General features: G+C 33.7%; 1 protein-coding gene across 1 annotated transcript; it reads right to left on the bottom strand.

Annotated features, from left to right (window-relative positions):
• Nucleotides 1–37,559: 37,559 nt before the first annotated feature.
• Nucleotides 37,560–62,431, bottom strand: LOC118201162 (uncharacterized). Its single transcript, XM_035373193.2, has 2 exons — nt 61,561–62,431; nt 37,560–37,985 (listed from the first exon to the last, which is right to left on the bottom strand). The coding sequence occupies exons 1-2, from the start codon at nt 62,268–62,270 to the stop codon at nt 37,727–37,729; spliced, it is 969 nt and encodes a 322-aa protein (XP_035229084.1). The 5' UTR covers nt 62,271–62,431; the 3' UTR covers nt 37,560–37,726.
• Between the last annotated feature and the right edge of the window lie 9,658 nt (nt 62,432–72,089).

The raw sequence follows: 72,089 nt of genomic DNA, 5'->3' as shown, positions 1-72,089 counted from the left end.
AAGGAAATAGATGGAGACTTCTGGAAAGTAAAGTAAAAGATCTTACTTCTGGAACCCCGAATGTAACTTTAATTGATCCATCCCTTGTTCAGAATAAAATGTTACATTATCCGAAGATTAAATTGCCTATGTTTGACGGCAACGAGAAGAAATGGCTAGGATTTTGGGGGCAATTCCAAAAGATTGATAAAGATCCTACATTAGATAATAATGATAAATTTGCTTATTTGGCACAGGCTGTGGAGAAGAATTCTCCCGCAGATGAAATAGTTTAAAGCTTTCCGCCAACTGGCGATAGTTACAAGAGCGCAATCGAAGCATTGCAGACGCGTTTTGGTAACAAAGAATTACTAACGGAGATTTATATTCGTGATTTGTTAACCCTTGTTATTCAAAAACAAGGTACACACTCTTTGCGGAAACTATACGATGAACTCGAATCTAATCTAAGAGCCTTGGAGATATTGGGAATAAATAGAGGCAAATATTGCGCGATATTATATCCATTGGTAGAATCAGCATTGCCGAATGAAGTCTTAGAAACCTGGGAGAGACTTAGGTTTTCGCGTAAAGGATCAGAAAGTTTAACCGGTGAAAACGCCGAGTTAAGAGAAAGGGAATCTGACCTTGAGCGCCTTTTATGCTTCTTGCGCGGTGAAGTTGAAAGTGAGGAAAGAATTTCTTTAGCAGCTAAATCTTTCAATGTTTTCGATCGATTGGCTCACGGTAATAAGAAAGGGAATTCGGGTTTAAAGATAAGAGAACCTCACTTAAAACCTACGGCAGCTGAACTGTTTACTTCTTCTAATGAAGCTAGAAAAGGCTGCATATTTTGTTCCAGTATAAATCATGGTTCTGCGGAATGTTTTCAGGCGCGTAACTTATCGTTGTCAGAAAGAGAAGTTTTGGTCCAAAGGACACGCTCTTGTTATCTGTGTCTGAAATCTGGACATTCTGTCAAGAGGTGTAGATTAAAAACAGTTTGTTTTACATGCGGCAAAAGGCATCATATTTTTCTATGTAAGGGCCATTCACAAATGAGTGAGACAAGGGCAACGGAACAGCCTCCAAATCAGGCTGAAGCACTCGCCAACATTTCTTCAAGGTCTCCTAAAGTTTTGCTGCAAACAATAAGAGTAATAATTAAAGGAGATAAAAAATCTCGTTCGGCTCGAGCTATAATTGATACTGGTTCTCAAAGGTCATATATTCTGCAAAGCGCAGCTCAAGATATGGGTTACAGGTATACGGTAAAGGAATACCTTAGCCACGCATTATTTGGCGGTACAACGACCAGTTTGTGTGAACATAAAGTTTACAAAATTCATTTATCTAATATGTCTGGCTCTTACAGTTGTAATTTTGATGCGTTAAGTCAGCCTGTTATTTGTAATAGTACACCTTCTATTGGACAAGGAATATGGCTTAAAGAGCTTTCTGACTGTGGAATAAGTTTAACAGATCGTTTAGAAGGACCTATAGAAATTTTAATAGGAGCCGATGTTGCAGGACGATTATTAACGGGGAATCGTAAACAAATTTCAAACGGTCTTGTAGCTATTGAAACAAAGTTAGGATGGACGGTTATGGGAAAAACCGGGGAGTTGAATAGTGAAGGTTCAACATTCTTAGTCACATCAATGTTGAATAAAGAAGCTTGTATTTCTGATTTATGGGCCCTCGACTCGCTTGGTATTACGGACCCATCCGAACAAAAGAGTAAATTGGAATTGTATGAGGCTACCAGGCAACATTTTCTTGATACTGTAAAAATAGAAGATGACCGCTTTGTAGTGTCTTTGCCTTGGTTGGAAGGGCACCCTCCCCTGTCGGATAATTTTGAGTTATCGCTTAAAAGGTTGCACGGTACGATTAGGCAACTTGAAATAAATAATCTTCGCCAAGAGTATGAAAATATATTCCAAGAATGGCTCAAAGAGGGCATAATAGAGGGAGTACCCGTAAATGAACTAGATTTACCCCATCATTATTTGCCACATAGACACGTTGTTAAGGAACATAGTACTACGAAGTTACGGCCAGTATTTGAAGCTTCGTCTAAAGCAAAGGGTTCTCCGAGTCTCAACGATTGTCTTGAAAAGGGATTAAACCTTATTTCATTTATTCCTACAATCTTAAATAGATTTCGCCAGAAAAAAATAGGGGTGATTTCTGATATTCGTAAGGCCTTTCTACAAATTGGCCTGAATTTTAGTGACAGAAACTTCCTCCGATTTCTTTGGATAAAGGGTGAAGATGGCTTGAAGCATTTTCGTCATTGTCGAGTCGTATTTGGTGTAACTAGTAGTCCATTTTTACTTGGAGCTGTTATTCAATATCACTTAAATTCAATTTTGGAGAAAAATGATGCAGATGTAAAATATCCTTCCAACATTATTGTTAAATTAATGAATAGTTTCTATGTTGATAACTGTGTAACAAGTGTCGGAAGTGAAGATGAATTACAGCGCTTCATGAAAGTATCTTCAGATGTTATGGCAGAACGAAAATTTGAATTACGGGGTTGGGAATATACCGACTGTAGTTTAGAAACAGAAACTATTGCGAACGTATTAGGTTTGTTATGGGAAAGACAAGGCGATACTCTTCAAATAAATGTTGCTAATTTACAAAATCTTTGTTTCGAGAAAGTTACGAAAAGAAGTATTTTGGCAATAGCCCATAAAGTATTTGATCCCATCGGTATAACATGTCCAGTCCTTATATTACGCTGTAATAACATCTTAGGTAATATAGTCTTATATTACCTAAGATGTTATTACAGCGTACATGGGAAACAAAAGTAAAATGCGACGAAGAAGTTAACACCGAAATTAAAAGTAAATTTTTGAAATGGGTAAAGGACATTTTTCTTTTGAAAAACATTAAAATTCCAAGGTGGATACGATATCAGCCAAAACAGCGTTCAATCCATGTTTTTTGTGACGCCAATCAAGCAGCGTATGCGGCAGTAGTTTTTATTCGTGTAGAAGAACCTGAATCAGTTAAAGTCCAGTTGCTTCAGGCTAGGTCTAGAGTTTCCCCTTGTGGTAAAAAGGAAACTACTATTGTAAGATTAGAATTGTTAGCAGCAACTATTGCATTTCGTCTTGCTGCAGACGTTCTAAAAGACTTTGAGGCCAGAAGTATATTTTCCTGGACAGATTCAACTACTGTCCTTGCATGGATAAAAAGGGAAGAACAATGGGGGACATTTGTAGAAAATAGAGTACAGGAAATAAGGCTTTTGACACGTGTGGAGGATTGGAGGCATATACCTGGTCACCTTAACCCTCAAATCTTCCAAGTAGAGGGTGTTCAGTTCGCCAACTCTCCCGGTCAAAATGGTGGGAGGGTCCGAGCTGGCTTTTAAAATCCCAAGAAAATTGGCCGAGTGCCGAATTTATAACTGATGAAGCGGAAATAGCCAGCGAAAAAAAAAAGGCAGTGGTTTCATCTCTAGTGTCTACTGAAAGGTTTAGTTTGAGTGAGCGATTTTCTAGCTATCGAAAAACAGTTAGAGTTGTTTGTTAGATTCAACGATTTTTCTTTAATTGCAGAAATAAGAAAAAAAGGAAAGGTGAACTCACTGTTGATGAAATTGATTTTGAAGAAAAGGTTGTTATTCGCTTGATTCAATCGGAATCGTTTCAGGATATAGAAGACGCACGCTTACAAACTCTTAGTCCATTTTATGATGCGGGAATTGTAAGAATTAAAACTGGTGCGTTTCGAAGAGATGACACGTTAGAGTTTAGAACACCTATAATATTACCAGGAGAACATCCATTAGTTAGGAATTTAATTATGGAAGAACATAAAAAGAAAGGACATGCAGGTGTACAATATATACTGAATACCTTAAGGGAAAGGTTTTGGTTGTTATCTGGCAGAAGAACGGTGCGTTCTGTTTTGAGTAAATGCATTACTTGCAAGAGATATTCTGCTGCACCTGTTGACCACATATCAGCCCCACCTCCAATAGAGCGAGTAAATGATTCAGCAGTATTTCAAGTAACGGGTATAGACCTTTGTGGTCCTTTATTGTTGAGAAACAAAGAAAAGGCATGGATTTGCGTTTTTACATGCGCCATTTATAGAGCGGTCCATTTGGAGTTGCTGACTTCTCTATCTACAGAAGGGTTTCTTCAGGCTTTTCATCGGTTCGTGTCGCAAAATGATGTACCCGTGAAGCTGCAGAATGAAAAACAAGATTCGTTGTCTGAACTTAAACTCAACATAGATGATAAATCTGTCAGGCCTGTAACACGATCTGGTAGAACTGTAACTCCGCCGGACAGACTGGTATATTAAGGCTCTTTGGCATTGTTTTACTTTGATGTGAAAGTTCACTTTTTTTTCTTTTTTTTTTTCCTTAGGTGGAAGGATGTTAAATATTTGCATAGTCGCCTGTAGTAACGGCAACCGCCGGCAATAAAAGGAGGTGCTTTCCTTAGTGGCACCGCAGTTCCTTTTAGTTCGAGTCAGAATAGACCTGCCCGGTGAGAAGCCAGGGGATGAGAGATTCCGGTTCCCGCCCTGTTCCGGTTCCCGTCTTGTTGCGCATCCAGACCTGTTCCGGTTCTCGTCTTGTTCTGGTCTTGTTCCGGTCCTGATCCAGTCCTATTCCAGTTCCAGCCTGGCCGTTTAAGTCCAAAACACGTAGGAGCGGATGTCTGAATTCAGCGAATGGAGATATACGCCGAAAGGGCTATATGGATTCTGTCTTTTAAAGGAAAGTGTTCTTCACCGTGCCGGCATAGCTGTTACTTTAAAGCACTTTGAAGTTTTTCCGCCCAAGATGTTAAGTTTTCGTTTATGATGTTAAGTTTTCATCAGTGTTGAAGTTCCAGTTAAATAAACCTTTAAGTTTTAGACAAGGTTTTTGTGTTCTTCAGAAAATTTTAGATTCGAAGTCAGATATAGCACATAGGATTATTATCGGAAAAATCAACATTTGGCGTCCGCGACAGGATATTGTCTGCAAAGTAAGCGACTTTTTTATTTTTGAATCATGGAAGCTTTAAAGTTAGCACGAACTCAATATAGAAGACTATTCAGTAAAGCTTGTAATGAATTTAACAATGAAGAAACTAAATTTAATCAGGAAGAAAAATTAATTAAAATAAAAGTTATTGCCGAGAAAGCTAAAGTTTTGTTTGATACTGAAATGAAAATACGAGAATTAATGTTTAAAGAAATTACAGATGAGACTTTACTTATTAAGGAAATAGATGGAGACTTCTGGAAAGTAAAGTAAAAGATCTTACTTCTGGAACCCCGAATGTAACTTTAATTGATCCATCCCTTGTTCAGAATAAAATGTTACATTATCCGAAGATTAAATTGCCTATGTTTGACGGCAACGAGAAGAAATGGCTAGGATTTTGGGGGCAATTCCAAAAGATTGATAAAGATCCTACATTAGATAATAATGATAAATTTTCTTATTTGGCACAGGCTATGGAGAAGAATTCTCCCGCAGATGAAATAGTTTAAAGCTTTCCGCCAACTGGCGATAGTTACAAGAGCGCAATCGAAGCATTGCAGACGCGTTTTGGTAACAAAGAATTACTAACGGAGATTTATATTCGTGATTTGTTAACCCTTGTTATTCAAAAACAAGGTACACACTCTTTGCGGAAACTATACGATGAACTCGAATCTAATCTAAGAGCCTTGGAGATATTGGGAATAAATAGAGGCAAATATTGCGCGATATTATATCCATTGGTAGAATCAGCATTGCCGAATGAAGTCTTAAAAACCTGGGAGAGACTTAGGTTTTCGCGTAAAGGATCAGAAAGTTTAACCGGTGAAAACGCCGAGTTAAGAGAAAGGGAATCTGACCTTGAGTGCCTTTTATGCTTCTTGCGCGGTGAAGTTGAAAGTGAGGAAAGAATTTCTTTAGCAGCTAAATCTTTCAATGTTTTCGATCGATTGGCTCACGGTAATAAGAAAGGGAATTCGGGTTTAAAGATAAGAGAACCTCACTTAAAACCTACGGCAGCTGAACTGTTTACTTCTTCTAATGAAGCTAGAAAAGGCTGCATATTTTGTTCCAGTATAAATCATGGTTCTGCGGAATGTTTTCAGGCGCGTAACTTATCGTTGTCAGAAAGAGAAGTTTTGGTCCAAAGGACACGCTCTTGTTATCTGTGTCTGAAATCTGGACATTCTGTCAAGAGGTGTAGATTAAAAACAGTTTGTTTTACATGCGGCAAAAGGCATCATATTTTTCTATGTAAGGGCCATTCACAAATGAGTGAGACAAGGGCAACGGAACAGCCTCCAAATCAGGCTGAAGCACTCGCAAACATTTCTTCAAGGTCTCCTAAAGTTTTGCTGCAAACAATAAGAGTAATAATTAAAGGAGATAAAAAATCTCGTTCGGCTCGAGCTATAATTGATACTGGTTCTCAAAGGTCATATATTCTGCAAAGCGCAGCTCAAGATATGGGTTACAGGTATACGGTAAAGGAATACCTTAGCCACGCATTATTTGGCGGTACAACGACCAGTTTGTGTGAACATAAAGTTTACAAAATTCATTTATCTAATATGTCTGGCTCTTACAGTTGTAATTTTGATGCGTTAAGTCAGCCTGTTATTTGTAATAGTACACCTTCTATTGGACAAGGAATATGGCTTAAAGAGCTTGCTGACTGTGGAATAAGTTTAACAGATCGTTTAGAAGGACCTATAGAAATTTTAATAGGAGCCGATGTTGCAGGACGATTATTAACGGGGAATCGTAAACAAATTTCAAACGGTCTTGTAGCTATTGAAACAAAGTTAGGATGGACGGTTATGGGAAAAACCGGGGAGTTGAATAGTGAAGGTTCAACATTCTTAGTCACATCAATGTTGAATAAAGAAGCTTGTATTTCTGATTTATGGGCCCTCGACTCGCTTGGTATTACGGACTCATCCGAACAAAAGAGTAAATTGGAATTGTATGAGGCTACCAGGCAACATTTTCTTGATACTGTAAAAATAGAAGATGACCGCTTTGTAGTGTCTTTGCCTTGGTTGGAAGGGCACCCTCCCCTGTCGGATAATTTTGAGTTATCGCTTAAAAGGTTGCACGGTACGATTAGGCAACTTGAAATAAATAATCTTCGCCAAGAGTATGAAAATATATTCCAAGAATGGCTCAAAGAGGGCATAATAGAGGGAGTACCCGTAAATGAACTAGATTTACCCCATCATTATTTGCCACATAGACACGTTGTTAAGGAACATAGTACTACGAAGTTACGGCCAGTATTTGAAGCTTCGTCTAAAGCAAAGGGTTCTCCGAGTCTCAACGATTGTCTTGAAAAGGGATTAAACCTTATTTCATTTATTCCTACAATCTTAAATAGATTTCGCCAGAAAAAAATAGGGGTGATTTCTGATATTCGTAAGGCCTTTCTACAAATTGGCCTGAATTTTAGTGACAGAAACTTCCTCCGATTTCTTTGGATAAAGGGTGAAGATGGCTTGAAGCATTTTCGTCATTGTCGAGTCGTATTTGGTGTAACTAGTAGTCCATTTTTACTTGGAGCTGTTATTCAATATCACTTAAATTCAATTTTGGAGAAAAATGATGCAGATGTAAAATATCCTTCCAACATTATTGTTAAATTAATGAATAGTTTCTATGTTGATAACTGTGTAACAAGTGTCGGAAGTGAAGATGAATTACAGCGCTTCATGAAAGTATCTTCAGATGTTATGGCAGAACGAAAATTTGAATTACGGGGTTGGGAATATACCGACTGTAGTTTAGAAACAGAAACTATTGCGAATGTATTAGGTTTGTTATGGGAAAGACAAGGCGATACTCTTCAAATAAATGTTGCTAATTTACAAAATCTTTGTTTCGAGAATGTTACGAAAAGAAGTATTTTGGCAATAGCCCATAAAGTATTTGATCCCATCGGTATAACATGTCCAGTCCTTATATTACGCTGTAATAACATCTTAGGTAATATAGTCTTATATTACCTAAGATGTTATTACAGCGTACATGGGAAACAAAAGTAAAATGCGACGAAGAAGTTAACACCGAAATTAAAAGTAAATTTTTGAAATGGGTAAAGGACATTTTTCTTTTGAAAAACATTAAAATTCCAAGGTGGATACGATATCAGCCAAAACAGCGTTCAATCCATGTTTTTTGTGACGCTAATCAAGCAGCGTATGCGGCAGTAGTTTTTATTCGTGTAGAAGAACCTGAATCAGTTAATGTCCAGTTGCTTCAGGCTAGGTCTAGAGTTTCCCCTTGTGGTAAAAAGGAAACTACTATTGTAAGATTAGAATTGTTAGCAGCAACTATTGCATTTCGTCTTGCTGCAGACGTTCTAAAAGACTTTGAGGCCAGAAGTATATTTTTCTGGACAGATTCAACTACTGTCCTTGCATGGATAAAAAGGGAAGAACAATGGGGGACATTTGTAGAAAATAGAGTACAGGAAATAAGGCTTTTGACACGTGTGGAGGATTGGAGGCATATACCTGGTCACCTTAACCCTCAAATCTTCCAAGTAGAGGGTGTTCAGTTCGCCAACTCTCCCGGTCAAAATGGTGGGAGGGTCCGAGCTGGCTTTTAAAATCCCAAGAAAATTGGCCGAGTGCCGAATTTATAACTGATGAAGCGGAAATAGCCAGCGAAAAAAAAAAGGCAGTGGTTTCATCTCTAGTGTCTACTGAAAGGTTTAGTTTGAGTGAGCGATTTTCTAGCTATCGAAAAACAGTTAGAGTTGTTTGTTAGATTCAACGATTTTTCTTTAATTGCAGAAATAAGAAAAAAAGGAAAGGTGAACTCACTGTTGATGAAATTGATTTTGAAGAAAAGGTTGTTATTCGCTTGATTCAATCGGAATCGTTTCAGGATATAGAAGACGCACGCTTACAAACTCTTAGTCCATTTTATGATGCGGGAATTGTAAGAATTAAAACTGGTGCGTTTCGAAGAGATGACACGTTAGAGTTTAGAACACCTATAATATTACCAGGAGAACATCCATTAGTTAGGAATTTAATTATGGAAGAACATAAAAAGAAAGGACATGCAGGTGTACAATATATACTGAATACCTTAAGGGAAAGGTTTTGGTTGTTATCTGGCAGAAGAACGGTGCGTTCTGTTTTGAGTAAATGCATTACTTGCAAGAGATATTCTGCTGCACCTGTTGACCACATATCAGCCCCACCTCCAATAATGCAAGTAAATGATTCAGCAGTATTTCAAGTAACGGGTATAGACCTTTGTGGTCCTTTATTGTTGAGAAACAAAGAAAAGGCATGGATTTGCGTTTTTACATGCGCCATTTATAGAGCGGTCCATTTGGAGTTGCTGACTTCTCTATCTACAGAAGGGTTTCTTCAGGCTTTTCATCGGTTCGTGTCGCAAAATGATGTACCCGTGAAGCTGCAGAATGAAAAACAAGATTCGTTGTCTGAACTTAAACTCAACATAGATGATAAATCTGTCAGGCCTGTAACACGATCTGGTAGAACTGTAACTCCGCCGGACAGACTGGTATATTAAGGCTCTTTGGCATTGTTTTACTTTGATGTGAAAGTTCACTTTTTTTTCTTTTTTTCTTTCCTTAGGTGGAAGGATGTTAAATATTTGCATAGTCGCCTGTAGTAACGGCAACCGCCGGCAATAAAAGGAGGTGCTTTCCTTAGTGGCACCGCAGTTCCTTTTAGTTCGAGTCAGAATAGACCTGCCCGGTGAGAAGCCAGGGGATGAGAGATTCCGGTTCCCGCCCTGTTCCGGTTCCCGTCTTGTTGCGGATCCAGACCTGTTCCGGTTCTCGTCTTGTTCTGGTCTTGTTCCGGTCCTGATCCAGTCCTATTCCAGTTCCAGCCTGGCCGTTTAAGTCCAAAACACGTAGGAGCGGATGTCTGAATTCAGCGAATGGAGATATACGCCGAAAGGGCTAGATGGATTCTGTCTTTTAAAGGAAAGTGTTCTTCACCGTGCCGGCATAGCTGTTACTTTAAAGCACTTTGAAGTTTTTCCGCCCAAGATGTTAAGTTTTCGTTTATGATGTTAAGTTTTCATCAGTGTTGAAGTTCCAGTTAAATAAACCTTTAAGTTTTAGACAAGGTTTTTGTGTTCTTCAGAAAATTTTAGATTCGAAGTCAGATATAGCACATAGGATTATTATCGGAAAAATCAACAAACAGTATGACACAAGATCGGTTGTCAAACCTTTCACTATTGAGCTTTCAAGCTGAGATAGCTGAGAAAATGGACGTCCAAGTATTGATAAATAATTTTGCGGAAATGAAGGTTAGGAGAAACAAATTTTAAAAGAAGGATTTTTTTCTTTATGATGAATTTTGGCCACCAATGTTATCATTACACTTATTGAGGAAGGAAGAATTTAGAGAAGAAGAGTAGTACGGACTGAGGAAAATGAAAAGGAAGCAGTAAAAAACTTTAGCATTCATATTTTTTATAAAATCATATATTCAAGTAGTTTAGGTTTTTTAAAAAGACAGAAAAAAACTTTACCATACATTTTTCTACAAAAATTGTATGTTCAAATAATTTTCTTTGTGAAGTTTATGATAAATATGTGTTATATTTAACAAACGTATCAATTACATTATAAAAGTTCTTATTTATTACTTGTATATTATTGCATAAATCATGTTCATAAGCTGAGTAAATCATAGAGTACTATACATTAATGTAATAGCTGTTTTGCACGTTTATCAATTATCTTGTCTGTCAGTATATAATATAACTAATTATTTATAAGTTTGCTAACTTAAGCGAAAAAACTTAGATAGGCGCAGATTTTATATAAAAATTTAAAACATTAGTATGTAAAACTTCTTGGATTTTAAATAAAAATCTCCGCAAATCTAGGCTTTCTTCCTTTTCTTAATGCTATTCGTCGACATGTTCCTTTTTTTTTATATAGACTTAATAATTTATTATCAATATACATCTCAGTGAAAGGAGAGAAAAATCTGTCTCTCGCACTCACACAAAAAGTCTTAAGTAACATCATCTGACGTCATTAATGATGATTAAAATCATCTGACGTCAATTAGCCAGACTAAAACAAATTTTCATTTCACCAGTTGGTCAAGGGGAATTATTTTCCTTTTTATTCTTTCCTCATATTACTTACATACCTTTCAAATGGTTCCCTAAGAACGTGCTTTTATTTTTTAACAATTAATCCAGATGTGATAAAAACCCTCATGAAAACACTGGCTTCTGGAATCCCCCCCTTTTTTTTTTTGAAGCGCATTAAATTTATTGGGAAAGGGGCCCACGAAAAGTTTTTGCATAGGGGCCCAAGAGTTCTAGTTACGCCACTGTAGAATGGGTTTCCCGAAAGAAATACAAACTGATCAAGGCACCTTTATGAGCAATCTAGCCACTGAATTTGTAGAAAAATTTGGAATAAAAGTAACTAGAAGCTCAGTACACCATCCGCAGAGCAACCCTATTGAAAGATTTCACCGAACAATCAAACGAATTTTAAAAGTTTTATGTATCGAAGCAGCCTCTGAGTAAGAGAAGCAAGTTCCCGGAGCTGTATTTGCTTAAGATCAATAACGCACGAGAGTACGGGATTTACACCTGCAGAATTAGTGTATGGTCGAAATCTTAGAACGCCTGTAACATTGTTATATGAACAATGGATGAATCCTGAAGACGAAGGAAATAATGTTGTTGAATACGTTTTTCAATTGATAAATCGGTTAAAAAGATACAAATAGTTGGCTACAGATAAAATGCTGGAAATGCAAACCAAAAGAAAAGTGTGGTACGATCGTAAAGGTATCAAAAGAGAATTCTCTGAATGAGATTTAGTATTAGTTGTATCAACGAATAAACGAAACGGACTAGCAGTTGAATGGAAAGGTCCTGGCAAGGTTCAGAAGAAATTATCTGAAACTAATTATGTTGTGAGTTTCGAAGGAAAAAAAGACTTTAATCAAGTCTACCATGTTAACATGCTAAAAGCTTATCATAGGCGAGCAGAATCAGTTAACCTTATGATTACAGAAGATCAATCTGAAATTGATGATATGGAGGAAAATTTCCCAACAATTGACTCTGAACCAACATTGTTCGATTTTGAGGACATTAAAGAAAATAGTTCCTTAAGTGATAAGCTAAATGAAGAGCAGATTCAAGAATTGATATGCTGCTCAAGTTTTCAAAAATCTTTTCTAATAAGCCTGGAAAAACTCATTTAATAACGCATGATATTCAATTGACAGAAAACAGCCCAATCCACTGTAAACCATATAGAATGTCTCCTAGACAAATGGATATATTAAAAACGGAAATTGATAAAATGCTACATAAAATAATTGAAATAGGAGATTCAGATTACACTTCTCCTATGATTTTAGTGGAAGTAGCAGGGAGGGATCCAAGACCTTGTATCGACTACAGAAAATTTCATAAGTTGACAAAAACACAATTCTTTCCCTTGCCTAACATCGAACAACGAGTAGAAACGGTAGTAGGCGCAAAATATATAACTCTTTTGGATTTAACAAAGGGATACTGGAAATACCTTTAACACCTAATGCTCAAAGATTAGCCATTTTTGTTACAAGTTTTGCACATTTAGACCTCTACGGATGCCTTTCAGACATAAAAATGCACCATTTTCATTTAGCAAAATAATGGCCGAAATCCTTCACGGTTGTGAAAACTTCGCTGTTCCATATTTAGATAACGTGGCAATCTTTTCAAACACCTGGAAAGAACATCTAAGCCATCTGAAAGCCGTTTTGACCAAAATAAAGGACGCTGATTTAACTATTTAACTTATAAAATGTAAATTTGATCAAGATAAAGTCAAATATCTAGGACATATTGTCGGTCGTGGTATAAGAATACCAAGTGAAGTGAAAGTAAAAGTTATTCTTGATTTTTCAGTGCCATCCACAAAAAGTCAAGTCAGAGCATTTTTAGGATTAGCGGGATATTATAATCATTACATCCCCATGTTCTCATCTATAGCAGTACCTTTAACAGAAACTTTGAAAGGAAACTTAATGAAAGGGAAAATAAATTGGACAGAAGAGTGCACAAAAGCATTTGAAGGGCTAAAGGAGAAACTGTCTCAAAGGCCTATACTACATGCACCTGATTTCAATAATGAGTTTATTTTGCAAACTGATGCTTGAAACTCTGGTATGGGTGTCATTTTAGCTCAAAAAGATGAACGAGACAATGAACATCCAGTATTATACCTCAGTAAGAAGTTTACAGAAACTGAAAAAAAGTACTCTACCACAGAAAAGGAATGCACCGCCATAATATTTGCTGTAAAGAAACTTCAATGTTATTTAGACGGGCATACTAAATTCCTCATCATGACCGATCATAATCCCTTAGTTTGGCTTCAAAAATAATGTAAGTCTAAATCCACGACTTATGACACAGGCACTAGTACTACAACCCTACAATTAAACAGTCGTTCATCTAAATGGTAAAAACCATAAAAATGTATACGCATTAAGTCGTACTCCCTGGCCTGATTAAATAATTTGTTTCTCTACATAGATAAAAAAAATATTTTGTTCCTTCCTTCCTCTCTTCTTCAGTGTATGTTATGTTATTTCTTGTTTAATTCTTCTTTAAATTCTTGTATTTCAATTCTGTATTGTGCTGATATTGTTGTTTTGAAAAAAAAAAAAAAAAAAGCGTAAAAAGTGTTTTTCTGGAGGGAGGAGAGGTTGTAATATCTTGTTATTTAATAAATTTATTTATTATTTAATTAATTTATCGTTGAAGTGGCAACGCCATATTTGTATTATGTAACCGTTGCTCAGCAACGTGAGAAATTGTTTTAAAAATTAGATTCTGAAGTTTTTACCAGCTAGTAGTAGGATGAAAGTTTTGCCACTAAAGAATTTCTTCAAATTATCTATCTCCGTGAACTAGAAATAAAATTTATGTTCTACTAAGAAGATTGCCTGTTTTGTTAATTACTGCAAAATACATTGCAGTAGTTACACTTCAAAGTACTAGGAACGTTAAACACAACGAATGCAAAGCGCATCTAAAGAGCGAAGTTTACACGATGATATCTCAATACTCCGCAGTCAAGTATTAACTGAGAAACTGATGCTCTTTCCGGTTTTATATCATTTTCCCCCGACCACCTAGAAATTTCCAGTACCTTTCACTTCTCGAAATTACTGGAAGGCGTTTGAGGACTGGATACGGCTACAGTTACATATCGGGATCAATTACAATTATTCAATTACAATACCAATTACACTTATACAGGAACCGGACACAAATATCGCCAATTTTGGTGACTTTTGGCGATTTCTCGCTAAATTTAGTAGGAAAAAAATTCTTTCAAATCATTACGACCTTTGTGATAGCTCGCCAATTTAGAGAGATAGCCATTTACCTCAATGTTAAGCAGACTTGCTTTTTTAATCTTATTTTTCCGGCAAAGCTTCGTCTCTTTCAAGCATTGCATATTACATTAGGCAAAATGTATTACAATTTCACTAAAATTATTTACATATATATATATAAAATTCTTCATAAAAAGCACTGCACATGCAATCCAGTGGGTATCGAATTCGAGGAAAGTGATTTTTCAAATCAGAGTAAATTACCTAAAGCAGCGAACTAGTGAAATGTTCTCATTGTAAGGGCACACATCCAGCGAATTTTACAGGATGCCTCGTTATCCACGTCAGAATAAATCAGTTCCAATGATCACCATATAAACAGTTTTAGTCTCGATGCACTTTCGACTACCAATCCTTGGATTGCAAAAAAGTATGCAAATTCCAGTATATGACCAAAATTGCAACCAACGGTTTTCAATTCTTCTTGGAAAGTCGAATTGTGCACAGATTTGCTTCAGCTTCACCACTGCTCGTATAGCCTGCTCAACATCAGATCTATTTGACTTTTCTTCTCTGAAATAGATACGGAATATTGTTAAAATATCTCTGTCTAAACAGGGTATTTGTGATAAAATGGGCATCCTCACAGATCTCGTAGAAAAATTATTCGGATAGGTCTGATTTCCTTAAATATAAAGAACAGAATTACGTCTATTGAATTTTAGATTGCAAGTTTCTTTCCTTTCAGACAAAAAAGTGAAAAAATATCGATCTTATTGATGTTGAAAATTCAGATACTATATTCATTTAAAATCTGAAACATTCTTTCAGTGTACTGCTTCCCAATTATCCAGCTTATAGGATGGACAGAGACATTTACAAAAGTGGTGTGACCCGTATACGCGTTACCTACAAACCTAAAGCCATTTCTCATTGTTGGAACAATTACAATATAATTCCACTGAAAGCACTGTTATCACTCTCTAAAGAGACAACAGAAGCACTACTCTGGCAAACAATTATATGCCATCCGGAAATATTATTGATTACATAAAACTGCCTAATATCTTGAAAATTATTTCATGCTCTATTATTGACGTCAGTTTCAGTGTCAAATGTTTCAGCTAGGATCTAGGTCTTTCTAACCGTAGAGGTAGTGAAACGTTTGACTTCGTATAATCTAAACATTGCATTGCAATAACATCAAATCAGTCTACTCTTTATAAAATTACAATAAATGATTTAGTCTCTTAAAAACTATCTTATAGAGCTAATCGATTGAAATACTTTAAATACTTCTATCCGATCAATAATAAAATCCGATCATTCAGTATAAAGATTGTCTTTATATTGAACATCATTCTTTTTTTACTACAAAGCTTTGAAAGCACTGTAGCATCCTCGGAAAATACAGCGGTCGTTTTCTTTGCAAATCCTTAAAGAAATAGCCAGTTGATTGGTTTAAAAGGAATACTAAAACGAAACTACAATGAAAAATAATAGTTCAAATTTCGACCATGAGGGTTAGAATGGAGAGGATGAAGAACATAAACGCAAACTAGAAACATAAAACTTCATTTCGGCAGAGCATTCTTTTCAATGTGAATTCCATTTGGATGAACCACCTGCTGAACGAGCGTTATAGAGTGTTCAAGAGCAGCATGAAGAGTTTCTCGATCAGTAGCAGCAACGTAATATGTTTGCTTTCAGTTCAGTTCAGATAGTATGCTCCCTCCATTGACACGATTTTCAGGTTTCTCTCCCCCCCCACACACACAAGCAGACGTTACAGGCATTCAGGTCTGAAGACCAGGCAGTTGGAAAATTTTACCTGTTACCTGATCATCTTCAAACTGGGCACGAAGCACCGGCTTCACTGCTCCGGCAATATGAGATGGCGACCATATTGCATGAAGACGATAGTCTCATTCTTGTAAACCAGGAATGACTTGCTGTTGAAGAAATTAGCAGTAACGGACACACGTGATAGAACAACACCTTTGAGGGCTTTGAGGAGTGTTCTCCTCAAAGGAAAAGGAGCCAAGAATGACCATCAGCAATACAACCACGCTATGCAGTTATGCAATCAGGTGCAGAGACAATGCAAACACAACTTTAGGACTTTCAGCACCCCATATGCTACAGTTTTGAGTATTAACTGCTCCGTCTAGGGTAAAATGCGACTCGTCCGACCATAAAATGTTTTGTTCCCAAGCCATGCATTGCCAACGATTATTCTGGCCAAAAGAGGCCTAACAGAGTAAATGCGTTTGTCCGGGTCTGCAGGATGGAGCTCGTTCAGAGCTTCGATCTTGTATGGATACCACTTTACGACTGATTTCAGAAACATTCATACAGTCGACCAAGTGAGAGACGAATACTGTGACACCGCTTGAGCGCCTGCCGAAGAATATTAAGAAACGAACTCTCTTTTGACCACGGAAAGAGGGATTTCTTCCGCAGTTTATTTTGAAATTCGTTTCCATCTCTTCTGCTCAGCACACGCAACATCCCAGTCTCTTCAACTTTGATAATCATTGTTTTGAAATTCCAGGAGCCTTTCAAGCATCAATATTCTCGCAGTGTAGATGAAAAATTACTGACGTTCTTATAAAACGATTTGATCAATAAAGCTGGATTTTTTTTCTGTAAAGGAATGGAGAGGAATAATTTTACGGCTTTGACTACTAGCTTTTTTAAGCGCTCCAAATTTGCTTAACGTCCTTTTTACATTGCATGAAAAGCGCAATCTGTCAGTCGTCAAAAATTGGAACCATTAATTTTATTAATTTTTATTGCAGTTTTTTTCCCCGTAGTCCATATATCGTATATACCAAGTTTCAACGAAAAAGGTCTAACAAAATGGACTCTACTTAGGTCTAAATGGGGTAACTTTAATTATAACGAGTGCATTTCCAAAACTACTTACATTTTTTACTACAGTATTACAAATCATCAAAGCACTTTAGTTTCAATTTAAAATCATAAACCACGACCACAAAAATATGCTTACTTAGCTAATACTCTTGATTTACAAAACTAGCTTCATTTTAAGGTGGCACCTAGCCGTTTCACACAAAGAAAAATTTAGATTTCTTAATGCGGATTCCACTGCTAATTATTACGCCTGACTCTTGGTATCTGCAATGGAGTAGCGAAAGCTAATTCCCGGAACTCCATACACTTTGCCGAGAAGCATACCACTTAGGAGGTAGCTCGAGGCCAGGGAGAGACGATGTTAAAAAAAGAGGGTGGTAAGGAGGTCCACAACCTCAGAATAATAATGAAATATGATCTTGAAATGCAATAAACGCTGATCTTAATGTTTTTTAATCTGATTGATTTGATTAAAAGCTCATTTAACTAGCTTGCCTAGCTTAAATCGTGCTAATTCTGCAATAATCATTAGGCAGTCCATCTTTTAATAATGTCACTCTAAGCTCCTTTCTTGATTTTTTTAAAGTTGTTTAAGGAAAATTTGCCAGTCTTTCGGGCGTATTTAGAAAGAAAAAAGATTCTGCAGAAACAATATATACTGTTGAGTGCGTATGCGTTCATAATGGATTGAATACACCCAGATCCGATGACAGAGGTTGATAAAATTTATTTTATTAAAAGAAACACTTCAGAGTTCTGAAAATTTCCACAACAATAGTCGTACAACTCTTCACAGTACCACAGAGTACACTTAGTAATTACGCTTAATATAACTAAGAGTGTTAAGCAAAATGCAGTGCAAAGCCTATTTAAAGAGCTAAACTGACATGGAGATATCTCAATACTCCAAACTCACACTGAACTAAACTAAGAAACTGATGCTCTCTCCGGTCTTTCCCCTGGCTGCTGAGAAATCTCCAGTACCTTCCACTTCTCGAAATGGAAGGCATTTGAGTTCCGGATATGGTTACAGTTACGTATAGGAACCAATTACATTTACTCAATCACAATACCAATTACAGTTATATAGGGACCGGAACAAAATGTCGCCCGAATGGTTTTGTAAAACAGGCGACAAAAATTAGTCGCCAAAATCATCATCAAATTGGCGATATCTCACCAATTTAGTGAGATAGCTATTTATTGAATGTTAAATAGAATTGTCCCTGTAATTTTTACTTTTTCGCAAGCTTCGGTTCTGTAGATTATCATGTTACATTATACAGAAAAATGCAGCAACTTCACATATAATTGCGCTGAAATCATCTATGTACAAAATTCGTAACAACATGATAATTGCTAAAGAGTAATCACTATTCGCTGGTATCAAATCTACATAAAGGAAGAAGAGTGTCTGTGCATTTGACCGTTTTTACAAAATTACAGTTTTATGCCGATCTTGATAAAATTTGGCACGGTTCACCTTCAAAACAGAAAGAAGATCACATTCTACATAAGATTTCTCAAAAAAAAAAAAAAAAAAAAAAAAAAATTCTTTATATGCACATACTTTTAACCGAACTTTTGATTAAAAACTCCTTGCGATTTAAAAGCTTAGTGTTGCCGCTCAGCAAAACGCAGCTTATTTTTGTTTCGAATTTAATAAACAGACCCAGCTATTTAAAAGAAAGCTTTGACACTGCTCAAATTAAAACACATTGTGTGTTCAGCTAAGCGTAAGCCATTAATTTTTTTTCAAATGTATTCAGTTATTAATTAACAAATTAAGCGATTTAAAAGTAATAAGTGCTAATGTATTTCAGTTATTATTAATTAATGGATGCGTGAAATTACCCTAGCTGGATTCTTTAATATGTAAATTTAATAAAAAATTCACTTTTATTTATTTATTTTTTTTTTTTTTGGCTTGTGTGTCTGTGTGTGTGTATAATTCACATAAATCTATAGTTTTATTCCGATGTTGATGAAATTTTGTAAACTTGACCTTCAAAACAAGAGGATGGTCTCTGTCTACATAAGATTTCGGAAAACCACCCCATGAGTCTACACTCAAGATGTTTATATTAGAACGGTGCACTTACGAAACCCATTTTAATTATACAATTACCACCTTATGTATACATCGCTGTTGTTGCGTTTCCTCTATCAGTGGATGTCATACATGCTAAGCAAGGAATTCATAATTGTTTCCTTTCTCAAAAAAATAAATATTAATGATTCTATAGTATTTCAATTTTGAAATCATGCTAGGAAGTTTTAGGCTCACTTTACAGCTGTTTCATTTTGGCTATCAGTTCTTACTAAACCCATTAGATGGCGCCATGTTTATTTACTCTTGAGAAGAGTGTAGAACTTTCCAGAAAAGTAACCAGACCTTTAAAAGAGAATTTAAGTGCTCTCTCTCTCTATCAGTTTTACGAGAATATTTCGAAAACGGGGAAGAAATCAGCCTCAGTGGATAGTGATTTTCACAAAAAAGACGTAAACGATTTTTTTTTTTTTTAAAGAGTATCAGTTCTTGCTAAAACCGTCAAATTGCTCCATTTAATTATCTCTTCAGAACAATGTAGAACCTTTGGAACAGAATTAAATGCGCCCTTTATCAGCATTTCGCGAATAAATTGAAAACGAAATTTCAAAAAGTTATTTCCGTTCCCCTAAATCAGGGTGTCTTAAACTCGATTAACCGCGAATTTTCACATTGTTCTTTTTCTGAAAATTAGAAATGAATGACTGCAATAATATATTACTGTGCAAGGGAAAAAATTGACAGTTTCACTCAATTTGTTGTGTCGGATTTGCGCAATACTTATGGGGTTCCACCAACTTTTTGTAAATATTATGGAATCCTGGGGGGTCGCGAAAAAATCTTAGTGATAAAAAGGCGTCGCGACTGAAAAAAGTTTAACAAACCCTACCCTAAATGAAGCCTCTTCAATCTGTGTAAAGCCCTTGCAGTACCGAGGATTTCAGCTAGATTTTCCATAAAAACAAAAGCAAAATAAAATGAACCGATTTAAAAATAGTTGCTTTATTGAAGAAATTATGTAATTAACTGCTTGCTCTGGAACGATTAATTAAACTAATGTAATCAGAACAATTTTTTGGTTTATTATTAAAATCTTTTAAGAATTAAAGAAATTAATTAAATTTAAAATATTTTTCTGAAATTACACTGATTATGCTCATTTGAATAATTATACTTTTCTTTTCTTTTCTTTTTCAGTAATAACTGGCTTTTAAATACCGGCAGCTGGTCGCTCAAGTAGATAGTCAATCATTAAACTTAAAATTACAATTTCAGTGGATGGACTTACATCCATACCGTAGTACTTCTACTAGTATATTTTACTGCTGAAAATCGGTTTTGGGGGTGCCCTCTGCATAACAACTGACCATCTTAACCAAACGTGTTAAATTAGTTTTTTATCAGGAAATATTATCTCGTTGTAGTATTCAGAATTCTAATTTCTCGTAGATGTCGAAAAAGAAAACTGAAGTTTTTTGTTCTTTCACTGACATCTGTGTTTCTTCTTTGCCGCTCAACCATTGTATAGAGAAAACGTGATTTTTATTTTAATAGTCTCTGAATTAAGAATTTCTCTATACAAATAATAAAGTTCTGCAAATTTGGATTCTTCGATTAATTTAATGTTTATGATGTAATCAAGTTATACTCCGAAGAACATATATGATAGTCTGGCAAGTCTTCTTTCATTTTAAATACTTCTGTGATCTGAATAAAACGTTACTATACGCACAACTCTTAAATGCTAGATTAACTATTTCAGTTTAATTTTTCTGAAGGATTCTCTTCATCTAGCAGTAAGCAAAGAATTAAATCATGAATTACTAATCACAGTCGTTTCCTAAAGCAGCTATGTTAACAAAATCTTGAAATAACTCAAGGTTTAAGAATAATGAAAAATTCATAAAAATGAATTTTTTTAAGCTGCCTATTTTGTTCGACGCAAGATAATGTCGTAAACGTTTTTGCTTTCTTCAATATAAATAATTTCGCTCCTAGTTCAGTAATTTCTGTAGAATTTCGTAAAGCGATTTTGCCATTCGGAAAAGACAATATTAGTTTTCAAACTTAGTTTTGTTTTTGGAAAAATATTTAATGCAAAACCAAGACTACGCAAATTTATTTAATAAATGTAACTAATAATTATGAATATAAAGAAGTGTATTATACGTATTAAAATAAGATTTTTCTAATATATTGCGAACCTCAATGCACTTTTTTTTTAATTTCTGCCTATCTGTCTGTCTTATTTTACAAGAGGATAATTAATCTTTAATATCTCAAGTTTTCTGATGCAAGATTTGAAAATGATTTTATCGTTATCTTTAGGCGAATAAACGAAATGAAATATAACTCTGGTTTATATCACCTTACATATATTGATTAAAATACCGTCTACTGATTACTTTTAACTGTATACATCATCTGTTTTCGGTAGATCTTGCAACATGCACGTGGAATGCAATTTTAGAAGATATACAAATTTAGCTGACGTTGCGAATTAAAAAAAAAAAAAAAAAAAAAAAAAAAAAAAAAAAAAAAAAACCTTCAAGTGTAGAAGTAAAAAGCAAAACCGTCAGTCTGCATTTAACATCTTTATTAATATAGACAATTAGTTTAATATATATATATATATATACCTTGATCTGCATATTATAGATTACAATTTTTTGAAAGTCTATGACAAACGAAGAGAATTCAACTTTTCAACACTTAATTAACCAACTGGAATTCCAATATTTCTAAAAGAGTCATCCTCAACACAATTTACTCACAGCTGCTTAGAATTAAAAGAATCTGCAATATAGCAAAACTCCTTCAAGAAGATACTTCGTCTCAATATTGAAAAATAACCTTATTCCTCAAAAAATAATTAAAAATACCTTAAGAAAAGCTGGCCACCTAACCAATTTTTAGATTTTTTGAGTTAGATAATGAAATTTTATGCTTAAAGCCCTACGGGGCGGTATTAAGTGGATGGCTGATTCTGAAGATCTAATGTTTAAATGTGCAAATAATTCCTGTCACAACGTCTATTTTTCCTCTTAAAATTTGGCACAATACTTTTAATACTATTTTTAATAGTTTTTAAAAACCTTTGCTGGCCAATTCTATTCTATTATTAACTTATGGGCTATTTTCGTTTGTGGCAGCTTAAACGCCCTCTAGCTTGAAGAATTACGACTTTAATTAACAAATTACTTTTTTTTTCTCTATTTCTGCTTACTTTAGAGGCCATTTTAGGTAATATTTTGTTGAATTAGCCATTTTCTCTTTTACCCAGTCCAATTTTCTTCAAACTACTATGACAAGACGCCATTTTGAACTTTTTCCGCATTTTTCAACACATTTTACCCCCCTTTGCAATGACTCAGGTTTTCTGCCAACGGTTAGTCACTTTACATTGGCTATTACCCAGTGACGTTGTTTTTCCCCTTTCTACGCCATCCGGCAAGTTGGAGGGCAATGGAAACGCTCGGGGGCTTGCCCACCTTTTTCGAGTTTCCTCGTTACCAAGGAAGACAGCTCTGTTCCAGGTCTGTTTTTAATAATTTTTTTCTCTAAAAGATTTATTCTAGGTCTTGGCAAGACCCATGCTTCAATTCGTCTTTTATATTATCTTTTACGTTTTTATTTAAATATAATTTACGGTACTTTTACAAAGTATTGATTCTTTAAGCTCGCAAGTTCACCCATAATATCTTCTATATTTTGACTAATAGCATATCGCTATTTATTTTTTCTGTACATCGGAATTGCTTTTCCATTATTTATTTTCTTATCTTTTTTACACCTTAATGTGTCAAAATAAGCGGACGCATCGGGAAATTGGAGCAGAAAATTGAGACTAAAGTTTTTGACATAGTTTACTTAATTCATTGAAAAATTTGTCGCGCACAGTTTCAGTTGTTTGTTTCGGCGAAACGCGTGATGGAGTCAGCTTAGTTCGAAATTCATTTTAAAACATTTTCCTTGACGAGCCAAAATGAACTTTGAATTGGGCTAATTAACCATTTACCGCTTCTTAATTTTTATTTTTTATTTTTACCTCGATCAATTGATTAGTATTTTACCGTGTTTTAAATCTACTTAAGTCGTTTAGCATATAGCTTACTATTTTTATTTTTACCTCGATCAATTGAGTAGTTTTTTACTGTGTTTTAAATCTACTTAATGCGTTTAGCATATAGCTTAATACTTTTATTAATTTTACTTGTAAATATTCAAATGTTGTATATTTCTCCTCTTTCACACATGTCATAGCAACTAAATATGCTGATGTTGAAGTTTTCAAGGAGCCACAGTTTTTGGTAACTTTTCAGCGAGCATACTAAAATTTATCCTCTAATTTCCTTAATTTTGCAGCACAATGCGCAAAATTTTTGACTACATAGGTCTTTTTTCGTTTGTTCTTACTACTTAACTTTAAATTATATTCCGTTTTCGCAGTTTTAAGCGCAAAAAGGTTTCAGAATGTTTTTGTATTTTAGGCTTTAGCTAATGAGTTGCCGGATACTGTTCACAGTTCCACTTTTACGATAGGTTAGTCTTCCTTCCAAAAAAACACTGTAAATCAGGCTACCTCCCTCTTTACTTTTAATTACTGGCTCAGATTAATAACTTAGAAATAATTAAATGAAGCAACATGCTTTGTAAAACATGTAAGGCTAATGCTACGCCTTCTCCTTCTAGATCTTTTAAACAACAATCAATTTGAAAGACAATTGTATCTACCAAATAACCCGTAAAGAATGTTCCCTCACATATATAGGTCAAATAAAAAACTCTCTCAACCTCAGAATTAATAACCATAGATCTCATATAAAAAAAATTTCAAAATAACAACACCAATCTCACAAAAGATAGACAACGTACTGCAATTCTTGAGTATTTTCATATACATAATTTTGATAACATTAAAATTAGTGTGCTTAATATTGTACCAGACACTAAATTAAGACTGTTTAAGGAATCCATTTACATACTGCAAAAAAGGTCACTTTATCCTTACGGACTTAATGCCAATCTAAGCAATACCACCAATAAACATTCAGAAGTTTCCAGGGGCGTAGCTAGAGGGGGGCATTTGCCCCCGGGCGCAGAATCCAAGGGGCACCCAACTGATGTTACGACATTTTAGAATTAAATGTTTTCCATCCTTGGCAATTCCATTCTTGGTAATTCACCTCCCTGCAACTAGCCTTATTGAAAATACTGCCATGCTTGTTTATAGTACTACGAATGAAGTGTACCTGTTCATTGCTGTGTATCTCCTTCCGAATAGAATTTTCTTAAATTCCGATCTTGACGTACTTTCTTCTACGAATTATCCCACGATAATTGCGGGAGATTTAAACTCAAAATACCATAGTTGGAATGTTAGGACGGACAATGCAAATGGCCGGATTCTGAACAATTAATCTGCTAAGTAATGATATTAGGATTGTTGCCCCTCATACTCCTACCCGCCTGCATCATAACGGCATAGGTGAAATTCTGTATATTGTGCTACTCAAAAATATAAGTACTACTCTTCTGCTGGAAGTTCATGAAGATTTGATGTCTGAGCATTTCCCGATAAGCTTTGATTTTACGGAATTTACCCGCTCCTAAAGAAAATTTCTTACAAAGGTAACTGGAGCAAATTCACTGACCAGCTTAAAGACTGTCCCTGTAATTGTTGTTTTAATCACTATGGTGATATTGAAAATCAAGTCTACTTACTTACGCATAAAATGCAAATTGCTATTAAGAACGTCTCTTCTCCTAGAAATTCTGTAAATCATCTTGCATTCCCGACTAGAATAAAAGAGTTAATTAAAAGAAGAAATTGAGCCAGAAAACAATATCAGTTATCCCGAAATCCTCAAGACAGAAGAGACTTAAATTACCTAAATAGGAAAATTAAAAACGATATCCAAGAATTCCGCTCCGATAAATGGGATTTCTTACTTGAAAATATGGACTTACAACCGAACTCAGTCTGGAGGATTGCCCGGTCTCTAAGAACAAGCAGGACCAATTCCATCTCTCCTATTAATCACATGGGTGTCACGCACCACTCAGAAGCTGAGATTGCAAATTTAATGGCTGAAGAGCTAGGAAAAGTTTTCAAGTCACACCTAGAAGAAAACACTGAGCTTGAAGAAGAAATTCAGTACTCGGTTCAATCTCTGAAAGGCAGCACACCCTCTAATTTTATTGAACTCACCTCTCCCAGAGAATTAAGGCAAATTATTAAACAACTTTAAGTCCGAAAAGCAAAAGGCTTTGATGAAATTAGTAACGATGCTCTCAAAGCTCTTCCTAGAAAATGCATTGTTCTGCTCACAAAAATTTTTAATGCTTGCATAAAACTGAGATATTTTACGCAACAATGGAAACATAGTATAATTATCACCATCCCAAAACCGGGAAAAGATCCTAAATATGTCACGAGGCACCGTCCTATTAGCCTGCTTCCTGCTTTGGGGAAAGGTTTTGAAAGAATTCTCAAAATCAGACTGACATATCACCTTGAAAGGCTTGATCTCATCGATAGCTCACAATTCGGCTTTAGAAGTGGACATTCAACCACTCATCAAGTTCTGAACCTTGTTGAATATGTTGTAAATAATTTTCAGAAAAAGAAAGCAGTCGCTGCGTGCTTTCGATCGAGTGTGGCACGCAGGACTAATCCATAAACTTAGCAACTTTCTGCTTCCAGTCAGTTTCATCCAGCGCCTTATTTCATATCTTAAGCGCAGGTCTTTTCAAATCAAGTGTGGAGATTCTATTTCTCGCAAGAAAATAATTTATAGTGGAGCAGGAGCGGCTCTTGCCCATATATCTTTCAACATCTATATGAACGACTTGCCAAGCCCTTTTAACTGTAAAATTTTGAAATATGCAGACAACACGGTCGTCCTCACGGATTCACTTAGCCCATTACTCGCCATGGACAAATTGCAGTTAAAAGTTAACATCGTTAATAAATGGTGTGAGGACTGGAAGATAAATTTAAACTCAAGCAAATGTTGTGTTGTTCTTTTTAGACGATACAGAAAAAGTGCAATTATCAATAATGAGATCAAAATTAAGAATGAAGTTGTTCCACGTGAAAGCGCTTACAATTATTTAGGAGTTATTATTGATAACCGGCTCACCTTCGCCTATCATGTGAAAGCAGTGGCAGGTAAAGCAAATGCGGCTTTTTGTGCACTTAACAGCCTAATAGGCAAGAACTCTAAATTATCACTCAAAATCAAAAGAACTCTTTATATCATCTTAATAAGGCCTATCATGCTTTATGCCGTGCAGGCTTGGGCAACCGCCAATAAAACAGAACGTGCTAAACTTGATATTCTCCAGAATAAAATTCTACGTTCCATAGTGAAAGCTCCCTGGTATGTGAGAAATGCGGATATTCAGCACGACCTTAACGTAAAAGCCATGCACGAATAGATATTAATCTCGTCTCATAATTTCTTCGAAAGTTTAAGTAACTCAGGATACGCCTCCCTCCGAAGTTTGTGTGACTACGATCCTACAATTGAAAGCGTGGTAAAAAGGCCCCTCCGAAGTTTGTGTGACTACGATCCTACAATTGAAAGCGTGGTAAAAAGGCCCCGCACAATACACCATAACGCATCTTGGTTACTGTAAATATGTAAATAGTTCATTTTTCTTCATATTTAATCAAGTATTTTGTATTCATGACTGTAAACTTTGTTAATTCCAAGATTTGAAGTGGAAATTGTGCTACCTTTTCCGTTGACAAGACCACATGGGCGTATCTACGAATAAAGTTTTAACGTGTCTTCATGTGATGTGACTTTTGAGTTATTGCAAATTCTACAAAATTTTATGAACTTTGTGTTTTTGACAGTAGGCAATTGTGTGTGAATGCAAATTCTACTAATTTTTATGAACTTTACTGTTTTTTTACCAAAGTCTGATTGAACTTTGACGTTTCGGTGCATGTTAAGGACATTACTGATTAGTTGAACGCAGACTTAAATTGTTTTCCTATTCTGTGACAAAGTGCTCTCAATTCAGAATGCTTCTTCTTAAATAACTCCGAATTAATATCTAGCAGAGATTGAATGCGACCATTTGTAAGATTGCTTTACAACTTAAGATCTATGGAAACTTTTGCTTCTCCACGACCAGATTACTCCAAACCTTAGAGTTTTTGAATGCAGCCTCTGGGTGATTAGATGTACCAATAGTACATCTTCTTTTTGATACAAACGTGAAAGGCCTAAGGCTTACTTGATCTATTGGTGATAACTCACAGTACTTGGTACCAAATGCGAGTGAAGGTAAAGGTAAAGGTATGCCAAGATGAAATTAATAGCCTTTCTGGACTAACGGCCTTTGGGCTAACAATAATAATAATTAAAAAAATCTGAAAGTTTTCAGATTTTGCATTGCGCCCAAAGGCTTTTTTTTAACGTTTTCGTGTTACCTTTATTTATTAAATATCATGTTCTTAGCACTTAAATCGCAAAATTCAGTTCAACAGCAATATCGCAAAATAATTTTAAAATGATCATGTCTTTAAAATTTCCGATACACAGTCTCGCGCTGGAGATAGTTCCCCCCACCGTACAGTGTTGACATTGTTCGCTTTGAAATCATTGAGTTTGTTAATGAAAATTCGTTAAAGTTTTACAAAATATGAAATAGATAATAAAACGAATTCCAAATTTCGGCTTCCCAGATGGCCATATAGTATCTGCCAATGCTAGACACTAATTCCTTCTTTACTCAAGTAATAATATAGACCTTCCTTTTTAAATGAAATTGTAATGTTCTTTAAAATGAATTTTTAAGTACTTACAAGACCAAAAGGGTAGTGTCTTCTAAGGAAAGCGAGAATGACACAGAAATTCAGGGGAGTAAATTGCTTTAAAGGAAATAAATCTCTGTGATGATTTCCATGTTTAAATCTGACGCTGAGAAAAAGAAATACAGGGAAAATTCAACGTCATTCAAAATGATTTCGAGTTCTTGAATATTTAGGAGTTTTTTTTTTTTTTTTTTTTTTTTTTTTTTTTTTTTAAGATTTCTTTAAGAGAGTTTATGTGAATTTTAATAAATTTTGTCCTCACGAATTTCGAGTAAAAAAAAGAACAATGTCTCTTTTTTTAAAAAAAGAGTTTATATGAATTTTTAATAAATTTTGTAGTCACAAAAGCTTTGACTTTTCGAATTAGGGAAGATTAAATAATTAAAATGCTACTGTATTCTTGAATTATAATTGTTTAAGAAATGGTTGCCTTATTATCTAGCATCTATATCATTATATTCTTTAATGGAAAGAAGATCACTCAGAACTAATTAGGAAGCCTGAAATAATATTAAACTATAAAAGTATCAAATGTATATTAGCAGGGATATATGAGAGAAAAGCTTGATTCCATACTGAGGCAAAATTCTATAAAGCCCCTGTCAAGATTTAAAATTATGGCTTTATTTTATTTTTACAAAATTTAAATTGTGGAAAGACTATAATTTACTCAAGCTTTAAAAAAATAAGAACAATACCACATCTTAGTACTGTTATAGTTAAAACACTGACGCAAGAGCAGGTTTAACGAGTCTTTATTTACGCTCTAAATTTTAAATTGTAACTAAAAGTTAGTAATTTGGTAGTACTGTGTTAAGAGTCGCTGATTATTTATAAGATTTCTCGATTAAATATACGTAAAATTTCATGCTTAGATCTTAGTTTTAACCTTAAATATTTTGCTGTTGTTCTGATTTATCTCCGTTTACTTGTCCTAATTTGTGGGGCAAGGAGGGAAAGATTCGTCTGCACAATTGAATGCTTTAAATGGGCTTATGAAAAGTTTGAATGATGGTGCATGTACTTATTACTTTATTCATTTGAGATTAAACAGTTAAGCCGCTTGTATTTCTTATGTGTGTGTGTGTGTGTTTAGTGTTCGGCGTAGAATATTCAGACATTATCTAACACTGTCATTTATTTTTTTAAGCGTAGTCTCAAGTGCTCACTCTTTTAGCAGTACAAGAAATTGCGCACGAAATTGCGAATTGCGCACGAAACATAAATCTAGTGGCACACTAGTGAAATTTTTTTTAGCCTGGGTTAAACAAACCGGTATGAATATCTAATCACGCAAAATCCCGAGCTTTCAAAATAATTTTATCATCACCGTTATTTATATAATTATCGCCTCTAATAACTTATGTCCATGAACACCCAATTATTATTTTGAAAATCTATTTAATTCTGAAGAGTAAAAAGCATAGGCGAAAATCTTGTATTTTAATAATTTTTGATTCTGTAACAGAAATAAATAAATAAATGAACAAATAAAAATTTAAAAAGAGGGGAATTATTTAATCTGAAGGAGTTCAGATATTAATGTTCGCCCAAAAGGGCTCTTTGAAAATTGAATATAGTTTATCAGTACAGATTTTCCAAAGAAGTGGCCCAGGTGGAAAAGCCAAACATTTTACAGAATACTAGAAAGGTGACTGTACATTTAGACCTAAATAAATGCATGCACATTTTATATTTATGCTATATTTAAAGTATTTCATAAAGCACACAATAAAAAGTACAGAGAATGTTGATAAACACCAAAATTTGAATAAAAGTAGTTTTTTATATCCATAAACTAAAACAGAATACTTAGTAGTTAAATATAATTCTGATTGCATTCCTTCCTGAAAGTATGCAATTCTCCTCAAAGAAGAATTCCCCCTGGTTAAGAGCCCTTGATTTAAACTAAGTGGAAACCTTATATATGTTCTGTATATTTGAAAAATAAAACAATATATGCCTCAATTCTATAAAAATATTTATTTTTTTAATTAGACATATCAAGAATTAAACGCATTAATCAGTCAGATGAAAAAATAAAGGAATAGTATTCTAAAAAGTTCACGAATTGAAAACAATAAATAACTTCTTCAGATCCTTCTTTCGAAGAGTTTAAAAGAGAACAAATAAAGACAGAATGTGTGTGTGTGACAAAATAAAGTACAAAATTGGAGAATAATTCTAATAGGCAAATTCTGAATAATGTAGAATAAGAAAGCTGAGATAAAACCAAATGAGTTTCAGTTTTATATGACCATTTAAATAACATGCAAAATGCTGTTAATGAAATAGATAAAAACTACTGCTGTGTATATTGTAACAATGAGATTTGAAATTTCAGCTTTTAAAGGCGTAATTTTAAATATTTCGTATAGTGAGAGTAGCTTTTAATTCAGTATTTTAAGATATGGGGAATGTGAATATGCCTAAGAGAAATTCATTCGAGTACTTTGAAGACTTCAGATTTATCCTTATTTTTTACGACATTAGAGGAAAACATTAAACACCATGTGACTATGAATATTTAGATTGAAAGACATTTCCTTAATGTCAAGGTACTTGCACTCGATTTTCTAAATCATTCATTCGAGTTGTCTTATCGCTCATTCGCCACGTCAGTTTCATCATTGTGCTACGGAAACTAGTTCTCAGAATGGCTTTCCGTTCGCATTGTACTGTAACTAAGAATAAAAAATAACTGATGAAATCTCTTTGCTACGTTGCGTTCTTGGACGATAAAAGTTATTTCTATATTTTAACCTTAGCCCGCTTCACTAGTTTCTTTTTGCTATATTTTCTTAAGCTACTTTTACAGAAATATTATACTGGCACGCGTATCGAAATGTCGGGCTTTCGCTAGCGGACTGTTATTAAAAAATAAACTAAAACGTGATAAAATAGAAAATAATAAAAAAATATAATATGAAAGCTTTCAGACATCGCATATATTTTGTGTTATAGTGATAAACTTACAGCAAGTAGAGGCATGTTATTTTTACTGTTCATCTGTTTATTTGAATATGGCACATGAAACACACGAAGACTCTCCGGTTAAAGAGATGGATAGTTTATGGAAGGCCTTTATAAGAGGTACAGACTCGTATTCACATTAGACGTAAGAAAAATCTTGAAAAAAGTCCACGTAGTCAGCTCATTTGCAGGGATTCCATCTTATGTCAAACAAGCAGTGTTCAACGGTCTTATCCATTCAGCCACTGGAGAGTACGATGTTCAGTTTTTTGGTGAAAAAAGGTCGTAGCTACAGAAATAAAAAAAAAAAATAAATTCACATTATTCACAGCTTTAATTTTGAAAATCACAAATTTATTACGAGTTGATATATCAATGATAGTGTGCTGCCCAGCCGGTATACGACTCAGAGACGTTGAATGCCGTACCTATAAAGCCAGGTTCGAACCTCGCAGAATGCATGTAAGCGTATAGCATCCATCCAAAAAACAAGGCGAGCCGAAAGTCTTATCGAGAAATTGATGATAGGGCAAGAGGAGTGGTAGACACTCGAACCACTCTTCAGGGTTTTCTCCGCACAAAATTGGACCGGAAGGTTTAACGGTTGGCAAGTTCGGCGATCTCTGATAAACGGAGTGCACATGTGTCAGCCTTGCTTCAGCCTGTACCTGTGAGTAGATTAATGCTGTTATCCCTAATTGCTTACAAATATCCACCGGTTATTAAAATCACTTCTGTTCCTAGTGTATATACGGTCTCTCAAATACTGGACTGTAATGTGACTTGCGAATACCTCAGTGTACAACTCAAGTAACTTCAGAGATATAATGTTGCATGAAACTCTTTATTGGTCTTCAAACATTAAGTTGGCTGAGGAACGGCAAAGAACACAGGCAAACCTCTAGCTTCAGCAGGTGCAACTCAAAGCACCTCTGCCTCGTTGAAACTCCAGGAATTTTCAGCAACTTAAAGCTCCAAACGGCAAGCTTAAAAACTCTAACAAATTTGCGTCTAAGCCGCTTTTCAATACAAAGACAGAAATACAATTTGCGTAACATTAAACACCTATCATATTTGAGTCTATTAAGCGGTTGAGTTTAATAAACGGCGATTTCAGTATTGAAAATTACAATATTAACTTTTAGCTTATTTAGTAAGAAAATAACAAGCAATTTATCTAATAATTGATACTTAAATTAAAAATTAATACTATCTGAGAAATTTGGAAATATTAAAAAGAAATTAATAAAAAATGCCATAATTACATTACCTTATGAAATTTAAACTTTTACAAAAAACTGCTCTATCCATCTTTGTTTCTCATTGTTCGCCAACAATCTTTCAATTATATTTTCGAGTTTGTAAAATTGTTGGTAGTGTTTCAGATCTCCACCTTTCAACTCAAGAGTTCTCAGAGTTCGCACGCTTTTCTTGATGCAGTTTTTACTTGCTTCCCCTCGTACCGCTTTCACCGTCAATTTCAGCTCCTACAATTCTTTTAACCATTTTCTAAAATATCTATAGTAGTCAATATTTTCATATATTGTCTCAGTGTTATCATATATTGCAACGTATTCTAATAAAGGATCTTCATAATTTCCCTCACTGATGTCCGAAATATTAAATAGACTCTGGCAAAGATATCGATTTAGTTATCTATTTCGAAGTGTTTCCATTTTCATAAAATTTAATTTTCTTTATCTTTTTTTTTTTTTAGTCCAAGGGGGCAATTAGCTCAGAAAGACTATTAATTCGTTTTGCATTTTGCGTCGATTAACGATAAGCGTTGTTTCACTTTTCAAATTGTTGCCACCAAATATTATCGCCCTGAATTATATTTAAAGAAATTAAATAATGAAGAATTTGCATGAATGTATGTATGTTTCTCGCATTGTGATAAAACAACGGTACCTAGAGCCATCAAAATTTGAATAACGTATACTTCCATAAAATATGGACATGTGGAAACCCTAATTGAATTTGAAATTTGTTTTACTATCGATTTTTTATATTTTGTAACACTTCAACGAAATTTTGATTAAAAAAACTAAACGATTTCAAAACGAGCAATGGCAACACTGTACGAAGGAAAAAAAAACATTTTTATTTCCAGCGCACGAGACTCTGTATCGGAAATTCTAAAGACGTGTTTATTTTAAAATTAGTTTGCGATATTGCTGTTGAACTGAATTTTACGGTTTGAATACGTAGAACATGATATTTGATAAATAAAGGTAACACACAAAACGTTAAAAAAACGCCCCTTTGGACGTAATATAAAATCTGAAACCTTTTAGATTTTTTAGGTTTTTCTTTATTTTTTTTTCTTTTGAACGGCACATTTTCTATAATGCCGTTTGAAAGCTTGTAATACCTTAGTCTAAAGGCTGAATGACAGAAGTCGTATTTGCAGGAAGAAACACTAATTTAATGTCTTTCAGAAGGATAATAGAAACGCATGCAGCACAATTATCTAACAGTAAAGCTATTTTTTTCGTCTTACAATTCTCTGTCTCATTTCAAAGGGAAATAAGTAAAAATACTGCGTGATATGTATGAGTTCCTGTTATTATGGTAAATTAAACGTAAATTCTTGACTCCTTTTAAACATCGAGGTTTCCGCATAACTAATGGTATATTCTTAATTGTTGCTTGCATATTAAACTTAATAACATAGTTACTCGCTCTTTCAGTTTCTTCAAACCCGTTGCTATTTAATTTTTAAATATTAATGTGGACTCCGTTAATACTCTGAAAAACAGACCAGTTTCATCTGTGTTATGAATTCGTGTGGCTTGTACTCATTTAAAAGCATGGGTAAAACGTCTTTTATCCAGTTCCCCACTGAATAATGATCTGACCATTGCTTGTCACCATATAGTTTTCGATAAGCAATATTATTTCCCTCTTACTAACTTGTGAATCATCAATCAACTGGAACAAAATTTTCTCATAGCTTTTAAATGAATTCTACAGCTCTTATGGTCAAAAGGGCTCTGGAAATTGGAGCATATTTTTGTCATATAGCTTGAAACTTTTCTAAAGGAGTAGTTGCGGTGTCTTCTGCTCTTCCTTAAGACATTTGCAATTTTTACTAGATCTTTATCAGTTTTTAATCTTTGTTTAAGTAATTTTCACAGTGCTGTTAGAGAAATTCTCCTCTAACTGCTTTTTTCCTCCTACTGCTTTCTGGTCAGCATTTACCAAATGCATCACAATCTTTCAGCAATTTATCATCAATACCAAAGGATATTCGTGAAAGACTTTTCTTCCATCGCAAGACCCCTTCACAAGCTGACAGAGCAAGAAAAAGTTCTTGTGGACAAAAGAATGTGAGGATGCATTTAACAACTTAAAGGTGGCTTTAACATCTGCTCCGATCCTGACGTATCCTCAGCTCGACCGACCATTTATTCTCGACACAGACGCGAGCAATGAAAGTGTCGGTGCTGTTTTGTCCCAAGAAATAGACGGCCAAGAACATGTATTGACGTACTGGAGCAAGTGCCCGTCTAAACCGGAGAGGAATTACTGTGTCACCAGAAAAGAGTTGCTCGCCATAGTCAAAGCTGTAGAACATTTCCATCATTATCTATACGGGAGAAAATTCCTCCTCTGCACGGACCATGCCTCATTGGCCTGGCCTTTTTTAAACTTCAAGAATCCTGAGGGTCAGGTGGTAGCCAGGTGGATACAGAGACTCCAAGAATATGACATCACTATCCGTAAGGGATCATCACACGGGAACGCCGACGCTCTGTCTAGACGATCTTGCCCAGAAAGATGCCGATATTGTTCCAGGGTGGAAGCGAAATACGAGCTGCTGACTCCGGTTGCAAGACAAATTACAACATCAACATCGGCTGATCGAGACCCGTGGAGTGATGATGAAGTCAGGAAAGACCAGCTGGAAGACTGCGACATTAAACACATAATTGATTTAATGGAGTCATCAAATAGAAATCCTACCTGGGAGGACATTTCTATCTGCAGTCCTACAACAAAACAATACTGGGCACTCTGGGATTCACTTCACATTCGAATCGGCATCTTATACCGAAAATTCGAATCGGATGATGGGAAGACGTTCTGATGGCAACTGATACTTCCAAGATCCCGGATTCCCGATGTCCTTAAAGAAATACATAACGGTCCTACAGGAGGTCACTTTGGAATAATGAAGACCTTGCAGAGAATTCGTGAGCGCTTTTACTGGAATAATGCAAAGGATGACGTGCAAAAGTGGTGCCGATCTTGCGATGCCTGTGCAGGTCGGAAAGGACCGAAGAGACGCAGCCGAGGCAAGCTGCAACGTTACAACGTAGGGTCACCTTTTGAACGTATCGCCTTTGACATCTTGGGACCTCTACCATGAACTGCTGATGGCAACAAATATATATACTCGTTATCATTGATTACTTCACCAAGTGGCCTGAAGCGTATCCTATTCCTGATCAAGAGGCTGTCACAATAGTTGAGGTGATGGTATAGCACTGGATTTCCAGGTTCGGAGTGCCTCTTCAGTTACATTCCGATCAGGGAAGGAATTTTACGTCGTCAGTAATCAAAGAACTCTGCAAACTGCTCGGCATTGACAAAACCCAAACGACGCCATTACATCCCCAGTCGGACGGCATGGTATAGAGATTCAATCGAACCATCCTTAATAACCTCTCATTAGTGGTTTCCAGAAACCAACAGGATTGGGACAAGAAATTACCACTGTTTTTACTGGCTTACCGCAGTGCTGTCCACGAGACTACCGGCTATTCTCCATCACAGATGCTCTTCGGATCATCACAGATGATCTCTTGCTTGGTCGCCCTCCGGATGCTCCTTCATCGCCTGAGGAATATATTCAAGATCTCCAGGCCCAGTTTGAAGTGATGCACAACTTTGCACGAGAGCAAGTCAACTTGGCGACGGAGAAGATGAAGACCCGCTACGACATAAGAGCTACTGAACATCAATTCCACGAAGGAGACAAGGTGTGGTTGTGGAATCCAAATCGACGGAAAGGTGTGGTTGTGGATTCCGACTCGACGGATTGTCCGAAATTACAGTCATCTTGAGATGGCCCGTACACAGTCCTAAACAGGCTAAATGACGTCGTGGTTCGGATTCGTAAGTCTTCGAACTCTAAATCTAAAGTCGTTCATTACGACAGGTTAGCTCATTACTATGGCCATAGTACGTAATGTAAATAATTGCAAATAGTGTAAGACCATGGTCCTTTTTGTTTCTAAATGTGTATTTAGTATTTGATTTGTATTTTGTATTTGATAGCATTTGTTCATGTTGTTTATTATTGTAATGTAATGCTTATTATTGCATATAAGTCACAGTTGTAAGTTTGGTTTCCTGTCCAGGGATTGTACTGCCCGGGACGTGCAGTCCTTGGGAAAGGGGGCAGTGTTACGGATTTGATATATAAATAGCTTATGTTAGTTGAATTGTAAATTAAATAGTTTTATTTCCCGCGCAGTGCAGCGCGTGACGAATATTAAAAGAAAGCTAAGCCGGAAAATTGAAAATACAAGAGCGCGTGCATGTAACATTTAATAAATATCTCTTTTCGATTTCAAGAAAGTACTAGAAAATTCTCGCGCGCGATTTTAAAATCTTATAAAAGGAGGAAAACTTCAGCGGTTGGCTACTAATTGCCGCCTAGCCATTGACTCGATTTCGATTTCGATTTCAATTCGTAGGAGTTACTTAGTTTTTTATTGTTTTAAGAGTTTGTTTAGAAAACTGCTCTTGTTGACTGCAGCTAATTCGCGGATTAGCTTTCGTTAGCTGTTTTGAATTAAGTTCTCTTGAACGTTTGAGTAGTCAAAAGATAACTACTGTGAGATATTATAATGCTGCATGAATATCTGAGGAGATTTAAGCATTTTTGTTGTGATAATAATAAAGTTTGTTGATTTTACATCGGTCTTGTGCATTCATTACGTATCGCACGCAACACAATGTTAAATGCACGTGCTCTTATATTTTTATTTTTTCGACCTAGCCTTCTCTTAAAATTTCTCACGCGTTGCATTTCACGGGAAATAAAACAATTTTAATTATAATTCTACTAAGATTAGCTGTTCAAATACCAAATTCGTAACACTATGTTCTGGAAAAGATTTACGGGAATACGCAAGCTACCAACAGTAGAGGGTTTGTGAGAAGCAATATTGTCAACAATTGTCAACACCTTGTTTCTAAGAAAACATTTTTGGAAAGTTCGATGCAGAGCCATAATTACGAACTGTTGCTCTTAGTTGAATCTGTATGGGTTGCTTAAATAAAAATATTACTGAAATGGTAAAAATTTTTATCTTATAATGCCCAAATGCAATTTGTATTTCTTTCTTCGATTAGAAGAAACGGGTTTTAAAAACGTATTCCTAATTTTGCTGCAATCATTATTCCGTATTTTTCACTTTATCAAAAATCCATTTTCTTTTTTAAATATTTTATTTCTCTATGTATTTTTATCACCTCTTGTTAAAATTTGTAACGCAGTATCACATATTTTTTTAAATTTCTTCATGATGATCTCTATTTTAAATTTTTCGAGTTGAGCTAAAGCAAAAGAAAAATCCCTTAAGACATTCACGTGAGAGTGATAGTATCGATATACTGCTTCATGCGTGCATCTTATCAATATTGGCAAGTCTAGATTTACAAAGTTCGAATTCCAAATTCTGAACTTTGGAAGTGGATCGTTTATTTCCCTCATCACTTGCTGAAACATTTCGATTTTTCTTATCCTTCATTCTAGAATGCAGTTTTAAGCTTTTCTGTGGTGTTTTGTTAAAAGCTGCACTATATGTCGTTTTGCTTTCCATTGCTATTGAGGGTGGATAATACTTCTGCTTTCCTCGATGAAATTCAGAATTGCATCTGAAAAAAATAAATATGCATATGAATTAATTGCATCTAAGAAAAAGCTCGATTGTCCGAATTGAGATGAACCACAATGGGTTAGGATAATATATTTCATATATAAAAAATATATTCGAATGGAGCCCTTGATTACCGGACTTTACTTTTAAAATTTAACTGAACAGAAACTAATTTTCAAAATTTTAAACTTTGATTTTTACTTTAAATTGTATTTTTCAGTAAAACGAATAAGTGGAAAATCTTGCAATACCAGTAACACGTACATATAAATGTGACTCTTAGCACAGTGTCGGCAGTAAAGTTCTTGTTTTGAGCAACTTTTAGACAATGGATACATATTAACTGGTTAATAGAGAAATTATAATTCTTTTGCATTTGTGTGTCATAATTGCGCATTACATTTATATACCGCAAGTTTTCATTCTGGCCCAAACATTGCAAACAATTCTGCATGTTGCTAAGGGAGAGCAGGGCAGATGAGTATAGGATTAGCAGTAGAGATTTTCGAATGCCATGGTCTCAAACTGAAAGCGGGCAGAATGAAAAAACTGAAAACAGCTAAAGGGTCGTATTTTTTTTATTATTTATTTATTTATTTATTTATTTTTTTAACAAAATGAAAATTTTTTACCTACAAGATAAATAATATTTTATATAAATTTTCAATTTGGCTTGTAGCCTTGGGAAAAGAAAATGCTAGAAATTATCGTCATCATTTGCTGCAGATGCTGTTCGGTTAATTTTCAATTGTGAAAAAGAGCTGTTCACATATAAATGAATTCCCAAGCAAAACATTATGTCCAAAAACTCGTAATATTTGGTTTTTGACAAGTGCCAAGAAAAGTTAATTAAATCTGTGTCTTTAAATCTTTGACTAACTTTGTCTTTAATCTTAACATTTAAATCACACTGTAAATGAGTTAACTCCACTTATAAATTTTTGCTGATGAGTTATGCACAATGGCAATGAACATAATGTAATTTTAGACTTCAAATAACTAAAATCTTAAAATCCTTGCGGCACCGTATTTTCAACAAATACGTGACTGAAATGCATTCGAGGTCCGCATAAAATTGCTTCGGGAGCCGCCAATTTGAGACAATGTTCTAAAGGACACAATTAAACTATATCGAGTTCTAAGAGATGAACTGTCAAAAGATTTGGATGAATTTTGATCATTGCGCCTGTCTTTTTAGACTTTTCCGCAATCATCGCCGACATTTACTCAGAAAAGATTTAACAATTCTGAGTTGCCGACTTTTAGGATAATCGAAATTCTACTAGGCATGTAAGAAATATCATGCATTTAATGATACAACTTATGTAGGAAACTATATAAGCATGGGGTACATCGGTGGTCTCAAACTGAAACTGCATGCGGGCCAAATGCTCGGTCTGGAAACTGCTGACGAGCCACTTTTTTTTTTTTTTTTTTTTTAACAGAATGAAACATTTTATTAATAAAATAAAAAATATTTTTAATAAATTTTGCATACTAAATATTTCTCAAAGGCATACTTAAACATTTACAATGATATTGCAAAAGGAAAAAAATCAAATTTTTATTTAATTTCTATATGAAATCTGAAGTTTTGGTAAATATAAGACATTTTTGTTGGTGACAGCTAAATATTAAATTCTTAGACTGTCATATCTTTCAAATAATTCTAACATATTTAAATAATCATAACTTATTTTAATTTAAACAAAAAATAAACAAATTACGAAACTTTCTAAGTTTTAAAAGAAAATTTACTAAATGGTACAAAACTCTAGAATGAATGATAACAGCCTAATAATAGCTCTTTTTCTTATTTCTTAAATTTTCCTTCGACGAACAAATATATGTTATATATGTTTAATATGTATAATATGTTATAATATGTTTGTGAGTAAATAAATAATTATAAATTTCTTTCTTTCTTACAATAGCTTGACACTTGATGCGGTTTCGATTGTGATAAAGTTTGTAGCTTTGAGGAGAAATTGTGTTCATCACAAATTGTAGATGTTCATTAGTCAATCGGATTTTTTTATTATTTATTTTTTAATTAATTTAATATTTTTTATTATTTATTTTTATTAATTTTAAGCTGTGAAAAAAAATGGCTGTTAACGTATAAATGTATTTTCAAGCAAGAATTATTCTTAGGGTTAAAATTCGGAAATAGGCTTATTTATTTTTTAACGAGTACGTAAGTAAATTAATCAAATCTGTATCTTCAAATCTTAGAATAATATTTATATTGCTTTGTAAATTAATTATATCCATTTATAGATCTTCTGGTGGATTACTTTTTTTTTTTTTTTTTTTATTATTATTATTATGAAAACGAAAATAATATAACTCCAGACTTCAAGTAACTAAAATTTTGAAATCTTTCAGCACCGTATTTGCATTAAATGAATAATTAAATTATCTTTGCAGGCCGCATAAAATTGCTTAGGGACCGTGAGTTTGAGACAATGGGGATACATGACAATAAAATTACATGCATATTAAACTTTCCTTTTACTGAGCTATGAAACAACTAACGAAAAAAACTCGGAAGTATGAAATTTTTTATATTGAAAACAATTATTTACTACAGATTAGATATTATAAATTCCAATAGCGGTATTCATTTTACTTTTATTAACGGTCATACTAAGCTCATTAGCGATCGAGCGGTGAGTTCATTAAATACAAGTAGTTTAACCAAAACCCAAATAAAGCCTCACCACCCCTCCCAGTTTGAACAGAGGAAACAGCCTTGACCACATGAATATTTTCGTCGTTTCCTCAAATGCGTAACGTAAATACGAGTCAGTTTCCCTTCAAAATTCCTCCACAAAGACATCTTTCTCCTTACGCGAAGTTTTCGTGTGCTTTATTACAATTCAAATATCTCTAAACATGCTAATTTAGAAATGAATGCGCACATTCTATGGCTAAATTGAGCCCACCGTTGTCTGAATAGATAAGATAGCCCAGCATTGGTAGTTCAAGTTCGACCTGGCGAGCGGGCTCACTGCGAAAGCATTTTTCTGATTCTTCCTATAATATAATGTTTATGTTCCATATGTAACGAGTCCTATAATAACTAGCCACAATTTCTTAGAAAGTACGTTAAAATGGAGTTTCTTTCTTAATGGGTACCCATTGTGTGCCGTGCCATATTAGACTAAGCAACCAAACACATCATTAAATTACAACTATTCCTGAATGTTAATGGGACAAATACTCGGCAATGTAAAATTAAAACATAAATTAAAATAAATATGTGGAAAATAAAACATAAATTGGCCTTACATGTAAATTTATCGATTTCGAGGTCGACAAATATATAGCCCCCTTCTTCAGAAGCAGAAAATGTTTCAAAGAATTTCGAGAAAATAAAAGCTATGCCATTCTAAGATTCGTTTTCAGCCTGTCAAAGGCTTAGTTTTGCAACAATTCCTAAAACTATAAAAATATTTCTCCCGCCTTCTTAGCATGCTTCCGTGGTGTAGTGGTCAGCACACTCAGAGCGTATTCGAGAGGTCTAAGGTCCGAGTCGAGGCTGCGGCATTGCTCAATTCTTCAATTTCCTGATGAAAGAAAATTCTACATGCCTCTACAGTGGCGCCCGAACTAAAAAAGGTGGTAGATGATGATTCTCCACCACCAGAATTTGGCGAATCTCTTTAAAAGGGAGAGTGTTTAAGGTATTTATCCCGCCTTCTTAGCACGCCGTCGTGGTGTAGTGGTCAGCACGCTTGGCTCGTATTCGAGAGGTCCAAGGCTCGAGTACCGTCGAGGGCATTGCTCATTTTTCAAGTCTTTCAGCATCAAAAGTCCTAATGTCTCTACAGTGGCGCCCGAACTAAAAATGGTAGTGAATGATGATTCTTCACAATCTGGATTTGGCGATTGGATCCCCTAAACTCCAGTCGTTCTTTAAAAGAGGTGTATATAAGGTATATCTCTCGCCTTCTTAGCATGCCTTCGTGGTGTAATGGCCAGCACCTTCGGCGCGTATTCGAGAGATCCGAGGTTCGATTCCCGGCGAAGGCGTTGCTCATTTTTCATGTCTTCTGCTTCGAAATAACCTAATGTCTCTACAAAATTAGCTTGACTGTAATTAAACTAGCCTGCCTATGGAAAAGGATGATTTTGTGGTGAGTATATAAGAGAACACATACCTTAACGCACTGGGAAAACGGTGCAGCACCAGGGTGCCTGGATCAAGGATCCTACCCCTTGTAGAATACATATGTTATTTCGAATACTGTCATGAGTAACTAGTATATATATATATATATATATATATAATGTTGTACGATCTTAAATTCATTTAGTGCGAAAACAAGTTACTACTACTTGCGCAATTGCTGCAAAGTTAGTTAATAATAATTTATTTCCTAAACAATATTGATTAATTAATTGTATTATCTCCTAAGTTTAATTAAAGTAGAATTATTTTAAAAGAGTGAATCCATACTGGTAAGTTATATTTTGAAAGATGTTTTGAAGTAACTTGAAAGTAAAATGTTAACAATGTTTTAACGGGGACTGGAATTAAATCATCATGAAGAACAAAACTTCAATTGTAAAAGGAAAAATTAAATTAAAAACAAGTAATCATTGTCATTGATCGGAAATTAGTTGACTTTTCAAGGGGAACAAACCAACTCCCGTTCAATGAATAATAATTAATAAAAATACGTAAATACGTAGGTGTTTCGTCTTTACTCGAGTTATAAGGTAAAGCCAAACCAGCAATTCTAGTCAGGCCAAATATTTCCGCGAATAGAAGAGATTACGAACCAATGCTGATACTCAAAGAACTTATTTTTATGAAGCATTTCAGCCAATTCATTTTGGAGTAAAAAGCAATTTCTGTAGATAAATCCGAAAAAACTCGAGTTACCGTCCCCGACACCCTCATGTTTATGCATTTGAGTTCTATATTATTTGTAAAAATTAAACATTGGAAATTGTCATTATGAAATAGAATTCAAAGTAAAGTTGAAATAAACATAGCAGATTACAAAATAAGATAAATAATGCAAACTTTGTAAAAACGAATCAAAAATAATATAAAAATAATATAAAAAATATAATAAGAACAGTGAATGTACATGAAGATATAAAGGCCAGAAAAGGTATTAAGTAAGTTACATTCTTTTTAGTGGGGAGTTGGCAAAGTGTTCTCTTCGTGTCTGACTCATAAGTGTAGGGTATCCGAAAGTTCTTAGCGGCAGTGGAGGCTTTGAATAATATCAGTCGGTAAGACTTGGGTGAAGTAATTTATGGTAGTGGGTGGGACTCGGAATTCTTGAGGGATGTATTATGTGGAGTTCTTATTTGAGTGAAACTGTCTGTTAAGATTTCTTTGAAAATACTAGTGAATGGAAATTAATTAATTTCTGGCTAATTGTCATGTCGCAATGATTAAGAATTTAAGAAAGGAAAAAATGAATTTTCACTGTCCAAGAGCTATTAGACAGACTAAAGTCATGAAATAGGCCCATTTTTTTAGTAACAGCATAAGTCTAAAGACAATTAGCTTTTTACAATATATACAACTGAGTAATTACACTATATACAAATCTTTCAACTGATAGTCATCCAACTTATACCGCCTTCTCAGGTTTAGGAACAAATTATCATATCCCTATCAGTTAAATGATTTAGAGTGAGTATTTAACGCCTGCTCTTTTAAGGCAATGGTTAATAAATTGAATGGGTATTAGATTATTTTTGAGAATTTTAATAAGGAGCAAAATTTCGCGTTGTAAATCTATTGTATCTGTGCATATAATTTTAATTCGTTGTATTTGATTAACTATTGTATTGTTAATTACTTTTTGGATATGTTGGAGTTCCAATTTATTAATTTGTTAGTATTGAAATTGAAGTTTCTTGTTTTGTCAAAAAAGTAAAATTTTTTTGTAGTTAATGATTTGAAGATCTAGAAAGTCTATGCTATTTTGTGAATTATTAGCTTTATTAAGTGTAAGACAATTTGGATAAATCTCGGAGTGTTCAATTTTACCAAAATTATTAATTGTAATAAGGTCATCACTATATCTGTAGGTATGTTTGTAGTAATTTAACTCTTGTGGTTGTAGATTTTTCTGGAAGTTCAATTCTTTGATAAATAAAAAGATATTACAGATCGAGGAGCTGGAATGTAAACCCATTGGCAATCCTCTGACTTGTTTAAAAAGTTGATTTTGAAACTGGATGTAGTTATGAAAAAGTGTGCATTTTAGGTAGGTTTTCCATTTGTCAAGAGTCATAATTTTGAGCATATCAGGGAAGAGTTTAGGCAGATCAAATAGACCGGTATAGATTTCTTCTAGAGGAAGTGAGGTATATAAGTTTTCAAAGTCATAGCAGTTAATGTTCTGGATGTTGTTTGAATGGTATTAATGACAGGAGTGTTATTATGGATGATCCAGCAATAGTTATGATTAGTGTTACAATCATTGAAAATAAATTTACAGATTTTATTAAGTTGAATTGAAAAATAATAGTCTATATTTTTCATGTAATTATTAGTTCCATTAGCTATAAAGCTGAATTTTATTGGTGTTTTATGGAATTTGGGAATTGCATAAAGATCAGTAAATCTGTTGTAGTTTGCATTGAAAGTAATATTGAGTTTCTTATGAAAAGTTTTAATCCTGTTTATTATAGATGTTTCTGTAAGGTTGGCTAATTGATAAGTAGTTGCGTTGAGAAGTTCTTTCTGCGTAGAATTGTTTTCATATAATGCTAAAGTTATTAGTTGCTTTATCTATTTTTGTAATAGTAAAAAGCTGTTTTAATTTTTTAATATCTGATGTAAGTTGCGAACAATTCAGTGTACTTTTAAACTTGAGGTGACTAATTTCGGTGGATATGCGTTGAAGAATTTTAGCTTTCCATTTTAAGAAGGTATCTATGGGTAAATTCAGTTGATAGCTTGCTTTAACTATAAATTCGTTGATGTTGTTTTCGAAAGTCTTCTAACAGTAATTTTTAGTTATGTTTCTGACTGGTCTAAATTTTGTACCATAACTCATAAGTGTTTTTTGTTGATGGTTTTGTATGATATTCAGGTTGCCGGTAATTATGTGCTGGTGATGAGAATCTACGTAATTGCTGTAAACTGGTGTCTTACAATGTCATTCTGCTGTTTCATCTATTTCATGGTGGTTAGTGAGCAAGTTGCTTAAGGTCCTTTGATATTTAAATGCAACCATTGGTATTGTGTCAACTGCGGGGAAGTAATCTTTACAATCTCTGATGATTCTTGAGAAATGAATATTGTCAAACTGAGGATGCAGAAAATTGACTTTAAAATAAATTTTGCGTTGAGTGAGACTATTAGAGAGTCTGAAAAGACTAAAATCGAGAATAATGTCTTTAATGATTTGTATGTCGTCGTAGCTTTCTTGAATGAATTTTTTTTAGTCTGATAAGGAATTTATTAGTACAGAAGTGTAACCAGTTGAGAAATTTCTTGGGAAAGTTGTCTGAGTCAAAAAACATTTCAATTGTTTTTTTCAATGCAAGTGTATCCAAAGTGGATAAAAATCTCGCATTATTTTTTACTTTGCTTCCTGGTGTTTAAAGTGCTCTAATTCTGCTGTATTGAGTTGTGATGGTGTACTTGTTTTAATGCTATTTTTTTGTTCGTTGAATTTTTTAATTTGAGCTCTATGGTTATTGATTCGAAAGTTAAGATTGTTTTTAGTCTGTCCTATATATTTCATATGTCAGGTGCCGCATATAATCATGTAAATACAGTTAAATGTTTTTCATAGAAATTGTTTTTTGGGTTTTCCTGTAGCAGGCATGGCGTTAAATTTTCAAGATTGTCATCTAGTGGAATGACATTTAATGATTTCAATTTGAGATAAACTAGCAAGATTTAAAAGTAAGGAGGCTGCTAACCTTCAATACAGTAAAGTTTTTGAATAAGAACTTTAAAACTTAAAAATTAAAATATTAAAAAAATTAAAAAAGGTTGGAGATAATATATAAAGTGGGTACATTAGGAAAGAGATAAATATATCAAATGTTGTATGATCTTAAATTCATTTAGTGCGAAAACAAGTTACTACTACTTGCGCAATTGCTGCAAAGTTAGTTAATAATAATTTATTTCCTAAACAATATTGATTAATTTATTATATTATCTCCTAAGTTTAATTAAAGTAGAATTATTTTAAAAGAGTGAATACATACTGGTAAGTTATATTTTGAAAGATGTTTTGAAGTAACTTGAAAGTAAAATGTTAACAATGTTTTAACGGAGACTGGAAAATTAAATCATGTTTTTAACATTTTTTTAAATTATAAGAATAGAAATAAGATAAGAGATAAATTAAAAGATAAATATCTAAAAAGACTAAAGTGTGCGTCAAGTTTCAATAGACCTGAAGTGCTATCTGGGAAGGCGAGAAAGGAGGAATGAGCTGGCTATAGCGTGATGCAGAAAAAACATTCGTATAAATAATAGGCAAAGTAGTGTGAATTTCTTGGGGCACTAGTAATAATTAAACCTTAAATCTATAACACAATATTAAGAGGTACATATTAGATTAAATAAGTTATACAATATGGGTACTAAGTATGGCCATAGGCCGTTTACTATTATTTGGGTCATTAAAGTCGTGATCGTAAATCCTTATAACTGGGTTGTTGATATTAACAAGATTGGCATAAAAGTTCCGGGCCAGCCGGCAGTAAAAACACTTAAGTTGTTCTATACCCAATTCTTCCTGTAACTTTTGATTTCGAACGTACCAAGACGAATCGGTAATCTGTCTTAGGACACAATTTTCAGCCTGTTGCAATTTTTTTTATAAGATTTGCATGAATATGCCCAGACCGGGCAGGCATAGCATAGTATGGGACGCAGTACGGTTTTATAAATAAGCAACTTGTTGTCTATTGAAAGTACACTGTTTCGAGAAATTAAGGGGGGAAGTGTGACTTTACTAACTCGAAACTTATTAAGAATAGATGTTATGTGTGGGTACCATGATAGAGTTTTACTGAGGATCACCCCAAGATAAAGGACTTGCTTGGCCCATGGGATGACTTCTCCAAAGAGTTGCAGGTTTTGGTTGAATTTAATCTTCTTGGTGAACAGAATTGCTTGAGTCTTGTCTACATTAACTTTGATTTTCCATTTGGTCAGCCAAGTCTCAAGTATGTTTATGTAGTCCTGTAGTCGTTGTATTGCTGGGCTAACAAATGCACTTTGTGAGAGGATCGCAGTGTCATCAGCATACATTGCGAGTTTTGTGTTCTGTCGTTCACGTAGATATTGAATAAGGTAGGTCCAAGCAGACTTCCCTGGGGACCCCAGCAAGGATTGCCCTGCATGTTGAAAGTGTATTTGAGACGCGAACGACAAAGTGTCTACCGGTTAGGTATGATTTAACTATGTTTGTAATGTAACCTGTGAAGCTCAGGTTGTGTAGTTTGTAGATGAAGTACGTCCAGCCATACACGGTCGAAGGCTTTTGCTATGTCTAAGAACAGTCCTCCTGTTACTTTCTTTTTCTGCAGCCCTTCACTGGTATGTTCCACAACACGGTATAGCTGGTAGTAAAAATCCTTTCCTTATTTCAATATAATGGGTATTGAACCTCGTAGGAAGAACGAAGCTAAATTTTCAGAATGAACAGAATACTTTTATTTGAATTTTAAAACAGAACCAAAAAAATAAATGCTGCAGCTCTTCACTATCAAAAGTTTAAACTCTTAACTACTACAGTTAAAACTCTTACAACTATTAAAATACTAAAAATTAAACTCTCTAAACAAAATATATAAAAATCTTCCGAATCCTCTTCTTGTTGCCACACCGTAAAATGCAAGTTCTTGTCCTATTATTTATATTTCACGTTCTCTTTAAGTCACAATCTTCACAAGTCATGATCTTTATAAGTCACGATCTTTACAAGTCATGATTTTTACAAGTCACGATCTTTACACTGGTTGACCGTAGAATGTCTTCTTCGGAATCCGAATTGGTGAGGAATGATGATGCTATTCTGTTCCAGATGTTGATTAATCCTGTTAGTAATACAGCCCCCATAATTTTGCTAAGTGAGGATAGCAGGCTTATGAGGCGGTATGACTCTGGTGAGCTTGCAGACTTTTTGCATTTCAGAATTGGTGTGATTTGAGCCAGTTTCCAACTTTCCGGGAAATGCTGCTGCTATCTGAGTATAAGGTTGACAACCTTTGTGAAGAACAGTAGAATTTTAACTGGAAATTTCTTGATCATTCTATTGCTTATGGTGTCATAACCAGGGCTCAACAGGCGATCACGAAAGCTGGAGGCAGTGTTTAAACATAGCTCCGAAATTGTTAAATAAGTGTCTCAGTAAATGTTTTCAACTCTCTAAAAAAGTTTAATGCACCTTTCCTATGCAATGTCTCATTCATCAAATTAAAAAAGGAAACTTCGCTTCTTCGAAACTTCAAACATCCTGTTCGCTGTTTACTATCAACAAGAGAAATCCAAAAGAAACCCTGACACGGAATATTCAGATAAGTAACATTCTGTTCTCTATACAATATCTTATTCTCTATCACTAAATTGCCATTAAATTTCTTTATTTATTATTTTCATAAGATTCTAACATTATACAATAGTTAGTAATAGTAGCAAGTCATATGGTTCTTTTCTTCGTAACTATTCCGTAGAGACGCCACATTCCTTATCAGTAGTCCGTTCTTATCAGCAATTCACACCCTTCGGAGGCCCCCTCTTCGTGCTTAGGAATTTCTTGAGAGGGAAAAAATGGAGATCTCTTGACCATCGATGAGTATAGATTGCGATTTTTGTAACTAAGATCCCCGACTTTTTTTTTTTTTTTTTTTCAAGTATCAAACTTAGAATTATGAGCAAATATAAATACAGAGTGACGGAATTTGTTAAACTTGTACTATAATAAATTACAACGGTTAAATTAATAAAATAATTTTATATTTAACTAATATTTAAGAAAAATAAACTGTATAATTTATTTTTGTAGATATGCTCTCACACTGTGTATGGATTTATGATTTTGTCAATTACTGTTTTTCTGAAATATACATGAATTTTTTGGGAACGGTAATAGTTAATGTTACATCTCTGTGATGATATATGTCCTTTCTAGTTAGGTCTCAAGAAAAGGGCATACACATTACCATGTAGGAATTCTTTTTTTTTTTTTTTTTTTTTTTTTACTTAGCTAAAGTTTGTTTCTTAAAGACACTAATTTTTGCAAATGAACTCCTTTTAACTACACTCATGTACACAATCGTATTTTAGGATATTTTCTACTTCTTTTCCTTTTCTTTCTATAGGCCTTTTTTTTTTTTTTTTTTTTTTTTCTGTTTTTTTCTCCTCTATTATTTTTGGGCCATTTATTTTAAATTTTATTTTGTCCCATCTTTTCTTTCTGGCCTTTTGAAGTCGTACAAAATGTACGAAGTTCCTTTTTACTCTCCTCAAATACGAAATTGCCCCCCTTTTTATATACCTTTCCTTCGCACCTATGGTTGATTTTTCGCCATCGGTGCAGAAAGACTTAGCGGGTGCAAAACAAGACATCTGTCTACTTTGTCTGTCTAACCAGGGCTCTTGTTGTTCTTCAGCTTTTTAATGTAGGAGCAAACCTCCGACGGCATGACTAGGGTCATGTTGTCAGTATGTGGGCTTGGCATATAGTTGTTGTGAAAGTCAGTAATTAACTGTTCTGTAATGGGGTCGTGAATGTTGTTAGTGCGAAACTGAAATTCCAGATGCTGTGCTAAAAGTTCTGCTTTCTCAGTATCTGTGTAATGGGTCCTTTGAGGGCCTTTAAGGGGCGGAATGTTGTTGTGGCATTTTTTATACCCTTTTGATCGCTTTCCATATGGAGTTATCGTCTCTGGAGAGGGACTCCAAGTAGTTAGCCCAGCGGAGTTGTGAGTAATAATTAGTGCGAGACTTGACTGCATCATACAGCCTATTGAAAATAGTTTTGTCCTGTCTGGATCTGGTTCTCTGAAATTGTCTCCTGGCGGCATTGCGTTTTTTGATGAGATGACTAAGTTCCTTGGATCTGACAAATTTAGGCTGCTTCATTTCTCTTTGAGCACTTTTGTAGGCATTTTGTACTGCACAGGTAAACTCCTCGATTAAACTATCAATGTCATTGCCTGAATGTATTGTTGGGATTGTATACTGAATGTTGTTTAGAGCTTTGGCAAAAATTTGCCAGTCAGTTTTAAAGGCTCTTTTGACTGGTGTAATGTAACTACTCATGTCCAGTATCAAACGAACCGGATTGTGGTCGAAAGATAGTTCATCCAACACAGAAACATCCAGCGGAACACTGGTGTTTCTGAGAAGGAAGAAGTCTAAGATACTAGAGGAACCAATACTAGTATATCGTGTTGGGGTACTTGGAGCTGCTAATTGACAAATTTTAGGTACCAAAGTATTCAAATACAACAAAATTATAAACATTCATACCTTATCCAGAAATTTCTACCAGAGAAATAGCATGAATTTAATGATCAAAATTCCATTCAAATGATATTAACAAAGAGTGGATAATAATAACAAATGCTATTCATTAAATTATAGTCCATGTTATGAATTATGCGTGCTATTCAGTTTCATTAAAAGTAAATTCCTTTCATGGAGAACGTAATTAAAAAACAGAACAGAACATCAACAGGAGACAAAACTGTCTAGACTGTGGACTGTTGTTTTAAGGATATTTCACTACATTTTTTCCTTCTTGGATTTCATAAGAGCGTTTTCTCAAAAGATTAATCTTTTATTACTTAGACAAAGCTTACACCATTGAATTGACTATTGTGACTATTCTTAAATAAGTGAAAAACAAATTTCCTTTTTTTAAAAAGTAATATTTTTGCTGGAAAAAAAAAGCACATTCTTGATATTGATTTGATGTTTTAGTAAAATTAATTCATGAAGTTTGTTTGGAAAGAAAATCAGCATTTGAAGCAAATAGCAATACAATAGTTTCAGCCTTTTTCAATAAATTTATTCTTAAATACAAAAATAATTAAACAGGAAGAAAATGATAGTAATAATTTATACAAAAATTATAAACAGAAAGAAAGTAATAATAATAATTCACGCAGAAAAAATAAAATTTTTGCAAGCATGCTATTTTTAAAGAATTTTCATAATAAAATGAAAAATAATGAATAGGATGAATAATCTACAGGATCATACATAGCGTGCATGATCCTGAGTTTAACTTTCGCTTTACGAGTTTCATCGATATTTTTCAATTTATTGTGAAAACTCATTAAAAAATGCATGTCCCATATGTAAGATGAATAACAGCTAATTTCGTAGATTACTTGAGAGATCAACTCATTATTTCGTTCGGATACGATTACAACTTATTCGGATACGATGTGCTCCATGTTAAAAAAAATGTCTCCTTCGATGTAACAGCGAAATCGTCTAAAGAAAGCCGCTTCGTTTTAGCTTCGCTCTGATTAGTCGACGCTTATCCCAAACTCGGCGTAAAGTTGAAAACTTGGAACCTTGTGCCACAAGCCTTAAAAGAGATTATGTGACGTAGCAGAAACTGGTTGTCTTGGCAACGCAGCTCGGTTTTAACCACTTATGCCCTCTATGCCCCCGACTGAACACAGCCTAAAGCGCGAAAAGTCCCATGCAGCCGGTTCGCTATAATTTGAGCCTAGGTCGAAATACCAGCACTCAGCAATTTTATTACTCGATTGTTGGAAGGCATAGCCACACTATCATAGCTATTCTTAAAAGGTCCTTAAAAGGGTGGATATTTTCGAAATCAGAAATTATAATTATTAGCTCGAATACTTGATATTTTATAATCAATGAAATTTTAGCAAAAGAATGCGAAAATAAAAACATAAATTATAAAGAGAATTTAATTACAATAAGCAATATAAATATAATATAGTCAATGCATTTAAAATCACATGTTAATATTTTTGATTTAAAGTTATCAAATTGTATATAACATTAATATTACATATCACGAACTCGAAATAGAATAATCCATGCAGTAAAATAAATTTCGGTATCAAAATGCTCATCCTATTAAGCAGGCTTGACATCATTAAAAAATGAGTTCCAACTCGTAGGACCATGCACGCCATTCATAAATTTCTGGAAATCTTCCTATTATTCGCCATTATCCTATCTGAAAAGCTGGCCTTTGTATCCTATTAAGAATCAGATTAAATATAAGGAATGAGAAAACTGGTACCCTGTTTAAAGATCTAAACACCCTGTCAAATAAAATTAGAGCCGCCAGCGATCTTTTTTCCTTTCACCAATCTCCGGAGATGGCATTCCAGACAATGAATTTTAAATGCTCCATTTCCACATAGGCAATGCAGTCATAAACGGCATTCGAACACAGCAGCACAATCAGTCTATTGCAATTGAACTCCTTTTTCTTTAAAATAGTCTGAGTCCTTATTTAACAATTTTAATGCTACTCGTCTTCTTTCGGCAAATGACTTTCATAATACATATTCTACTAATTCTGGAGCAAAATGGAATCTCTGGAGCAATCTCTTTTTCCTAAGAGACCTTTCAACGACATCTATATTAATACCAGAACGAAAGCACTGTTTCAGTAGAAACTTCACATGTTAAAACTGTAGCAGATATCAAATTTTTGTTACCAAAGTACAATTTGTGTAAGAGATAATAGAGGAGCAACAGTATACAGTAATAAGTACAAAATCCGATGACCCAAACACAGTAATTATAAATAATTCTTTCAAATCACTGCATTTACGTATGCAAAAATGTAATGCATCTGTTAAGAGGAACTAATAGCATTAAAAACGTTTTCGAAATATTAAAGAGGAATAATGTTCGAATTATATTTAAACGAATTTCTGCAGTTAGATACCGCAGGAAAAAAACCATTCCAATGCACCACAGGAATTGGATTTATTAAAGTTATAAAACTGAGCACGTATCAGGTGTTATTAACAAGAATAAGTTCCTGAGAGTTTTTCTCATTATCGTAAAAGTCCTCGGAAAAAGGGAGCAGGATTAATTTGACCTGTTATCAGCCATGTCTTTAAAAGTCAAAAATGCGAAGGTCAAAAAGGCATGAAAGCATTCGCTGAATAAGTAGATATTAATTTTATCTACGATTCTGTTAGAATATCAAAGGCATTCCTACTTTATCTAGTAAGAAAATCTTTCAGTGAAGTTACAGTTTACAAGAAGAAGAAAAAAATTGTCTGAGAGCATCAAAAATAATTTCGGCTGACTCAAAATCTAATGTAAAAACACTCTTTTGAGTGTTTGATAGATCTGGTAGAATTCTCGTGAACGTAAACTTCAAATTTCAGGTTGGTATATAAGTAGTGAAATTATTAAAAAAATGGACATTGAGGTAGAAACTTAAGTCTACAATTCAATCTCTTTCAGGACTGCTTCACTATCTTCTTCTGTTGACTTTTATGATACACTAGCTTACTGGCTGATGTTCCTTCACATCACATCTTTGTACAAAATTTATAGACTAAAATAGAATTTAGAGAAAAGTGGGACTTAAGGACAAAAGCCAGTACTGGGCTTTTTGCTGCCGGTTGATTCTCTGTAATTCCTAATTTTGTCTCCTAGTGCCTGCCTAAATTCTAAAAATTTTGCCAATCCTGAATTCCACACCCGCGGCACTGGTAAGGGATTGAATTTACGATTAATATTACAGGTTTCAAAGCAGTTCTTTTATAATATATTAAGTGAGAAGTGGTTTATCTAAGAAAATTGTTTAAAAAAAATCATTTCCTAAGAAAGGTATTAGAATTCGATTCGTTTAGGGAAACTCGAAAAGCAATAAACTGGTAACATACCCTCGTAAATATGAATGTCTTGAATCTGAGACTTTGGAACTAAATATTGAAATCCTCAAGCGTATTCTGCTAATATTCAGAATCAAACTGTAGTTAAACCCATATTTACATAACATATTTTTAAATTCATATTTACCCTTACATTTTAATCCATTTTTTTAAGTTACGCATCTTACATTATTTATTGCGCTAAGCCGATGTTAAAGAAAATAAACTAAAATAAGAGGGAAAACGTTGCGATTACTCATAATCTACGTTTATTGCTTCACTTTAAGCTCATAACATTTTTCAAGAAATGCCTCTTTTTTTCTTAACACTACCTAAGATAAAAATAACATATAAGATAAAGTTTAAAGTTCCTGAAAATTATATTCAAGAGGAGCAAAAATCTTCTGATCGCTTTGTAAAGACTATTTAGATTTTTCGAAGAGAGAAACATAAAAAGTCCACTGTGCCCTGCCTTGGATTCGATCCACTGATTTTCCAAGCAGGACATGTTAACCACTTGCACACAAGGGAGAAATGCGATAATTCTTTACAGCTCATAACAGTGAAGCTTAATTACAATATTTTATCAGTGCTGTAAAACAGTTTTTTAACAGACTTTGAACTAGCATTCTTGAAAAAAATTATTGCAGCTACTTTGCATAGCTGGATTCAGTTTTCTTGACCTCAAGTTAAAAACAAAAATAACAGAAAATATTCTAAAAAATTTGCAAGCATGATGTGAAAAAAAGTTATATCATTGTTATTCGACGCTCGTAAAAACTTTCTGAAAAAACAGGAGATATCAACAGCAGATTGTAAAATTTTATTGCAGATACCAAGCAGCCAGCTAGAATCCTAGTGACTGTACTAGTTGAATGAGTAGCTTCATGGTCTTCCCATATGTAAGATGAATAACAGCTAATTTCCCTTAAATAGGTTCTCTACAAAGACATCTCTCCTCTGAGGTTAATGTAGTCCCATATTCAGTCAAACATACAAAGAAATAAGCAGCGATAACAGAATTTACAAAAGAAGAGAAACAGCTAAAAAGAACTTAATATAATCAAAATATACAGTTTCAATTTTGCTTTAAACAAGGACAACAATGGGTGATCCTTTCTTAAAAGTTTGAGATAGATCCATGACGGATTAAATCCACAGTATTATATAGCAAAACTACAAAGAGAAAGATAAAAAATCAGGTGCGTATTTAAAAATCTTAAACACTTTTCAACTATTCTAAGCAGATGACAAGCAGACTAACTTCGATATAGGGGGGGGGGAATTCTGAAAGGGCTCCTTTTAACGGTAGCCGCAAAAGGTTTGCTAATGCTTTTCTACGCTCTCACTGAGCTTGCAGTCTACCAGTCTCTTGTTACACTTATAAGGTATTTCTCCCGTCTCCTTAGCATGCCTTCGTAGTGTAGTGGTCTGCACGCAGGGCGCGTATTCCTGAAGTCCGCGTTTCTATTCCCGGCGAAAGCGTTGCTAATTTTTCATATTGCCTGCTTTAAAAAAATAGCCTAATGTCTCTACAGTGGCGCCCTAACTGAAAGGGTGGGGGATGATGATTCTCCCCACCCAAGATTTGCCGACTGGGTCCCCTAAAAACCCCAGTAGCATTTTAAAAGGGGGAATATATTAGGTATTTCTCCCTCCTTCTTCGCATGCTTCCGTGGTGTTGTGGTCTGCACGCTGGGCGCGTATTCCAGGGGGTCTGCATTTCGATTCCCGGCGAAGGCGTTGCTAATTTTTCATCTTGCCTACTTCCAAAAAAATACCTAATGTCTCTACACACTCACTCCTGCTAACCTATTTCTTTTTGCCTTTTCAGTTTTGTTATTAAGCCTTATTTTCTCCGCAATTACGCCTCATACATTTCAACAGCAAAATTACAAAACTTTTAAAAGCAGCATGTGTTTAAAATTTCGAGGAAGTGTTAAGACGGCATTATGTGTTGAATCACTTTTCAAATTATTGCAACCAAATATTATCATTTTGCATTAAAGAAATTAAATAATGAAAAATCTGCATGAACGTATGTATGTTTCTCGCCCTGTGAGAAAACAACGACACTTAGGAGCCCGAATTTTAAATTTCGAATTTGTTTCAGAATTAGTTCGAATTTTGTAAAACTCAAAGACAAATGTTTGATTAAAAAACTCGATTTCAAAGCGAGTTGTGACAACAGTGTACGGAATAAAACACTTTATCTTCAGCGAGCGAGACTATTTTATAGAAAATTTTAAAACTATGCTGTTTTTAAATATTTTCAGCCCAAAGGAGTGTTAGCTCAAATGTTCTCGAAATGGTTATTGAATCGTGTATGCGTGTGTAAATGGAAAAAAAAAAAAAAAAAAAAAAAAAAAAAAAAAAAAAAAAAGCCCCTTTGGACGTAATATAAATTCGGTAATTTTAAATCTTTCAGTTTTTTACTTTTTATTTTATTTATTTATTTATTGTCTTTTTTATTATTAACGTTTTCTTTGTGAAATTTATTAATTAAACTTCATGTTCTTCGCACTTGCGCCACATAAAATTCAGTTGAATAGCAAAATCACGAAATATTTGAAAACAGCTTATCTTTAGAATTTCCGATATACATTCTCACGAGCTGGAGATACCAATGTTTAACAGCGTTGTCTCTGCTCGCTTTCAAATTGTTGAGTTTATTAAAAATTCATTACTGTTTTACAAAAACTATGGAAAATTCGAAATAAATAAATAATCCAAAAACTTTTACCTCTAAATCATCTATTATATTATAAACGTCACCAACGAATTCATACCGCAAGCATTGCAAATACTTAGTGTCAAATATTTAAATTATTTCCATGCACGTTTACTTCAACTAAAACGTATACCAAATTCTTACAAACATAAAATTCACAAAATAACTATCATTTAATTAAAATATCACTAAACCATGTACACGTCGACTTATTTTTACTTTAAAAAAATCCCAGAATTGCACAAAAATGGCATTGCGCACACTCTTCACCATATCCATGTTCACTCCTTTTTTCTTATAAATTAGAAAAATTTCACGAAAATGCATGACAATTTTCTGAATCTTTAAACCCGTTAAAAAGAACATATATGAAATTACCTAATAACGAAAAAGTATATACCCTTTCCAAATATGAACATTTCCACGTATAAAATAAATAAAATATCCATAAACTTTTACCTCTAAATTATCTATTATATTATAAACGTCACCAACGAATTCATACCGCAAACATTACAAATACTTAGTGTCAAATATTTAAATTATTTCCATGCACGTTTACTTCAACTAAAATGTATACCAAATTCCTACAAACATAAAATTCACAAAAAAAAAACTATCATTTAATTAAAATATAATTAAATTCAAAAACACTACTTAAAATATAAATAAGCACATACATTAAATTAATAAAAAATTAGCTTACAATCCTAATTACTTTAAACTAAATCATTGCTAATAACAATTTTCCCAATAATACCAAATTACTTTACTTCCACCTTACATTTAGAACAATGCATAAAAAAAATATATTCAAATAATTAAAAATACTAACTTACCTAATCTTCTTCAGAATCTTGATTACGTGTCCGATAAACTTTTCTTATTTCCTCCGCTAAATAAAAAGCAAGCGTATGTGTGCCTGTTTCAGGATCTTTAAAATCATACTTCACAGCAAGGTACCAGGTAAAATAAATAACTTAATAAAACATCTTTACTTCTATCTCGCACAACCTTAAAGAAACACTTATTACTACCCCTTTCAATCCCACTAAATACCCATTTCGAATTCACTTTAGTTAGGGCCATGGGATCCAAAAATTAACGAACACTGTTTCACACAACACAGAATAAAGCCCAATACAAAATTTCCAGATTTTTTCCCGATTTCCCCTCTTTTCCGATTGAAGAACCGTAATTCGTCCATTAATATCACATGACATATCCCATGATCTCTCATTTCCCTCACACAAAATAATGCGTAATCGGAACTGAGTACTGCTCACATTATTACATTATTACATTATTATTACAAAACAACACATTATTTATTAAAAGCCCAGGTATTTATCACATTATCACATTATTTATTAAAGTCCCAGGTAGTAACCTTTATCGCCTCCAAAATGTCGCCAAACTACCAGTTACCATATTCTAAAGATCAGCCATTCCGTGTTTTAAATATTATTTATGACTTCCAAATAATAAAAATGGGTACTTTTCCGTTTTGCCGGCGCAGGCGATAAAGCCGCCAATAATAGTACAACTGATTCCAAACGGAATATAATATGGCCCACCAGCGGCCGAGCGGTAAAGACGCTGAACACTGGTAGTTCGGTCTGAGGTTCGAATCCCGCGAACGGGCTGGCTGCATGGGCGTTTTCGTGGTTTTCCCCATGTGTAACGTGTATACGAGCCAGTTTCCCTTAGAAAGTCCTCCACGAAAGGCATCCCTCCCTTTAGGCAGATAGCCCTCGTGTGCTTTGCCATAATTAAATACACCAACACCACCAAACGGAATATCCTCGCTGGTAGCCTTTTACGCCGAAGGCGAAAATATAGAAAAGGCAAAGTAAAGAGTTAAATTTATCAATTCTAATGAGAATGCACCAGCGAAGTAAAGCGCTGCGGTTTTACATAATTTCTGAGTAAGCTATTCGTACGAATTGAAATAATTTTTGCATTTAAACTTGCATTCCAAAACAACTAGTAAAAATTAATGTTAAAAAATTTAGATAATTACTGAGAAATTAATGTAGATAATTACTGAGAGAATTGGATTTTTGTAGCGTAATTTACGTGAGATCAGATCACATGATATAAACCGGCGAATCAGGATGTTGAACCCTGTAAGTATAATAAATTCTTAAATTAATATCTTTTTACAAATTTATTGTCTTTATTTATTGGATTTTTACAAAATTTTAAGCTAAATTAAAATGTTTATGCCTTCAAAATAAAAAAATCGTAGAACCAATATTTGTTAACATTTTTTATGTGTTTACTGTATGTTTTCGCCAATAAAGTCTGCTTGGCGAGATTTGCGCCGGTGAAACGGAAAACTACCTAAAAATGAATTTAACTTTGCATTTTTATTGTAAATAAATATTTTATTGTTTATGATATTTTATGGAATTTTATGTTGTGAATGATGTAATGAATGACGTCACATTATTTTAAAAGTAATTGGTTTAAATATCTATAAACTTAATTTAATGTTTTAAACATTATTTATGGCTGTTAAATATTAAAATACGAATTAATTTTGCATTTTTTTAAATATGATTTTATTATGAATGATTCTTTAAATATTTTTAATTCTAGGCGTGATGTAACAGCTCTCTGATTGGTTACTAAATATTTGTGAATTACGGCGCCATTTTAAAATTTTATTATTCATCTCTTCGAATTTCTCAGATTTCAAAGCGAATGGATGTCTCCGTTTCGAAGATGAATGTTGTTATTGGTAATTACCAAGAATTATTGGTATCGGCATAAAAAAATTGCCGTTTAAGACCTTATTTTGGCCAACCTGGATTTCCTGCTTTTAACACTTTTTGTCAATTCATTGTAAAACTTTGTAATCATCCTTAATTTTATTTCAATTTTCTCTTGTTTATTTTGTATTGTGTTTCATACTTTCTCTACAGAAGTTTTTTCTGTAAGCCCCATGTGTTACTATGTGGTACATGGGGAACTTGTTGTGTTTCTTTTAATAATAATAATAATAATAATAAAGGGGGGGGGTCAGAGGAAATTTATTTAAAATTTTTGGAGGAAACCTCGCTAATTGCTTCTTCAGTGAAGTGCGAGAGATGTGGATAACAGATGAAGATCGTTTTTTTTCTAGTACTTATCAATACACGTAAGGTAAAATGCTTAAAAAAATGTATGTACATATTTTTTTACTTTATTATTGTATACTTAAATTTTTATTAAAAAATTAATACACTTTTTCAAAAATTCCTGAGATATTTATTGCCACATATGCTTTAATGTTAAATAATTATATCCTATAAAACTTATTTTAAAGGATTTGAATTTAAGTAATTGAAAAATTTTATTTTTTTTTAAACGTTGGTATGATGTTTTTAATTCAATATTCAATTTAAGTAATATTTTATTCCAATTAAATGTTGGCGCAATGGTTTTATAGCCGTGTTTTTTATTCTATTATATGAAAGTAATAATTTAACCTTACTTTAGCATTTTATACTCTTAATAAATGTATTTATTTACATTTGCCAGCCATCTTAAAAAAAAACAATGTTTTCAACAAAAAATTAATCCATTATTTTTAATGATATTTATTTTTTTTTTTTTTAAGTTTCGAATATTTTACTATGCGTGAAATACGTAAAAACAGCATTTTTCAAGATGGCTGACGACTGTAAAAACCGCGCCAACAATTGCCCTAATGTAAATCGCCAAAAATCCGTGCAACCGTCTACCAAAGTAGTACCAAAATTAATTTGAATAAATGGGTCATGCTTTAACTGACAAATGCTTTAATTCAGGCGGATGCAGACTCTCTTTCTCCCAAGGAAGGGATATTTTCGTAGAGGAAGTTTTCAAAGACAAACTGTTTCGTATTCACATTGCGTATGGGAAAAACCACAAAAATGCGCATGCAGCTGCCTTATTCGGTAAGATTCAAATTTAGATAAAAATACCAATGTGTAGCTATCTTGTGCACTCGTTTCCACTGGTGGCTTGGAATAAAAGGTAAGTTTTATTAAAGAACAATTCCCATTCCATCTGTTCAGGATGCAAAAAATATCATTGTTCTTTCCTAATTAATTGATTCATTGTACAGATTACTGCTATTTGGTGATACTGATTATACTGATATTTGAAAATATTCGTTAACGGTATGCTATAATAAGCTGTTCTTTTTTCAAACTTTGCAAAATTTTGAAGATACATTCTATGTAGGACATCAGACTTTTCCTAGCAGGTTACTGCGTTTTTGAAGTATAATTTTATGCTACGAAATTTGCTCATATGAAAAGAAAAAGCTGACATTTCTTCAAATACCAGCTTCTGTTCATCCAGCTTCATCAAACCTTTGATAGCCTAAGGCGGTAAAATCGCGGCGGTAAATTCAAGGCGGTAAACAAGTTTTAACGATCTCATGGTTTAAGGGTACACTTAAAAACTATGGCTCTTGCCGTATAATCGCATAAACCTCCCGTCTCAGCAAGTATCTTGATAAGCCAAGGAACATAGGATAGATAGTGACAGAAAGTAACTGATTAATAAAATTTAAATCTTAAATATGACACATAACTTCTATGTCCGAAGTAATTTAGTCGGTTATTTGGTATACCTCTCAAAAGCAGAAAAACTATCTTCTTTTAAAATCGGATTTGGTATTTAAAATAATAATAATAATAATTAATCACTATAAGTCGGTACTGACCATTATTTAAGTAAACGTAACTGTAGATTGAAGTCAATTTCATAGCAAACCTGAATAAATTTCCAGCTTACGGAGCAAATCATTTTGCTTCTTGAAGAAGAATAATCCTTTGCTGTCTCATTCAAAATACTTAATTTTCTTATGAAATAGCGTCAATCTAAATGTGAATTTTACCTCATTAGGTTTGAAATTAACTTGTTTATTTATCAGATATCGACATAAATTTGATTTCGGAACCATAAAACTTTAAACTAAAAAGATGCGTAAATGATAGGACAATTATCTACTTACTTTTTCGGCTTCTGTGGCCTTTTATAGTCAACTGCGTACTGCGAATAATTTTTGAAAGGTTCTGCTGAGACTTGGATTTCATCTTTTGGGTGACAAAATTTTGATCTTTCAAATATTTTTGGTATCTTGAAATGGGAGTCATAAGTTGTCGTATGATAAGTTACTTCAGCATCATCTGAAAGTATTCGGTTAACAAAATCTCTACTTTTGTGTTTAAAAGACAATACCCGCTGTCTTTCTTGAATGTGCTTGACTTTAGGGAATTGAAAGGCATATTTTGTCTCACTTTCGCTCATAAATTTTCCAGCAGGTGGATAAGCTAAATGATCTTCATGGATAACCATACTGCCTCTGGAGTTTTTCATATGTTTCTCACTGTAAGGGATAAAATCCCGACTATAGGTGCTGTTTGCTGAAAATTTTTCATCGAATGTCATAATTCTTGGGAAAGGACGACAAGAAGCAGGCCGTTTGGGAAGTTTCTTTCGCAAGCAGTAGTCGTCTCTATAACTCGTAGGAGTTTTCTTCACTGTCTTCGCTTCTTTAGTGCAAGAATCAATTCTGTGGGAGAAATCGTGAGCTAATATACCAAACAGATTATTAGATTCCTCTTCATTTTTACGAGATGCGTGAGAATCTCTGATTTTTCTTCTGGATTTTTGATATTTCACTGGCATATTTGGGAATGCATCGCATTTATAAAGAATCATTGTCAGTGAGTGACTATTATATAAAATTCCGAAATATTAATGCGGCAATATTTGAATCATATTGTATTTTAAATCATTTTTTCTGGAACCATTTATGGACATTTCAATGGCATATTTATTTGTTCATTTATTTGAAGTGGTTGAAAAAACGAAACTTCGGAGTGAAATATTTTCTGTCGTATGCTTGTTAGAAATGAATTTAAAATTTAGACTGCTAGGTATCATAAATGCAATACAAAGTCCGTGCATCGTAATTTATGATGGCTTAGCTTATTCATGCTCATCTGAAGAAATTAATAGAAAAATTGGTATTTACAAAACTGCTGTTACGAGCTCCATGGGTTTATACTTGTGAGCGAGCTTCAAATGTCGTTGTTTTCTATTAGTTTAGACACCGCTTTTGTGTGTGTGTGTGACAACTGTAAGAAGGATTAGAAAAAATAATGTTTGATTTCCCTAAGTGTAAAAAGTGGATGGAATAAAGATTTTGGAATTTTTCTTAAGCAAGAAAATGTATTGTTTATTTTAAAAGTTAGGTGCTACTTTGGTAGACGGTTGCACGGATTTTGGCGATTTTTTGGCGATTTTCCTTTGGCGAGTAATACAACTTATGGTAAACGCATTGCTGTATATGTTATTTATGGTAACCGATACTTTGTTGTCATTTTATTTAAAAAATAATGCGTTTTATTGTGCATAAATTCCGTGTTTAAAATATTAGGCACAGCTTTAGTATAGCCCAGCCGGAATTTTAAACAAAAAAAATATCGCCAAGAGAGGCGATAAATGATATGATCTGGTAACCCATACTATTCGCCAAACGCAATGTAAACAAGAGGATGGAATTACGGTTATAGCTAATTTAGTAGTCAGTTACATTTATTCAATTTCAATACAAATTACCGACATATCCGTTTACTCAAAGTTTAATGCACGTGCCCTGTATTCTTACTTTTCCGACATAGATTTCTCTTAAAATTTGTCTCACGCTGCGTTGCAGGAGGAAATACAACATTTTAAATTAGAATTCTACTAAAATTAATATCTAAATACACAATTCGTAACTCTGTTATTGGCGATTGTTTAACGCTCAAATACCGTGAATACTATTTTGTATATATTTTTTTGGCTACTCGAGGTGATATTTTTGCGTTTAGTTATTGCTTGCTGTAAAACTACTGTTAGTGATGTTGTAATTAAGTATCAGGAGATTATAAAGGAAAATTTAAGGTGGGAGTTTTCAAACAAGAGTAAAATTTTGGGAACAGATATTTTATGTATGAATTAACAATAGAGTATGAACTTTTTAGAGGATTTTTGATGGATTGTCGATTATTGAAGGATAACGTTTTCTGTGAAAAATTAAGATATGCTGGTTAGTTAGTCAGAAAAAGTCATCGAATTGTAGTATTTGCAAGAAATGCACGGCTGAGAAATCAATTAGGCTAGGACCTTGATTCGCCTGCAGTAAGCTCAGTTTTTCTAGAAACTTTTTTTTTTTTTTTTTTTTTTTTTTTTTTTTTACAACGCGAATCAATGGAGTTGCTTATGCGCGAATTTCTGCAGTTCTCCGATTTCTTTTACGTGAAAGCAGATTTCTTAGTATATGAGCAACGCAGAGTTTATTCAATGGGCAAAGCCAATGCAGTGCGCAATGCCGAGGTTGTGCGCGGTGCCTAGTTTGTGCAATTCTAGGATGTCTTTTTAAGTGGAAATAGATCGATGTGTACAGAGCCAATGTAGTGCGCAATGCCGAGGTTGTGCGCGGTGCCTAGTATGTGCAATTCTAGCATGTTTTTTAAGTGGAAATAGATCGATGTGTACATGCGCAGAGACAATCTGGTGCGCAATGCCGAGGTTGTGCGCCGTGCCTAGTTTGTGCAATTCTAGGATGTCTTTTTAAGTGGAAATAGATCGATGTGTACATGGGCAGAGCCAATGTAGTGCGCAATGCCGAGGTTGTGCGTGGTGCCTAGTTTGTTACTAAATTTAAGTATGTGCAATTCTAGGATATTTTTTTAAGTGAAAATAGATCGATGTGTACATGGACAGAGCCAAAGTAGTGCGCAATGCCGAGGTTGTGCAATTCTCTGATATTTTTAAGGTGGAAATAGATGGATGTGTACATGGACACCGAGCTTTTATGTTTTTCGAGCAAATACGGATCGTTGTGTATAAAGGAAAACGAGATAATGTATGATGACGAGCTGTAAAGTAACGTATTTTATATGCAATGTTTAACATATCGTTTGTGTATTTTAAATTTGTATTGTTGTTTTAATTGTGAATTATATTTAAGACATCATTTTTAATTTAAATTGTATTTTTAATTTTTTGGTTTTGATATGTTTATAATGCTTTCCGACTTACGATATATATCGATAGCCCGACGATCTACTCAACAGTAGCAAAACTGTAAACTTTGACCCTATAAGTAACTTTTACCTCATTATTATTAATACCTAGTGTTTGCAATCGTAATCGCACTTGATAATATGAGTTCTTTGATAATACAGTGTCTCACAAAAGTGATGAGAGACTTGTGCTTTACAAAAGGAAACTGTAATAAAATAAATTAAAAAAACATGTAAAATTTTTTTGTGGGTGTGTTTCATACTTAAATTTAGTAACAATTATTACATAACATACATTTTCTCAAAATATTAATTTAATAAAAATACAATTGTTTAGAACGGAGCAAAAAATGTTTCACATAAGTGATGGGACACCATTAGATACTACTACGTACTATGCAACAAAAATCGTCTGAAGTAAGCAATAAAAATATTTTTTGGGGTTTTTATTTTTACTCAAAAGCAATTGTCAATAATTTATAAAATCGTCTGCAGTATTTCTCTCCAGTTTGTTTTGGAATTTTTGTGTTTTTTATCTCTGTGCAGCCATGAATGCTAAACAAAAAGAAACTTTGCCTGAAATTCGAAAATTAGTCATTAATTTGCATATTGAACGTGGAAATTCTATTAGAGAAACTGCTGAAACAGTTAACCTGAGTCATTCAACAGTTTTCAATATCATTAAACGATATAAAAAGAATCATATGATTCAGGATAAAAGAAGACCTGGCCGGCCATCAAAGCTATCCAATGGAATAAAGCGAATTATCGTTCGAAATATTAAAAAAAAAATCCAAGAATGAATGCTCCTAAAGTTGCTGCTGATTTACAAACATTATATGGAGTAATTGTAAATCCTGAGACTATTGGAAGAGTAATTCGATTTGCTGGATATCACGGTAGAGCAGCCAGGAAAAAATTCTTCGTTGAGTGAAAAGAATAGAAACCTCAGACTGGCTTTCGCAAAATCCAACATAAATAATAATTCTGATTACTGGAATGAAGTTATATTTGCTGATGAGAGTAAATTTAATATATTTGATTCTGACTGTAGAATCTTGGTGTGGATAAAACCCAGAGAAGAATTTCACAAACACACCATTTCTTCAAAACAACAATTAAAATCGGTGCTTCAAGAAGAATGGTGTAAAATCACTCCAGAAATCGCAAAAAAATTAATCGAAACCATCCCAAGAAGATTAAATCATGTTTTAAAAGTAAAAGGAAATCCAACAAAATATTAAAACCTTTTATAAAGTAAAGTTTTTGGATAAATATTTGATGGAAAAGTAAGTGTCCCATCACTTATGTGAGCCATTTTTTGCTCCGTTCTAAACAATTGTATTTTTATTAAATTGATATTTTAATAGTTTGAGAAAATGTATGTTATGTAATAATTGTTACTAAATTTAAGTATGAAACACACCCACAAAAAATTTTTACATGTTTTTTTAAAATTTATTTTACTACAGTTTCCTTTTGTAAAGCACAAGTGTCCCATCACTTTTGTGAGACACTCTATGTGTGTGTGTATGTGAAGCATTGCTTAGTGTTCCTAATTTGTAGTATTTATTTTCTTATAATATTTTGTTTCATTGCGAGAAATTAAATTTTTTATTTATTTGTGTGTAGAATTCTAGTATGCCTGCCTACAGGGAATATAATGTGATTTAGGAATTTAAGAAAATTAAAAATGATGTCTTAAATATAATTCACAATTAAAACAACAATACAAATTTAAAATACACAAACGATATGTTAAACATTGCATATAAAATACGTTACTTTACAGCTCGTCATCATACATTATCGCGTTTTCCTTTATACACAACGATCCGTATTTGCTCGAAAAACATCAAAGCTCGGTGTCCATGTACACATCCATCTATTTCCACCTTAAAAATATCAGAGAATTGCACAACCTCGGCATTGCGCACTACTTTGGCTCTGTCCATGTACACATCGATCTATTTTCACTTAAAAAAATATCCTAGAATTGCACATACTTAAATTTAGTAACAAACTAGGCACCACGCACAACCTCGGCATTGCGCACTACATTGGCTCTGCCCATGTACACATCGATCTATTTCCACTTAAAAAGACATCCTAGAATTGCACAAACTAGGCACGGCGCACAACCTCGGCATTGCGCACCAGATTGTCTCTGCGCATGTACACATCGATCTATTTCCACTTAAAAAACATGCTAGAATTGCACATACTAGGCACCGCGCACAACCTCGGCATTGCGCACTACATTGGCTCTGCCCATGTACACATCGATCTATTTCCACTTTAAAAGACATCCTAGAATTGCACAAACTAGGCACCGCGCACAACCTCGGCATTGCGCACTGCATTGGCTTTGCCCATTGAATAAACTCTGCGTTGCTCATATACTAAGAAATCTGCTTTCACGTAAAAGAAATCGGAGAACTGCAGAAATTCGCGCATAAGCAACTCCATTGATTCGCGTTGTAAAAAAAAAAAAAAAAAAAAAAAAGTTTCTAGAAAAATTGAGCTTACTGCAGGCGAATCAAGGTCCTAGCCTAATTGATTTCTCAGCCGTGCATTTCTTGCAAATACTACCATTCGATGACTTTTTCTGACTAACTAACCAGCATATCTTAATTTTTCACTGTTTTTCATTAACGTGAAGTTTAAAATTTTTAGAAAATAATGAAAATTGTCTACTTACTGGTATATAAGGGATTATGTTGTTACGTAGCAAAACGTTAATTTGTAAATATGATAAAATTGATATGTTCCAGAGTATTAATTAAAAAAAACTTTTTTTATTTGTACAGTGTCTCAAAAAAGTGATGGGACACTTGTGCTTTACAAAAGGAAACTGCAATAAAATAAATTAAAAAAACATTTAAAATTTTTGTGGGTGTGTTTCATACTTAAATTTAGTAACAATTATTACATAACATACATTTTCTCAAAATATTAAAATATTAATTTAATAAAAGTACAATTGTTTAGAACGGAGCAGAAAATGGCTCACTTAAGTGATGGGACACTACGTACTATGCAACAAAAATCGTCTGAAGTAAGCAATAAAAATATCTTTTGGGGTATTTATTTTTACTCAAAAGCAATTGCCAATAATTTATAAAATCTTCCGAAGTATTTCTCTCCAGTTTGTTTTGGAATTTTTGTGTTTTTTAGCTCTGTGCAGCCATGAATGCTAAACGAAAAGAAACTTTGCCTGGAATTCGAAAATTAGTTATTAATTTGCATATTGAACGTGGAAAATCTATTAGAGAAACTACTGAAACAGTTAGCCTGAGTCATTCAACAGTTTTCAATATCATTAAACGATATAAAAAGAATCATATGATTCAGGATAAAAGAAGACCTGGCCGACCATCAAAGCTATACAATGGAATAAAGCGAATTATTGTTCGAAATATTTAAAAAAAATCCAAGAATGAGTGCTTCTAAAGTTGATGCTGATTTGCAAGCATTATATGGAGTAATTGTTAATTCTGAGACTATTAGAAGAGTAATTCGATCTACTGGATATCACGGTAGAGCAGCCAGGAAAAAATTCTTTCTAAGTGAAAAGAATAGGAAACTCAGACTGGCTTTCTCAAAATCCAACATAAATAAGAATTATGATTACTGGAATCAAGTTATATTTGCTGATGAGAGTAAATTTAATATATTTGGTTCTGACGGTAGAATCTTGGTGTGGAGAAAACCCAGGGAAGAATTTCGCAAACAGAACTTGGTGCCAACAGTAAAACATGGTGGAGGAGGAGTTATGGTATGGGGGTGTATGTCGTACGCTGGAGATGGTAATATTGTTTTTATTGACAGTATAATGGATCAGTACAAGTATATTGACATTTTAAATCAAAATTTGAAATCTTCAGCACGAAAATTGACCCTTCATAACGATTTTAAATTCTACCAGGACAATGACCCCAAGCACAGTGCTTTGAACGTTAGACTCTGGCTGCTGTATAACTGTCTTGAAATAATAAAAACACCCCCACAATCTCCACAATTAAATCCCATAGAGAATATTTGGCAAGAATTGGAATCAAGAATTCGCAAACACACCATTTCTTCAAAACAACAATTAAAATCGGTGCTTCAAGAAGAATGGGGTAAAATCACTCCAGAAATCACAAAAAAAAAATTAGTCGAATCCATCCCAAGAAGATTAAATCATGTTTTAAAAGTAAAAGGAAATCCAACAAAATATTAAAACCTTTTAAAAAGTAAAATTTTTGGATAAATATTTGATGGAAAAGTAAGTGTCCCATCACTGAAGTGAGCCATTTTCTGATCCGTTCTAAACAATTGTATTTTTATTAAATTAATATTTTAATATTTTGAGAAAATGTATGTTATGTAATAATTGTTACTAAATTTAAGTATGAAACACACCCACAAAAAATGTTTACATTTTTTTAAATTTATTTTATTACAGTTTCCTTTGGTAAAGTACAAGTGTCCCATCACTTTAGTGAGACACTGTATAAATGCTAAAGCTTAAAAATATTTGAAAATACTGAAGCTGTATGAAATACTGCGACGTTCTTTATTGTTGTAATAACTGGAAGAATTCGCTTACTGTATCATGATAATTTTAAATATAAACAATTTATTATACTGATTTTCAGTTACGCCTAAGCTCAGAAATGTAAATTTAAAGAATTTGATGTTAATTTACAATAATAAACAATTCATTATTTTTTTAAAGAGAAAATAGAAATTACGCGTAGCATGGAGAATACATTGTGACGTCACACCAAATTATTTATTAAAGGTGAAATAGCTAAAGGTTTCCGGTATTGTTTTTAAAATTACATCCTTTTAACCTTAATCATTTTTATTAATCATTTCTTAATATTTCTTTCTTTTAAAATCGTGTATAATAGTCGTAAACTTATTTCTATTACCACGATTTCTGGTGAAATCAAGATGGCCGCCATTTTTTGAAACACAGAGTTTCGTCGAAAATCTGGATGGCAACCATTTTTCAAAACAACGTATTTCATGTGCTTTGGCGCCAAACCAAATTCGCCAAACTTTGAAGGTGGGCTATACTAAAGTTGTTGCAAATATTATTTATGGCTTTTAAATATTAAAAATCAATTTAATTTTGCATTTTTATTTGAAATAAAAATTTTATTGTTTATCATATTTTATGAAATTTTATGTTGTGGATGATGTAATCAATGACGTCACCTTACTTTAAAAGTAATTCGTTTTAATATGTATAAATTAAATCTAATGTTTTAAACATTATTTATGGCTCTTAAATATTAAAATACAATTTAATTTTGCATTTTTTTAAGAAATGATTTTATTATGTATGAATTTTTAAATAATTTTAATTCTAGCCGTGATGTAATAAGCTCTCTGATTGGTTACAGAATATTTGTGCATTAACGAGCTGTAATCAGCTCCCGGATTGGTTACTGACAATTTGTGCATTTCCGCGCTGTTTTAAAATTTAATTCATATCTTCGAATTCCTTCAAAGATGTTATCTAAATTATGATTCTGATTTTTTTTGTGGTACTTATCAATAAACAACAGGTTAAATACTCAAAAAAATGTAAGTACATATTTTTCTTTTATTTTATAATTGTATACTTCAATTTTTGTTAAAAAAATTAATACACTTTTTTCAGAAATTGCTGAGATAATTATTGTCCATATGTTTTAATGTTAATTATATTCTATATAACGTATTTTAAAGTATTTGAATTTAATAATATTCTAATTCTTTTAAATGTTGGTATGATGGTTTTTAATTCGATATTCAATTTCAATAATATTTTAATCTAATTAAACGTTGGCCCAATGTTTTTATAGCGGTGTTTTTATTCTCCTCTTTGCTATATGAAAGTAATAATAACCTTACTTTAGTATTTTATACTCATAGTAAATGTATTTATTTACACTTGCCTGCCATCTTAAAAAAACGACATTTTCAACAAAAAATTAATCCATTACTTTTAACGATATTTAACGATGTTTCGAATACTTTACTATGCGTAAAAACAGCGTTTTTTAAGATGGCTGACGTTTGTAAAAATCGCGCCAACAATTGCGCCAACGTAAATCGCCAAAAATCCGTGCAACCGTCTACCAAAGTAGCACCAAAAGTTATTTAATTCTTTTACGAATTATTAAATGGAGTCAGATTTAATTTTAAAACGAGAACGCCTGAATGAAATAATATACAGGTAGATTTAACGCAACATTAATGGTGAACCGAAACGTCATCTCATTGGAGTTTGAAGGTAATACCTTTAAACTTTTAAACATGGAATTGTTAGTAAAGAAACATTCACCTGCTAGAGCCAATTTTACTAAAATTTTTAATACTTTGAGTAATTTATTAAATCAAGAAAGCTCTAGAAATTCTGAACAGTTATCTGCTAACGGGTGGAAATTTTAAAAATAATGTAGAATGCCTAAAATCTCGTTTTGGTCGAGATGAATTACTTACTGAACTGTTAAAGTTAGTAGTAAAAAATGGTATAGACAAGAGCCGAAAATTAGGCACTGTTAGATTGTACGATAAACTGGAATCTTACTTGAGAGCCCTGGAATCCATTAGTTTAACTTCGGGTAAATATTCTGCTATGCTTTTCCCTCTCATTGAATCTTGTGTGCCAGAAGACATTTTCGGGGAATGGTTGCGAAATCCGGTAGTTGGGAGGATGATGTCAGCGGAGAATCCATATAGTGCAAATCTAAAAAATTTATCGTTTATGATAACCGAAGGAGAGGAAGAGGAGATAGTTCTCTTAGCGAAATGTTGGTTTTCAAATAGATATGAGAAAAAAGAGAGAAAAAAAAAAAGAAAAAAAAAAAAGGCGAGTAAAGCTCTTAATGAAATTCAAAACTTTTTTAGAAAAATTTATAAACATTATTTAAAAATACAAATTTTAAAAATAAATCATGAAAAATAAATTAATTTTATTTGGAATCAACCTAAATTTTGAAATGTTGGGTGAAATTTTGAAATAACGGGTGGCCATAATTAAACTGACAGTGCTCACAGTGTTCTGTAGCACGATCTATTTGCGAAAATTACGCCACATTTTGTAGGAAGATTAAACAAGACGGGGGATGAAGGATTCCGCGAAAAAAAAATTAGTTCCAAAAGTCACCGCTAGGGAATATTTGGCGCTGTGTAATAGAAAATAGAGTGTTAACAAATGCTAATCAATACGGAAATTACCTTTTATTTTGCATTCAAATGAGGTTCAATGTGGCTGCCGTTGTTGTAGACCACATATTGCATTCTGTGCACAGTATGCACAACAGCAGAAACTAACATGTCTGCAGGAATCTCCCGTACAGTCCGTGATATGTTATCCTTCAACGTAGCCAGGTTCTGGACCACTCCTTGATAGACCTTGGACTTAAGATAACCCCATAGCCAGAAGTCGCATGGGGTAAGATCAGGAGACCGAGGCGGCCAT

This window comes from Stegodyphus dumicola, chromosome 8 (assembly GCF_044657685.1).
Source record: "Stegodyphus dumicola isolate Sdum_Otavi_A_Nest chromosome 8, ASM4465768v1".
Lineage (NCBI taxonomy): Eukaryota > Metazoa > Arthropoda > Arachnida > Araneae > Eresidae > Stegodyphus > Stegodyphus dumicola.
Note: the sequence above shows the minus strand (reverse complement) of the source record. Positions and strands in the feature narration are given on the sequence as shown.

Bases quoted from the DNA above. Each gene is read 5' to 3' on its own strand.
- LOC118201162 (XM_035373193.2), bottom strand. From the start codon at position 62,270: ATGATTCTTTATAAATGCGATGCATTCCCAAATATGCCAGTGAAATAT. The intron at 37,986-61,560 runs GTAAGTAGATAA...TATTTTTTTCAG, and splicing joins AGGCCACAGAAGCCGAAAAA to ATGCAATTCTGAATTTCATC.